Consider the following 53,812-nt stretch of genomic DNA (forward strand, 5'->3'; position numbering starts at 1 on the left):
AGATGTCTACTCTCTACAGCAATGACTACGTTCATTTCCTTCTTCCTGTCCACATTACGTCACCACTTGGAGACTTGGATTATCTCCTAGTAACTGATATCGATAACAGGTTGGCTTTATTCCCGTTTTTGTACTAATGTAAACAAGTTGTTTTAGATCATCGTGTGTTGGATGAGGGCTGTCCAAATACAACAAGGATCCTTAATTCAATGATACTCAGACTGCGATAAAAAGTAATTATTTTTAGAGTTATTGCTTTTATTACTCTAAACCACTCCAGACTTTGAAAGTACCGTACAACAACATTGCAAAGGCATTTATTCATTACTTTTACTTTCTAATAATCTATTAAAGGGGCAAATCCCAAAAACTTTATACACTATTTTTTCTTGGTGAATTCAGATTGTGACCAATTCCCTAAAAATCAAGCTCTTCAAATTTGACATATGTTCCTGGTACTTTGAAATGATAAACAGCTTGGAGGTTAGGAGAGTTCAGTAATTACAAGGGGGAGCTAAGCCAATAGATCCAGACACAGACATATTGATTTACTACAAACACAAACTCCCTGTGGTGGTAATAGTGAAAAACAGCAAATGCCTTTATAAACTATCAATGTGGTGGGATCTTACTACAGAAAAATCCCCTGTCTCCAGTAGGATTCGAAACCAGGACCTCCCGACTACTAATCTTGCGCTCGAACAACTACACCACAGGGGTGCGGTGTTAAAAATGTTTTTCATCGAAATATTTTAACAGGGGAGGGTCGTATTTTAGATAAAGGAAACTGAGGGAATGACACATTTTAGAACAACAGACTAGGGGGAGGGTCACATGTTATGCCACAGACTTGATTCCCTCCTCCCTTGTAATTACTGAAGGCTCCCTTATCTTCTTGTTTTCATGAAAATCGAAAGTCTTTTAGTGTCCTATAGAGTTAACACAGTATCGGTGACCATATTGGATTCCAAAATGGCGATATGACGACTTCGATTTCACAATTTGTACGGTGAAAATATGATTTCTCTCTCGATTTAAACTGAGAATGTGATAGAGTTTTCTTACGCAAAGTACAGCAAATGTTTAATATTTTAATTTCCAAGGCGCAGTCTACGTTTATTCGTATCTGCAAACATTATTCTTTAAACTGACCAAAGTATATTCCATCTCTAGTAGCTACTGGTTGGTGCCTGAACGTGTCATTTTATTTACATAGTATTTCAGACCACTATAATTAAAAAAGAGACACAGTATGTGTAAGTGATTCCAAGAGTGTGATTATTTTACACGACAAATAGATCCTGAATTCAATTAATAAATCCCAACACTGTGACAGGTGGAGGTTCTACACGTAGCTACTAATGAATAGACATACTTCGGAACAACACTATACAAGGCCTTCCGTTTCCGCGGGAAATATAATGCCAGAAACCGTCCTGTTATTAGCAAAACGTCTGCTTGTCATGAATACTTTCAAAATTCAGGTCAGGTGGTAATGACTTGAAAAGTCCTACTTTTTTTTAATTTAGAATTTTGATTGCAACATTTAATAAAAATGCTTCTATTTCTGCATTCTGATTAATAATTATAAATTGAAAATCAAAAATTACAAGCACATGCGCTTAAAATACGTACAATCACTAATGGCTACTGCAGGAAGGATAAAAAGTTTATACGTTTGCGCGGTGGGGGGTAATTTTTGCTGGATATAAAAAGATACATGTGGCATGCTACTTATTAATGAAGCATGTTTACCCATCCCTTGCTATTGACAGAATTCAAATGTATATTTTAAGCTTATTCAGATATAATAAATAAACAATTCAATATACATAATTTTGTTATACGTGTATTACAATGTCTACGAACATTTGTTTAATTTTAACTGTGTTAATGTAACCAGAAGGTCATTCTTAAAGTCATTGAAGGCATACATCTAGCATTGTTAAATCAGATGTTTATGTATCTAAGTATTTTCACCCATGTAAAGAAATTTAAAAAAATAAAAATTTAAAACGCTTGCACGTTGCTAATTCTAATCTTGCACTTGGCCGGTTATTCATTATCGTACCACTACTGTCAATTCTGTTCTCAGTTAGGGGATCATTGGAACATTGACAGAGGAGAGAAAAAACTCTGTACGATTGAACCTCACAGCAACCGAGTTCACACAGTCAACTAATTACATGTTAAAGTGAAGTGGTCTTCAGATGCGCATGTCTGAATGGATTGATTTTGTTTGTTGATAAACACAGTGCGTCACATCACGAATACTTTGTAAACTCGTATCCACCAAAGTTCCAACAATTTTGAAACCATTATGTTTAATTTGGCTTATTTGCATGAAGCCAGTTTTCAGTTCGAGAAAAGGTTATTCCGTGAATCATGTACATTTTTGCTCAGAATATTTTTTTAGTTAACTGCTAGGTGTTCGTAGCGTGGGACCCCATGATGCCGCGAATGTGTGAATCTAACGACTGCTGCGCCTTATTTTAGTTTTTCTCTATAAAATCGCGTTGCTTTTTCACCCAGCGCAGAAAACAATTGGTTTTCTTATCCTATACAAAACAAAGTCAGACACCTAAATGATCACCGTAACTGTAAATTTAAAACGGCAAAAATAGAACTTACAATATTAAACTGAAATGTGTCAACAAAATGCTCGTTATACGTCCACCATGATATGAGAAATGTGTTGTGAAATCAAAAACTAATTTGACTGGAGACCTGCATTATACAGAAGGTGTCAGTCGGAATGACAGGTGAGAATAGCGCCAACAGGAAGTTTTGTAATAATCAAGGGACTGTATGCTTTTCTTGTAAGAGTTGATTTGAAAATGGAAAAAATATACTATTAATCCCCCTACATCATTGCTAAGTCACCACTGGGTACTGGCAGAGTTGCAATTATTTATAATAACTTGAAAGCGTTATATTTATACCTGCAGTAATGAAAAAATAAGTTGTACTCGAATGACATGAATGCATCTTAAACCTTCATGAATATAACAAACCTTGGGGAAACACGGTCGCAGAGGTTGTTCGTCACTGGCCGAGTCAGCGGAACCCATGTCTGTAACAAGTTTTTCTTTTAATTTCGAATGACTGAAAAACGGAGTTCGCAAATTGGATAAAGCTACCCTCGCTCGGTTATTATTTCATAATATCTTTAAGGCATACATTAATGTTTGATTTACTTATATACTAGTACCCAGCAAACCGTGACTTTAACACACAAAAGATGCTCCTTTCTGGAGTGTATATATTATTACGTGAAACAATATATCAACAACCCAAGGCATGCGATTCTGCAATCAATTAAAATATCATTTTACTTCCGGACCAAGCCTCTCACAGTCCATTTAACGTTAGTGTTAACCAACTTTGTTTGATACAACTGCGTAGAAACCAGTAGGAAATTGCATATTCTACACCTTATGATAGCAAGATCCAATTCGTTTATACATGTTTTGAATAAATGTTACAGTGTTGCAACTAGAAACAGACGCGGGCGTCGACGTTCAGATGTCTTTACATGAGTTCATTTCATTTAGACAAAATGTTGCAAGAAACTGTATTAATTTCTCAGATCACTACTTTTAGTGGTCTGAGATTAATTCAATCACAAAATGTAGCTTATTGATTTCAGTATGGTTGTATAAAACAGAACCAGTGAACACTAACATGGAATGGGCTATAAATGCTTAAATACTAGTATTTCTCGAATGACCTCAGCTTTGAAGAATTTGTCTTGATTACTTATACACGAAGTATTATTTGTGCCACAGGGCTTCTTTCTTTAATTCCACGTGGACTAAATCTGATCGATTTGAATTATTAACATGCATATCAGAAGATGGGGACCTTGTATCAAATATGACACAGCAGATGTTTGTGTCACCAACATACGGGTACTACATTTAGCTATAGAAAATCCTACTGTAGAACTGCTCTTTGATGTTTCACGCTTATGAAATCCCTTAAACCCAAGAAAGGCGGCCTAAGTTGTAATCATAGAGTGTAGAAGAAGGGAAAACTCAAGAACTTCATTATTTTGGTTTCGAAATGATGTCGACCATGATATGTCAACAGAAGCTGGTACTCGATAACTTGAACTAATAGGGCTGACATTTACGGTACTAGCTACATGAATTTAACTGTAATTCCTAAATTATCATTGCTTCGTAAATATCATGAGGAGTTCATTATATTTGATAAAAAAAAAGAGAATGTGGAAATATTGAATAAATTCGAAATTAGATCATTTATAAATGCAATTATGTATTTTAGTGACGTAACTAATTATGTATTTAGTGACGTCACTATCATGAAAGATTCGATGTCAGTGAATACAGGGTTAATTTAATATTGAAACGCCATAATTATCAGTAACGTGTCTTGAGACAACTCAATGTAAGTCGGGGGTTCTTCCTCTTTTTTTCAAATCCCTATAAATACGTAGGTAATAGAACAATATTTCCATTTCCAGATTTTGATCATGCATTTTGTAGAGTTATACAATATGCATTGCTTTATAAAAATATAACATACACACGTGTAATACATAATCAAGTTGTCATATTCATCACACGATCCGGATTAATTTACCTAGATTTGTATTCATTACAATGCCCGAAGAGTAAAATGATATCCACCTTCTCTGATGTAATATCGTGTGCATCTCGACGACTAGATAGCTGGCAATACCTGATATATATATATATATATATATATATATATATATATATATATATATATATATATATATATATATATATATATATACATATATATATATATATATATAAATTTATATGTATATATATATATATATATATATATATATATATATATATATATATATATATATATATATATATATATATATATATATATATATATATATATAATCAAAGTAAGTTGGTTGGAACTTGAGGTGCTAAGTTGTAACTCCGAGTTTCACGCTCAATGCGTTCATCAGACAACTGTCAGCTACTCGTTGTGTTACTGTATTTATATGTGTAAGGTGTGAAAGAATTTATTGGCAGTTAATTGTGTATTGTTTCTATGCATACAAGGGGTCCTCAGATTTGTCAGGTGATGTTACTTTTGAAGTTCGCTATGCAGAACTTGTTTTCGTGTCGGCACTTATATATATAGTGCATTGAACTTTACAAAAAACGCCCATGCTTACAGTGTCGTCAACTGCTCAAAACGTTGGGGTAAGCAATCCCTAGGTACAGATATTATATCATATTTTAGGAGACAATAAAAAATCATTGAGTTCAAAACTAAACTTCGATTTTTTCATCGCATAAAATCAATATCTTTCAAAAGTAATCGTTTTTTGTTTACTGTCCTAAGCTTTCCGCCGACAAATGAAAATTGACTGTTAAAGATTTCAGTGTCGGTAGTTAATAGACCAGAAAAAGTGCCGGCAAATAAAATTCAATAATTTCACACTTACAAATTCGTAGCTGCCTTAGTGCTTTGTCGAGAACATTCGATTTCCCGAGAGCATTCACCGGTCGTATTGATTCGAACTCGAGATGAGGATTTTCAACAATTTTCAGTATTGTTCATTTTTCTGAAGAGAACTGTTAGATGTGAATACCATCGTCAAAGTACACTCTAAGCTATATAATTTGAATTATGACAAATCCCCGTTAATGTCTATACATACTTGAACACAAATTTAAAATGGCCGGTCGCGGCCAGTCGCGGGTAGACTATTCGCATGGTTTCCTTGACACCGACGTGGGAGTGCATTTTGTGCATTTGCATTTTGTGTCAAAGATATTCCAAGGCAAATTACACAAACTGGTATAGTCAGACATTTCCCATTCCATGTTTTGCATATCCTGATAATGATATTCGCTTTCTCTGAAATATCGAAAAAAAACAGACAGACAGACAGACAGACAGACAGACAGACAGACAGACAGACAGACAGACAGACAGACAGACAGACAGACAGACAGACAGACAGACAGACAGACAGACAGACACCAAATGTTAGTTTTGAAAATGCGAAAAGAAAATATATTTATTCATTTAGACCAGTTAAAGTAGCTAGTAACTGTATTCGACGTTTCAGTCTGTCATGGAAGACCTTACTCGAGAATGTGTTACGTGCAGCTTTGTTGCCATAGCAGCACAGCACGTGTACGTTAACCCATTTCAATTGGACTTGCGAAACACCACTTTCGCATTATATATAACACTGGCGTCTTTCGTAATAAGATATAACATATTATATACACGTTAACATTCTGTGTATTACAAACATAACTGATTATTGAGTATTAAGATACATAACGTATTGAATACCAATACAGTCACAGCCAACCACATCAATGATGTCTTGATGATCAATTTCAATTGAAAGTCTTTGCGCGAAATATCAAGTATAGGGGAAAATATCAATTTTCTATTCTTTTTTTAAATCATGAAACATAGGGAACATGTGTTGACTAGACTCATTTCCTAGTTTGGCATTGGATGTTCACATTGACAGGAAATGGTCATTTCTTGTCTGGCATCATCGCTATATGTGCGAGTCTTACGTCTTTAGTTGAACAGCTGTTTCTTTTCTGGTAATATAATATAACACGACGTCGTTCTTTTTTTTAAAAAGAAAAAAGACAACAAGTCGTGCCGGGGTTTACCTTTCATTTTGATCCAATAATCGAAATGAGGTGAAAGTACGACTATAGCACTAGATGCCGTCCGAAATACCCGTTCTATTGAACTACGTTTTGAATGATTGCCGACAATGTGCACAGTGGAGAAGGTGGTAAAAAGTTTATTCTTCATCCAGCCGTAAGTGCTGTGCGTGACATTAGAACTGACATTTTATGAATATTAATGAGCACTACCATAAATGGCGAAATCAATGACTTCTATAGGAATAAGACTTGGCAGAGACGTCTTGAATTCCGCCTATGAAGTATATAAGTTTATAATAGGGCAATGTTACTTTAGTTTGAGACTGCGCCCCTGACGACGGTTACCCTTTAAATGGGATCAAACATACTTACACCTTTTCTTTGTGCATTTAATCTATTTCTGTTCATTTTTTAAAAATAAAATGAAACATTAAAGTTATAGAAATTTCGGAAATTGGGCAGTTTACGCCATCATGTTGAACTTTATTATGCGCGGCCATTTTAAGAACTTCTGCTGACAGTTAAATCACCCGCGTAGCGTAGTTTGTTTATGTTTTATTCACTCACACAACGAGTACCCAGGGCCAGTGGGCATGTGGTTCAAATATTTTCATGACTGTGTGCAATTGGATTCTGTCGTAAAATGTAAGGATTGACTTGCCATTCTCATCTCTTTCCCCCACAATTCAATTTTTTCACGGATGTAATTAAAAACAACAAGTCGTTAAGAATGAAATGAAGTTGGGCAGAGCATAATGATCCAACATAAATATGTTTGTAATTGGAGCGGGGGTGGGGGAAGTATCCTCGAAACCGTTTGCGAATCCCAAGGTTCTGTGAATGTCGAACACAAGACATGGTAAGTTGACAAGCCGTGGATTGATTAAGGAGTCTACTGACGATAGCATATATATTGTCTTCGGAGACTACTGATTTATTTCCGAAACACGTCTCCCGTATAAGTGATTCAGAAACAATTCTGTGTAAAGTAGAATTTAAAGGTTGCGGTTATATCTGATGAATCATTCGATAATGGTGATGGTAATGGTGACATGAAACTTTGTACTAATTTCCTCACCAATTAGGGCTCTCATTTAGTATCAGAACATTGTATTTGAACAACTGATCACGAATGCTAAAAACGACAAGGGTTATAACTAGAACAGGTGTAATGCATTGGAATGCAGTCAAGGTAATTTCAACTCAACTCATTGATAAACAAGACCTGGGACTGATGTTTAATCTACATCCTGCTCATGCATGTTATTGTCATGGGGCGGTATGACGTCAGAATCAGCCTTCTGAAAATGCACTGTATCTGTGAAAATATCAACTTGATCGGATGTGACCTTTGATCTAATCAATACTTTTTGAAGTGTTTATTAATCAATGACATATTCAGCCGTTCCAGATTGCCTGATCATGAGGTGATCTCTGTTTACAACCAATCAGATTGCAGCAGACGACAGTTCCTTAATTTGCATAAACTGCATAGCCAAGCAGGCTGATTTATTTTAAGCAATTGATATAGCGAGATGGCACGGTGGTGTTGTTTCATGACTCTTTACAAAACAGCGTGAACACAAAAATTCTTAGAGATTGAAGAATATTTTGAATTGTTGATTCATGTTTCGAAAGTTTGTAAAGCATTATAACGTAACAGCTAATCCCTGTGAGGTACGAGGTGCGAGTTACTCGTGCGTGGAACCCCTTACAATGGCCTTGTCAACTTGTCATAAGAAGCAGACAAATTGTGATACATCACATTCGGGCAATATGGTTCAATGCCAACAAGTGCAGCTTTGCAGTGACGTTAGACTTTGATTGCTCAATTATGTATACATGTAACGATACTGACGCTACCCCACACTGTGACGAACGATGAGAGTATTGTAATCCATCAATCCGTGATCACGTTTATTGTACATGTCCACTACATGTGATCATTTAATGGTTTTTTTTACAGGTGATATACTTTTTTTTTATAGACATGACATGACGTAGTAGGGTTTATTATTATTCTTCACAAAGTTTTCACCGGGTTATTCTCGTAAAAGACGCCTACAAATAAATAAAAACTTTGCACAGCACGAAAATACTTGGCTAAGTTCTAGCTTTCAACCTGAGTCCCAGGTTTTCTTACAAATTGTGTTTATTTTTTCTATTCGCAAGCACAGATGAGTCTTCGGGCCAAATTAAAAAAAGTTTTTTGGTTCCGGTTATCCTACCCCACCTAGTTTTTCACGCCGACCTTAAACCTTTTTTTTTTTTACGTATTTGAGAATTTTTTTTATAAAATCGCAAAAAGTCTCGCAAGAAATAGTGGATGCGGAAACTGACATCAACTTAAAAAGACAATATAAAATAGTTCTACCAAACTGTAATGGCTGTACATCTAGTGAGAAGAAACCAATAACACAGAGACGATATGGAAAACAACGAAAAACATACCTACCTGAACTAGACACTCACATATGAAAACAAATTAAAAATAAAATAAAAAAATCTACCTACCCCACCTATTCTAAAATCGAATGTAATCGGATCTACACAATTTTTTTAGGCTTCATAACAAATTTAAAAAAATGTCTTGTGGATCTTGACGGAAACACATATCAGTGATGAAGCTGAAATACTTGACAGATTATCAAAAAGTGAATCGAAGGAACTATATTTAATATATATATATATATATATATATATATATATATATATATATATATATATATATATATATATATATATATATATATATATATATATATATACCTCTGATGATGTCTGATGATCGCACTATGTGTGAAACTCCGAGTTACAACCAATATATAATTATATATATTCAATTATATATATTCTGTTGCATGTCAGTGTACTGTTCACCGGATCTGGTTTGATACAACTACGCAGAAACCAATACGAAACTGCATACTTTATTTAGATAACAAGATCGCAATCTCTTGCTACATTTAGTCTAATATGAAAGAAACCATCTAAACAGACCCAGACAAATGGGCGCCAATGTTTTGACGTCTGCATTTGATGTCTGCATGTTGTCACGTTACTGTATTTCATTTCATATTGACGAAGGACTTGTACTATACGGAGGATTACCATGTATTTAGTTTTTGAAGCGTCCTTGCCAGCAATGGTAGTGAACTCTGGTTTTTCAAAGCAGCGCCCTCAGTGAACGGATGTACGATAGTTACCGATACACAGTGCCATCCACATTTGTCAAAGGAGCCAGCGAGTGTGTGTATATATATATATATGTAAATTTAAAGAGACAACAAAATCAATCCCTCATAAAAAAGAAACAAACGTCAGATCACAACCCCTCCCCCACCCCATCAACACACAGTACAGACACAGTTTGTTACTATAACTTATAAATGTATACTTAGATTTACGTATCAGTGTAACGTTCACTCAGTAATTTTTACAGGGAGCCCATGACCAGTATTATACAGACAAACAAACAAACAAACAAACAAACAAACAAACAAACAAACAAACAAACAAACAAACAAACAAACAAACAAACAACAGGCGCGAGAAGGTACTACCATAAACACAGTACTTGAATAACTTATATAAATTATAGACATTAATAGATGTATATACGTGCCTGATTGCATGTATACTATACTATATTAGAACTAAACGGAAAAAAATTAAACGAAATTCATCAAATTATATATTTACTGCATGGTATACACTCGTCGCCACGCAAGCGGTAACAAGCGGAACTTATTACAAAACGGGAAAGTAAACAAATGAATTGTATAACAGTTGGCACAGCATGTTGGCAGTATGGAGATGTGTAGCACATTTCATCGTTTGACAAGAAGTTCTATGGCATATTTATTTACGTGTATATGAAATGTCGGGGAAACGTGAAATTCATTTGTGAATGTGAGGAGCTATGTACTATCACTTCAGAGTGACTATACCGTTTCAGCACAATGTTTTCATATGCCATACAGCGTTCTTTTTTACGAATTTAATACACAAACAAAGTTACAGTCATTAATAACGAGCGCGCGCGCACACACACACACACACACACACACACACACACATACACACACGCGAATTAAATGTTACATTTTATCTCACTGTGAACACATAGAAATAAACATTTCTGTGTTTGAATCGTCCTTGTTTTATCCAACAGTGATGATTTGTGTTCACAGTCAGATAACATCTGTCGTTTTATACACTTGCCCGCTATCAGTGTCTGTATTTTGTTTGGTGGAATATTTGTAACAAAATACATTAAGACTGTCTATAAGGCTATAGTCACTCTGATTTTGTAGTAAAAGAGGCCATTATAAAACACTGAGTTCTCATCAAACGATGTAACACACGTCTCTATTCTTGCCAACATACTGTCCCAAGCGTTATCAATCATATGTTTTTCCCCTGTTTGCCAAAACTGTTATGCTATGCTACATAATAGAGACAGAGGCACCCAGAGAAAAAGAGAGGGCCATGAAGGGCCGGAAGATATGTTGTCTAGACTTCAAATTGAGAATCGATCACAGTACAAATTATAATCTGCTGAACAGAGTTGTCTCAACGGTCTCATGATCATTTACTAGTGAGTGATGACTTCCACTCACTTCCGTATTTGTAATTGATAGCGACATTATCGCTGATATAAACGAGTTATGGGGTGGGTACGTTGAACTATAAAAAAACACGAACTGCATTTAAATTTCATTTGTTAGTAATTGCAGAAGTAGTAATTGTCTATAATCTTGCATTACCGTGTTTTCTCAACATGTTCACATATCTTATGAACAATGCTACACGATACACCTGAGAAACATATTCTTGCGTAAAAAAATCTGATGTAACATGGGGACGGCTTAACTTCTTTACTTACTTCTAATTCCTTCGTGTCGTGTCGTTTGTTTTCGGTTTTTGTAACGGAACAAACAAAATATCGACAATTATATATAGGAAGACAGTAGGGGTAAATAGAGAAATCGAGCCGTATTCTTACATCACATATTAATCAGATCGCGATAAGAGGAATGTGTTCTGCCGTTGCCGCAAACAGACTAGGCCATTTTACGACGATGTGGCCCGTGTCGCAATGGGACCTGCCTTGGGATTTGAGTTTACGACAATTGAAGTGAAACTGACATCTAAAAGAGTTCCCCAGTCGATCGTTCCACATGTAAGTTTTAGTACATGTTGTCTGATATATAGGCCAATGGACAACCTTTAGTGTCCATCTGAGTATAATCGATAGCTATGAACTTTCCGTGTTAACTTGATACGCTCTGTATATTTTCAACAACCTCTACACAATAAGACAGACACATTCGTGATTTTCTCATACAAACTTAGTCTACTTCGCAACGGTATCAACAGAGGGCGCACTTCATTGAAAGGTGTATTTCTCCTCCCAACACTAGGGGCGTAATATCGCAGGGTGTATACGCCACCTCCTCACTTGTGGGCGCAATTCATTGAAATGGTGGATTCATTCATGACGGTGCAGTAATAAACATGAGAAAAACTGACTGGATACATGAATAAATGATGTTTTTATTTAACTTGTATCATAATACACTGTACAATTGTTTGCTCTACTGGTGCATGGCGTACATATCCTTGGAATTGGGCCGTGACATATACATGGCATCACTTGGTCCATGAACAAGAACTGCACAAATGTGACTACACCATAGTGTGGGATAGGATGGACGGCGACAGTCAACAACAACTGCTCGTTATATCATTTCATTATACGCGTAAATCTTTCATTTATCACTTTAAAAAAAAATTATAATACAGTGCTCAATATGCAGCATTCAGTACAACAAAACCTTTACACTGAGATACAAAGAAACGGTGGATGGAATGTGTAAAAATATGACAAATCAACATTGAAGATATTTGACAAAAACTACAGTGTTTAGAGAATATATGTACACTCTAGATTGAAGAGAAAAAAATACATGTAAATAAATTGATAACCAATGGTCAAATCTATTAACGGATTAGAATTGATATTCCATGTAAGTAATCATGAAGAAGAAATTGAAAAATGTCTGCAAATATCAAATGTAAAATGATCCTTATATTAACATGAACTTTGGTGAAGAAATGTGATCATGAAGATATACATCAGTAAGCCTTATTACTGTACTGACTAAGGCTTTTCTATCTTCCAATTACTATGAACAAATCAAATCTGACAGAGCCATTTGGAATTCTTACCATCAATCAGTTTTACAGAAACATTATACCCCACAGGCTTAGGAGACATTAACACTGCATAGTTAATATCGTTTTGTGATTTCAAGGTCCTCAATTGATGGAGCAAAACCCCGCAATTGTTTCAAATTAACAATTCCACAGTGATTCTATTTCACTGCCCCGCTTGGATTCTTTGAAATGGAATGTGTTCACCTGTTGAGTTAGTATCTTGACCTGATCACTTCTTTCATTATACCTACCTACACATAAAGCCCCAATAACTGTCATCTTATGTTATTTTGTTGCATATTTTAACCTGTTGATAAGTACACCAAACTGGAAACCATTCAATTATGCTAATTAGCTGAATTATCTGTCTACTAGTCATTGATGGTACTGTGTACACTGACTTGATGTCCATGTGTAAACAGCATGAATCAACTAAATTACCTGTCTACTAGTCACTGATAGCACTGTGTACACTGACTTGATGTACATGTGTATACAATGAATAAATACTCTAAAGTTTGTCAAGGATTTCAAAATTTGTGTGGAATGTTGATAGTATTTGACCACGAGACAATCAATCTCACATGCTTCAGCTAAGTACATATACATATTAAGATAAAACAAAATTAGAGAAATTTGTTTTGCAGTTAACGGCTGCAGGGGATTTCATGACATTTCTTCTTCTGTGTAAAGCAGTGAACTGTATTCTGATTTCTTTTACCTTGCTTATTAAAATATATGCATTGATTCCAAACACCAATTATGTTAAGTACATGTATATGAACAAAATAAAAATATTTTCCGATATTTATGAACATATAGTTTTCTCTATTGCGAATTTTAACATTTCCTTGGTAAATATGTTATGATATAGCTATAAATCATTTGTTATTTACATAAAAATAAAATCATGAAAAAACTTTCATATTTTAACCATAACATTGCCCATATATTAAACGTATTATATTGGCACTTTAGTTTGCAGTTGCCATGGTTGCAATGACTGGAGTAAAGAAATATACACAATTTTTAACATCTTGCAACTCATAGTAGATTTCCAAAAAAAAAACTAATAAAAATGACAATATATTCTATATAAACAACAAAATTTACAAACTCAATAATGTAGAAAAATAACCAACTTTCATATATTGATACACGTCTTATTACTACTAACTCACTACAGGATAGAGATACATTACTTTATAACACCTCCAATATTGCACCACAATATAGAATATATCAACAAACCTTCCAAACAAACAGCGCCATCAAGTGTTGTGGACAGTAATCTCAAAAAAACCCAAAAAACTTTTAATATAAGAAAATCATCAAGGTCCATATAACAGCAGAATATGGCTGTTCTTTGTGTCCATATCTCATAAAATTCATTGCGTTTAGATCAGGCCAAATTTGCTATTGTCACATCGCTGAGGGCGCTGTTTATACCATAACTTGCCACCAAAGAGGGCACTGTTTATACTAGAACTCAGCTACTCTGTCACTGTCTCTGTTTTGGAAAGCTCTTTAGCCATGTTTACATTTTCACCTACATGAATACGTTTGCAGCAAATTGAGATAAATACTTTTCTTGCAAATAATGCATCAATTATTATGTAAATTACTATGTACATTGTACTCTTATTATCGTCTGCCTGTGTCTTAATAATCTACTCTAATTAAGGGAAGAAAATATCATTTTCATACAGAGAAAATTTTGACTAATTTCACCTCCCATATAAAGATGACAGTCTAAGTACAATGAAACATAACTAAGTCATGTTTCCATGCCCTTGCTATTTGTACATGAATATTATTTACATGTTGTAACTGCAATTTCAGATTTGGCAACATCACAAATGCCAATTACTGTCCACAATCACATACAAAATTCATTTAGTTTGAACATGTGATGATGAGTTAAGGTGGCCACAGAGATGTAAGAAGCCATGATAAAATTGTTTTGTAAATTAAAAAAAATCCAAAATAAATACCAAATCCTCCTCATCCATACAGCCACTTTAAAGAATAGAAAGTTAGATTATGTGAATATCTATGAAGTAACACAGTAGTTATAGAATGAAGTACTGTTGTCATATGTTTCGAAGGCATCAGAGATTTTCATCAACACTGTAAAATTCTCAGTGCCTGTAAAATCATTTTACCACACACTAGAGAGTCACAATAGACCATTAAGTTTAACTCAAGCTTATGCATGCCTAGAGTGATGCAAGTGTAGTGCAAGGATCAGAAACCATGGTGTGGACCATAGAAATCAAAATATCACAGTTTGTATGGTGTGTCCTGATGGTAAAATTCTCTATCAGGTAACGAGAATTGTTCATCTACCTATGATGTGGAGCCGTAAGCTCTTTGAAATCTGTTGTTTTGATGAGATATACTTACTTAAAGGTCCATGTCAGATTAGGATTAAAAACAGTTGACTGGTAGAGATGTAGAAAACCTGGGTCATCAACAAAAGAATAATCCTATGTAATCTTATGGCTACACTGATAAAACAGTACAAATGCAAGAACCTGGGATTGAATCATGGGCCTTTAAAGTCACATACAATAATTAAGAGTTTCTGGAGTTGTAAATCATTTCCATTGAGTTTCCAAGTTCAACATTTTGTGGACTGAGTATTTCATAAATTTTATGTTCTACAACTTTCCAGGAGGTAAACTGATTTAAAGGCCAGGGTTTCAATCCCAGGTTCTAACATTAGTGCTATCTTCTCAGTTGAGCCATAAAGCTTACATAAAATCATTCTTTTGTCCGTGAAAAACTTTTTCTATAGCTCTGAAGGAGAATCTTTTTTTTTCACATACAGATTTTAATCCTTATCTGAAGTGGGCATTTAGGAGATTCTGTGACTGGCTTGAACTTGGAAGACTTCAAACAATTTTCTAGGAGGGTATGGCCCCCCTGCCATTGTCTAGTTGACTGTATGGCCTCTGCAACTGTCTACTTGAGTGTGAAATCTTTGATTACGTTGTACACCATGCACCATCTAGTTCCATCTGAAATCCCAGATGTCGTAGGAAACACTGGTCTGTGTGTCTGTTTTGATATCCATATTGGGGTTAATCACTCTCAGATACTGTAAATTACGAATGCCTTTACAACCAAACAGATGTAGACTCCATAGCCTGCAATAAATATCAACAAAAATGAGAATCATCACAAACCTAAGTGGTTCATACTCATTTCTTGAATCCAACACCAATAAAGTGAATGAACACCGTAAACATCAAAGTTGAAATGAATAATTAAATATAAAAAAAATTCTTTTCATTTTTAGTATTTTTTCCAAATATTAAGATTTGCTAAATAATCTTCATGACATTTTTATAATGAGGTGAAACAAATTAATTCAAATTTCTGTTTCAATTGAGTTGCAAAACAAATTTCTTTTCAGTACATAGGATTTCAAATGTAAAGAAAGCTATACACACAGTTAGGAAACATTACACTATATCTGAAAATTTGCCAGAATATGGAGAATATTTTAGAAAATTAGCCAATGAGTTTCTGTGTTTCTTTTTATTGTGCTATTGTTTATCACAACAAATAGTATAGATCTTTGAACTATAGGCTAAAATAACTCTCATAGGTTTCATATATTTTTATTTTTGAGACCATTATTGGATTATTTTGTATTTACTTCATATAAATTGCATGAGTAGGGTGACTGTTTGAAGGTTGAAAGTGAACACAACACCGTACCCGAACTCATCAATTACATCCTGCTGTATGACATATATCAAATAAATTCAAAATACATTGAAAACTGCTAATATGGAGATAAATTAATCATAAAAAAAACAGATGAAATAAAAAATAAATGTATATTTAAGATCTTAAATTTAAATTATCAATTTATTATTATTATTATTATAAAATTAAAGAGATGAAATAAAAACTAAATGCATATTAAGATCTGAAATTTAAAGTATCAATTAATAGTAACTGTATAGTAGTGATATTTGATAGAAACAGAGATGCAATTTCATTACTATCTTTGTGTTTACATAGCAACAAATATGTATGTTTATCATTTCTATGATTGTGGCTGTTTTTCTTTCGGCATACGGAAGAACATGGATACCAGAGAACAGGATGACAAGGCAAGCAAAGCAGCAAAGACAGACTTTGACTACATCACAGAACATTTCTAAAAGATCACAGATGATACACACATTGACAGTGTACAGATCAGAAACTTTACATGCAGTTTGTCTACATATCAGTCACAAGAATTCTAATTATTCAAGTTTTCTTGAGGATTTCCAGTCACATCACTCATAGAATTTAATGAGTGTTTATGAATATATTGAAGGAGAACAACTTTTCATGAACTGGTTTGAACCAGTCTAAACCAGTTCATGCTTTTGGAAAAATCCTGACAGTTAAATGAAACTGGTTTGTACTGGATTGATCTGATTCAATTTGGCACACAGTAGAAACATTGAAATGTGTTTGAACCAATCACAACTGGTATTTTGAACCAGTCTAAACCAGTTCATACTTTTGGAATACTCTGACATATAATTAAACTAGTTTGAACTGGATTGATATAGTTGAAACTCATACATATAAAAAACTGATATAAAAGGGATGCAGAAAATAAATAAAAAAAAAAAAATACATAGTGGAAAGCATTGAAACTTGTTTGAACTAGTCAGAACCAGTTTGAACCAGTAACAACTGGTATTTACAAAAAAAAATAACTGAATCACATCATTAGAAATCTTATGACTGACTGTGATAGATTACTTGTCACCCTTTGCACCACAGCAAACTAAAAAGCAAACACATATAATTGAAAGCACATCTACATAAGTATTGAGAAATTCATTTTCTGAATTTATAACCTTAGTTCTCCATCAGGTGAATCAATCAAATATGAAAAACTTGAACTCAGATCTCATGCTGCTGAGTCGACGCAAACCACGCACACCATACAGGTGAACAACACGTAACCTAGATGTTGTCATGAAATGATTATATGGAAGGGAAAAGGTAAAACAAGTTAGGGGGTTAGACACTCTCTAGGTGGATAGTAATTACAAGGCAGTCACACTCATAGGAAGGCAATGGTAGATTTTAGGTGCAATTTGCAAAATTTTGCATAGACAACAGATCTTTCGTATCAACAGCGCCCCCTAGTGGTGGAACTGGGTAGTGACAAAAAATCTTGTTGGATGTTAATCAGGGCAATTTGTATTCTTTCTTTCATTTTATGACCCAGGAACAAAAATCAGTTATTCTCATCACATCACAAAATGAATGCCATTCAAGTTGTGAAAGAGAAACAATCGTCAGAAAATCATACTACAAAATTATATCACTAGGGGGCGCTGTTGATATGAAAGGTCAAATGTTGTGCTGTCAATAGCATTCATGTCAATGCCAGGCTGCTGGTGGTGAATCATGCTGAGATGTAAGCTGTATGGACAAAAAAAAGATTATCACAACTGACAACTGTTAATATTGACTGTGCATCAATTATATCAAATCTATGATTTATATTTCAATTTGTACTGTGCGACGTCTTCAGGACGTGATTGACTGACATTCATGATGCTAGGTGCTATACATGTATGAGGTGTATGTAAACTTCAATGACTTGTTTTACTGTGCAAAGTGCATTTACAAGACTAACTGTGATCAGCTGATAACTAACGTAACACAAATGTTGCGTAAAAAGTGATCTACCATTGGCAGTAAATATATACAGGTGCTGTGTGCTATATACTATACTGTGTATAAGTAAACGTATCCCTAGCCCCCAGTAGCTATATAATATAACTGCTATTTTTCCAAAAAAATGTGTTCTATTTTTTTTTTAATTCAGTTATTGTACTTGCTGAAGCATCTTTGGTCATTTAGTAATCAAGCCATATCAGAGTCCAACAATTTGTTGACAAACGATCTAATGGTTAGGATATTTATTGATACTGTTTACACATGGATATCAATTCAGTGTACACAGTATTATCAACAAACAGACAAGATGATATTTAACTCATCACATGGATTGAGTCATTTCCAGTGAAGTTTTTGTGTATTTGTCAACATCTAAACATTATAGAAAAGCAGTGAAATGTTACAGCTACTGCACTGGGGGCTTTCAACATGCAATATGACAGAGTATGGCATTATAGATTACAGTAATCGTTATGATTTGCATAGAGAGATTTAGTAGAAATACATCCAACTTTTTAGAACCCCAACTTTGACAGCATGTCAGGACAACACAACAAACAGATATCTGGATTGTAAACATTACATCACATGCATTTGAATAACAAATCACGTTGTAAAAAATCTCTCTCCCACATTGAATAAAAAAAAAAAATGAATAAAAAATACTGACATTCTGACTCATATTGCATATCTTTACATGAATAGTGACTGTGGTGTTTTAATGGTGTAAGTATAAACATAGACATGTCACACATAATAATGTAACACATAAACATTAATGTGCATGTGCTAACATATGATGAATATAAACATGACAATATACACAAGTAACAAGTACCCCAGGACATGGCTGAACAGTATGATTAGTTTCAAAATTGTACAACCAATTCTTTTAATGTATTTTTTATCTGTATTGTATGAATTTGTGGTGTAAAATGGGGGAATTTTCAGTAAAATAAATCAAAATTTTATAACTACAGATTGATGAACTAAGAACAGCAGTTGGTTTGATAAATATTGGTATAACCACAGTAGATTTGTTTGGGCTCACCATAAATTGACTTTTAACTGCAAAATTTATTTTGCTGTTATCTTAACATAGCTTTTTTTGAAATGTCTTTTATATTAATTTGTTCCATGTGAAATACTGCCCTCTATGTATGTTTTGGAAAATGGAAGAGAAGTCACATTCTTTGAAATAGCGCCCTCTAGAAGTGGCCTATGGTTGGGAAAGGGAATGTCACACCATTTGTAGAAGAGAAGTCAATCCTTTCAAATACTGCCCTCTACAGGTGTGGCACACGAATACAACACTGACACACAACACTGAATAAAGACTGTTCAGTGACAGAACATCAAATCACTCAAACAACAAAAATATAAGACACACGAAACTTACTTTCTACAGTTCTTGGCTAACTTGATGACGCTAGCCTCGGTAATGTCTGAACAAAAACTCAGCCTTAATGACTCCAAGTATTTGTTCATGTAGCTAGCAATGGTTGTTACACTGTAACATTATGTTTGTAAGACAATGAAGAAATTTAAAAAAAAATACAATAATATCAATATCAACAGAAGAAAATCATGTAAATTGTAGTTCTGGTGTGTCATATTTGAAAACACATTATGCATATATGTGAAGTATTTGCTGTGTAGGTAAAGTTGCTAGTCATGTCTTTGACTGGACAAAATTATCAAGAATTTAATATACAATTCACATAATATTTATAAGAAAAACAGCAGGATAGTATAAGATTGTGTAAGCTATACATGTAGGTAACACTTGCATAAACCAAGTCTGTCAGTGACGGCTCTCAAAAATTACATATTACATACAATACATGAATGAACTGACACACAAATAATTTAACAGATTTTGAGAATATAGACAAGTATTACAAGATATAAATACACTTACAGAAACAGAGTAAAAAGTGTTGACAGATGGATAGACAGACATGAACAGAATGACAAATGGACACTTGATAGATACAGAGAGACAGATACAAATGTAAATATAAGCATACAGAAACACAGTCAAACCATAGACCCTATTATGGTCAAACACTGTAAAGATGAACAGAGACCGACAGATGGACAGACAGACAGACAGACAGACAGACAGACAGACAGACAGACAGACAGACAGAATAGATGACAGAGACAGTAACATAGACAATAAAACAGACAGAAAGCCAGAATAGATTACAGACAGACAGACAGACAGACAGACAGACAGACAGACAGACAGACAGACAGACAGACAGACAGACAGACAGACAGACAGAAACATGGACAGAAAGCCAGAATAGATGACAAAATAGATAACAGACAGAAACACAGAAAGAAAGCCAGATTACATAAAAAGACAGACAGAACAATTCAGATAAACAGAACAGCTGGACAATGTAGAAGTATAAAAATCTGAGATAGATCTACATAACATTGATATTATACAGTACCTTTTATGGTTGATATTAGTTGAACTAATGTCTAAGTTTGCTAGTTCAGGACAACTCATAGCAATGGATCTAACACCAGTATTACTAATCTTTTTACAGCCACTCACATCCAGGGATCTAGAAGATGGCAAAGACAAGTGAATTATGAGCAATGAACCTGTTTTCAATTCAAAGTCGCATCACGTACCTCCCCATACAATGTCATGTATTTTATACGTGCAAATTAAGGGATGTAAACATGCTATTCAAGGCATGGTTGTGATCTGATTTCCAAACGTTTATTTCAAGTGGGTATATCTCTCCAAAATCATTAAATTATATGCAGCATTGCTTTTAAAAAGTGTGTAGGTTTTATTAGATTTATCTTTATGTGTGACTTGACTTCACGAACCACTGTAAAATGCTTAGTGTCCCTAAGTGATCTCTTACCTTATAGTTGGTAAGTAAGTAGCAATTTCAACCAATGCATTGTCTGTGATTAGAGGGCAGTTAGCTAGAACCAAACTTTGCAGTCTTGGACAGTTCCTCACAATCTTCCGCACACAGTTATCTTTGATCTGAAATACAGAAATAAAGTGATTGTTATTACAAGATTGAGGACAGTCAGTTTTCTGCTACATACTGTGACAAATATCTGTTCAATAACAGTTTTGTAAATTACATTTTGTGTAAGAATTTTGGCACCTTACGGAATATATCCTTGGGCCCCTCAATGAGGCTTAGCAAACCCCTGTAAGATAATGGTCAGGTCTAGCTCACAGCAAAGTTTCAGCCAATATGGTAGTCAGGTTATTAGAAAGACAAAAGAATGTACAGTTTGGCCACTAGGTGTGCTGTTCGGTAGCAGCATTTGCACCAGAAGTGGAGGCCAAGATGTTTGAATTTAGAAAGTCAAACCGGTACATGTATTCTTTCTGAGTAAAAAATTTTGTACACAAATTAGGCAAATGAGACATATGAGTGAGTTACTAAAAATGTTTGTGAATGTCTTACCTGTTTACAGCCACGAAGGTCAAGGTGTTCAATTTGTTTTAAGTGAGTTGATAACTGAGACATGCATTCATCTGTTACCTGTCAAGGAATAAAATAAACAATGTTATCAATTACATGTATATTTGTATGCTGTCAGTGTAGTGTAGTTTAGTGGAATGGAGTGTAGTGTGGTGTGGTGTGGTGTGGTGTGGTGTGGTGTAGAGTGGTGTAGTGTAGTGTGGTGTGGTGTGGTGTGGTGTGGTGTGGTGTGGTGTAGAGTGGTGTAGTGTAGTGTGGTGTGGTGTGGTGTGGTGTGGTGTGGTGTGGTGCAGTGTCTTGTGGTGTGGTGTGGTGTGGGGTGGTGTTGTGTGGAGCGGCGTATCATAGTGTAGTGTAGTGTGGTGTGTAGTGTGGTGTGGTGTGGTGTAGAGTAGTGTAATACAGTAGCATACGTGTAGTGTAGTGTAGTGTAGTGTAGTGTAGTGTAGTGTAGTGTAGTGTAGTATAGGGTAGTGTAGTCGACTGCACTGTACTGCACTACAATATCCAAGTGTACTGTACTGTACTGTACTGTACTGTACTGTACTGTACTGTACTATATTGCAATGTAGAGACTTCCTATAAACTCACCTTGTATAACTGTCCAATATTGAGACTACATAGATTCTTACAATAGCTGCCCATAATCAGTACAGCGTCTGCAGTCAAATTGAAGCAACCAAACATTTCCAGTACTTGTAGACTTGTGAATAGAAGAAAAGAATACATTAATCAAACTGTTCATTTACATGGCATAATATCTTCACTTGATTTGACATTGATAGTGTGCACACAGTGTGTTGTCAGTGACAGTTGTATGTACAATTATACTGTTAGTATTTACTAAAAGCAATGTATAGCCACTTTTCTGGTATACCACAGAAATAAAACACTTGTTCAGTTGTTCTGTATATTTATCAACGTGGAAATGTACACGTGTTAGGGATTCTTAGAAAGGATAATTATATTTATATAAACTCATAGGAGGGCATTTTTCTGTAATGTAATGTACATTAATATGGACTGTCTTACAAAGACAGTTATATGCTGTATATACATCTTCTTTCCAACAGAGTGTGTGCCACAATCAACCACGGTCATTCTAGGAATTGTGGTTTTTGTGTTTCTGTACAGCTGAAATTTGCCCATCGGTAGTACATCTACAGAGCAATTAACTGCTACACTTATTTAGTAGCTGCTGTATAGACACTTATGTATGAAGAACAAAGTATTAATGGTGTACATTCCAAATCTAAGCATTTTTTACCTGTTGGCATGTTTATTCACCATGGCATATAAAGCTTCATCTGTTAATGCTTGGCATCCATTCAGGCAAACAGCCTCCAATCTACAACAAATGAAAATCATGTGTTTATACATTCGTTTCATTTGGATGATTTTCAACAGGCTAGAGTTCTCCTCAACTTTTTTTATTTACATGATATTTAAGATGAAGAACGTGTAATATATGCTAGTGATGTATTCTGCTAGGGCAAAAAAATAAACCGACACAAACTTGAGAGCACATTCATAAAAAGTACTTATCTACATAAATTATGTATATTATACATGCACCCTACTAATCCCCATCCCCAACTCCCAACCCCCATTCATTACCACCACCTCACACACACACACACACACACACACACACACACACACACACACACACACACACACACACACACACACACACACACACACACACACACACACACACACACACACACACACACATACATACATACATACATACACACGTGGCACATGGAACATGGACATTCACTACTGAGGGAAAATTGTCAAAAAACTGTCAACATTAAAACAAATGAGATTTGAAAGTTCTTCCCCTACCTGTTTGAACTGTCTGCTATTGCTACTACAGCATTGTCAGTCACATTGCACCAACTTGCATCAATAACAGCTAACTCAGGACATCTAGTAGCATGGAGTAGTATTGAATCACCAACTAACTCACCCTGACTACAACCGCTGATGTTTAGTTCCTTCAACAAAACATACTCAGTGTTAAGACATACAAAGCCCACTAATTCTATATCATGGTCATATTTTAATTAAAAGAACCTCTTAACAACGCTCAGTAAAAAAAAAAACCAGTGCACCAATAGACAAGCACAAACCCTGGTCTATAATTTCAAACAGAATGTTGAACAGTGAATATAAGGTGCTTTTCTTACCAAAGACATGTGCTTTTTGTAAACCATGCATGATATTTTGGTCAACATCTTGAGTCAGAGATCAGCAGAGCTGTAACTGGCAACTGAACACAGGCATGGTGAAAGGATTTGTGTATGCAAAGTGATCCAAGCCAATGCCTGTAGACAGCCAAGAATTCTACAAAAAACCCAAATTTAAGTGTACTTCCATGTGAATACTTAACTTCAATTATTCTTACCTCTAGACTTGAACTGCAAGCTCTAAATAAACTTCTAAGTCCAGAGCTAGTGATCCGAGCACCTCGACATTGCACTAAGGATAAAGTGGTTGGACATTTCTTTCCAATTTCTTCTAACCACTCATCATGTAATGTTTTCTTTTCAAGACTAATATGTCTCCCTGTTCACATCAAAATAAAAAAATGAAATTTTTTCATTAAATCTGACATACTGTCCTATTAAGGATGAGATGCAGTTCTGTTGGCGTATATTTTCCACTCAATTTTTTCACAGTAAAGACAAGATCAATACACTAAGTGTTACCTGGTGACATTTTGGGGTCATCTCGTCATGTTTTGCCTCCCAGAAATGTTTAAAAAGAACATTTTGCTACCAGTTGTAATTTAACTTTAAACAAACTATCGCAAACATTTTTCAATTTTCTACAGTACTGGAAACTTTGGAATCTCAACTAAAATTTGTGTTCTTCCTTGCTGTTTCTTGTTCTAATAGCATCCTAATACTGTAAAGGATCAAGTAGGGTTGTAATTTAAATGAGTTTAAAGGGGCACATATAGCCGCACAAGCTGAGTTTGTATTTGGTCTTAGTTTTGGCTGCATGTTTAAAAGGTACTCACAGTATTCTACTTACTGAAGTACACTTAGCCACCACTTACTACTGATTGAACTCAAACCTAGTATTCAGTTACAACTCATGAACGATCCGATGATGTAATTTATCATACGTATCAAAAATTATTCAGAAATTCCTACTATGCAATCAGCTTTTCTAACAATGCCAGAAGACAACTGTAATGTCAATAGAATTGAAGGCATTCATGAACATTAACATTATACAGGAATGTGATTTTATGTTTGTATTTCACTTGTGTAAAAAGCTTATAAAGTCAGCTTGTGCCACTTTAAGTACGTTCATGAAACATAATTTAACCAACTTACATAACGAGTCATCTCTAGCTATCCTGTCAAACAGATGACAGACAAGAGCACATCTTGCTAAGTCTCTGTGATTCAGAAATGCAAATATCTTCAAGAGAATCTCATCTGGCAGAAGCTGCCAGATAGACAAACTTCTTCCCTCCCTTGGACTCTGAAAAGATAAAGAATGGAAAAAATTCATATTCTCTTTATCATACATCTTGGAATGGTTGATGCAGTACAGCTGAATACCTCCTTTCTGATGTGCTAGCCTGGTATTACCACTGGGCTGACAAAGGTTACTACCTCTTCCAGTTGTTATTACATGCTGACGAGAGATTTTAATGCCAGCCTGATGTTCAGACTCGAATAGCCTGGTGTTAACATTGGACTGGTGTGGGCATTAACTCTCCAGTAGCTAACACATACTGATGAGGTTTTCATGCCCGCCTCAGAACAGCCTGGTGTTAACATTGGACTGGTGTGGGCATTAAATCTCCAGTAGCTAACACATGCTTGTGAGATGTTAGTGCCACTATTAAAGTAGTACAACACAATGCTAGTCAAGTTAAAAAGTGATACTAGAACTACTGTAATTACCATTTAACTCCAGATCAGACTCTTGTTCCTTAGCATCATTGATAGAGAATACAGGAATATTTCTAAACATCACAACCAATATCATCATGAGTAATAAAATACACTACATCATAGGAGGTACTATTCATTTACATTCACAGGAATTTTTTCCTCATTTTTGTCAATTTTTTCATAAATTCACTAATACATAATTAAAGTTCATGTTTACATTTGTAACATTTAGGTACATTATACAATACACATGTAGTTTTTAATACATAGAATGCATCCAGTGAGGGACACACAGTTTCAATTGAAAAACATCGAGACTATAAACTGAATTGGAAGTCTACCAATCATCCCAGTCATCCTCATCCAACACACTGCCACACATAAATCTCATAACTCCAATCTCAATTAATAGGGCTATACATTTGACCATAAAATAGAATTTCTTACTGTACTCACCTCTAGGAGAAGTTTTAAAGTGAGTGGTGGAACACTGCTTGGGCCATGACTATTCAACGGTCTGGTAGTGCTATCTGTAAGACAAGAAACCAGTTTCAAATTGAAAATAGAAGAAATCTGGAAATCTCCAGGTATCCCAAATTTCTTGCTTTACTTAATCCTGTCTCTACTGGGGGGTGGGGTGGGGTGGGGATGGGGGTGGGACTGGAGTAATTGTTTGGACATAAACAAATTACAAATAGAGAAAAAGAGGATGAACCACAGAAAGGAAAATGTTGTCATTATTAAACATGAATTTTGAAAACCATGTTGTATTATAAATGGGCAAAATCAGTCTTCAGGAAACAATTGTAGGCTGAAAAAATTACAGAATTTTCTCCTAAAGAAAATGTGCAGATTTTCAGTCTTGGCTACGAATGGTAAGGTTAATACTGAAATTCCTAAATAGTTGAAAAATCAACATACCTGACAGCTGTGCGGGATTTACTTGGAAAAATTTATCTTCCTGACTTCTTCCACCTCTCTGACCTGTAGCCGACTTTGATCTTTGAGGGCCATCAGTACCAAAGTCACCTTCATTTTTGTGTCTTGTACTTGCAGACTTTGGTCTCTGTCTCTGTGTATCATTATCATTGTTATTATTATTTGAGGAGGAATAATTAGTGCTCTGTCTGTTGGCAGATTTGGTTTTGGTTTTATTTCTTGCAGTGTTACTACTTGTTGCAGTACCTACTGACTTCTTAGCACTGAGTGGTCTTGGTTGTGGAGACAATTTTCTTGTTGTACATGTATCAACACTTGCCCAGGTACTGAGCTCATTCTTGTTATAAGTATCCCAGGCAGTACTGGACCTTGACCAATGTCTCTGGTATGGTCCCTCTTCAACATATTGCCGAGTTTTGCTTTTACTACCAGAAGATGAAGGTCTAGTTTGAGTTTTCTCACTGACTGATCTCTGAGGACCAGCACTACTTGGTCTTGGCTGGCTTGTTGTAACGGGAGCCAAGAGTACCCCAGGTTTGACTCTGGGATCTTTCAGGAATATTTCAAAGAGAGGATGCGGGGCATCATCTGGAACATCACTAGAATCTTCTACAACACTAACATCATTCTCATGCTCTGGTGGACTCTCGGATTCTACACCAGGAGTGTCTTGACTAGTTCCCTGACTTCCATCAGAAATGTCATCAAATATCTCTCGTCCCTGTTTAGGATTCCCCTTCCCTAGTGAAGGTTTGTCAGGCTGTGTTCCTTCCAACTGTCTCTGCCTCTCAAGGTGAAGTAGGTATTGCTCATATGCGGTCAGTTGTCTTTCTACCACTTGCTTCTCTTCTTGGGTCAAATCATTTTCCTTTACACTCTTTGAACTCTCATCTGGATCTGGTGAACTATTGTCGATAAAAACTTTCTGAACTGTGTGGTCAGGATCTTTTCTATCAACTTCAATAGACATTGCATGCATGTCATTTGCCTTTAATAGTTTTGGATCGCTGCTCTTCATATCCTTTTGAACATTTGGTGGAGACGGTAAACTATCCTGGGGACTTGGCTTGTCTTCTGGGATGTCTTCATTTTTGGGTTTCTCTTTTTCTGTAGCGTAGTTACTGGCGATGGCTCTGACAACATCTGGATGTGGTTCTGATTGTACTCCTATTAGTACACATCCACATTCTAAACACCATGTGATGTGTTCTCGGTTTATTGCATCACACTGTGGACACATTTTAATCATCTGAACTCTACTATCAGCTGCTTTGCTAAACTCTGGACTCTTGCTCTCATCAAGCAAGTGTTCCAGACCTAATTCTGCAAGCTTCTTCTCGACATCAGAGAAACTCTTCTCCAGTACCTTATAAGTCTCAGCATTACGCTTTCTCTTATCCACATCTCTACCTGACTGGAGTCCTTTACTGTTTGCTTTGAGAATGGTCTCACCTCTGTCAAATGGTCTCATCACTTGTGTTTCTCTCATTTCAGGTGTTGCACTTTCCATTTTTCCTTCTGAATGCTGTAGATCAATGCCAGTCAAAAAATCACTAACTGACACCCCAGAACGGCCTGTGGGTTGCCTCTTTGGTTTGTGATCGGACGAATCTTGGAAGAAGTCTGTTCTTGGAGATTCAGAAGTGGGATTAGGCGGCATTTGTTTAAGGAATACATTATGAGTCATTGGATTTGCATGGGTTTGTATCCAATCATCGTACATTTCATTCATCAGATCATGACTGCTTAGCTTCTGTTGTTTAACCCTCTCAGTGGACTTTGAATGACTACCGCCCTCTGTAGGTGACGATCTGTGAGTACTTAAGTCCAAATCCTCCAAAACTGTCTTTGGAGAAAACACAGACTTTGTAACTTTCTTGCTGCTCTGTACATCATAAAAACTTGGATTCCTTGCCTCCTTACTTTGTTTGCCTATTCCATGACCAAACTTGGTTGTTAAATTTGTGCTCTTCTGCAGTGGGAAAATTTCTGATTCAACTAACTCACTCGCACCAGATGCATTACTGTCCATAGATAACCTCAAAGTAAACTCACTCTTCATAACTCTTTCCTTAGGTCTGCTCAACTTGTTCTTTGAATATCCAGGTACCCCAAGAGAATTAGTTTGCCCAACAAGTTGTTTGTGTCCAGACTTTTTAGGTTTTTTCTCTTCTTTGAAGTCTAAAAATTCAATATGATCACTTTCTTCTGAAGAGGAGGAGGGCTCAAGATTCAGATTTGGGACACCTTCAGGTTTCTTTGGAGTTTGCAGTCTTGGTGTTATTCCTATACCATTGTTAAAAACATTCATTTTCTTTCCCTCGCCTTCATCTTTATCAGAAGATTGGTTAGATTTTGGTGTTGGTATATTGGATTTTATCTGTTTCAAGGGTGAAATTGGACGGATGTCTGGACGGTGAGTTTCCAATTCTAAATCGCTCTGACTCTGATCCCCAACGGTTTCTTTATGGAAGTTCCACTCATTCCTAACATGATGTATTCCATGATCTGTTCTGTCTACTGCATCTGAATCAGAACTTGTTTCATTGAAATCCAACCCTAAATTAGTTGGTTTATGATTTCTCTGTGGAATGTCTGGCAGCTGCCTCTCAGTCCCACTTCTTGAAACATCAGTCAAAAAAAAGGTCTCTTGTGCATTAGCTGTGGTATCATAATTTCTGGTAAGAGGTGGATCTCTTTTCATCAATGATGTTTTTAAGTTTGTCATTTCATTGTTCAATCTCTCTTCTTTGCTTTCTCTGAATAAGTCATCATATAAACCAAGGGTTTCCAATTCCTTTGAAGAGACTTTTGGGCTGCCAACTTTCGATTTATTCTCAGCCAACTTATTTTTCTTATCTTTAACAACATTCTTAACAGATGTTTCCCCTGGTCGTTCTCTGAGAGTTCTCTCTTCCCATATATTCTGTTTCTTAGGAATAAAACTATCATCCCGTTTCTTTCCAACCCTTGGTGATACACGATTCCTTTCTCTGGGTGAAACTGACAGCCCTACACTGGAATTCTCAAGATGGTTTAGCTGCCTCTCAAAGTTCATTTCAACTCCTGGCGATGTGGGAAATTTGTTGACAATCTTGTGTTTACCTTCCTCTTTTGGAATATTGGTTTGTTGAAGTCTACCCATCTCTTGAAGATATTTGCGAAGTCCTTCGTCACCCTCTTTTAGAGCTTCCTGTAATCCTTTGAGATCTATAACAGGTTCTACACAATATTCAAATGCAGTGTCCCCTGTGTTCTCATTTGACTTTGTACCTTGGACTGAAAAGTTTGGGGTGCTGAGACTTTCTCTTTGAAGCTGTACCCTTTCACCATACAAATGGGTAACATCACTTACTTGTTCAAAACCATCTCTCTTAACATTATTGCCAATTGTGGCACTTTCTCTGCTAGCATGTGTAGCTCCTGACAAAATCTTTTGTGGAGGATCAACATTTTTGTTGTTAGCTCTTATTAATTCTGCTTGAATGTTCCCATTACCCTGTATAGGTATATCATTTTTAATGTCTCTGCTAGGGACTTCTTTCCTTGGCGTTTTCTTTCTTGGAGTCTTCTTCCCTTGCTGTCTGACTGGTTCAGTCGTTGTAGTAGGTGGACTTTTTTTATCATAATAAGCAAGTCTCTTGGATCTAAGGTCTTTCAGTTGTGTAGTTCTAGGAGTGTCATCAGTAGATAATCCTGAGTCAGGCACAGTGAGAAGTGTGTTATTCCCAGATGAATTGGACTTACTTGATGTGAAAACTCCATTCACTTTTCCATTTTGTTGCACTTTGTTTCTTATACCTATTACATCCACACCAACTTTTGGACCCATTGACTGTTCTATACTAGTATTCACTTGTTTGTAATCATTAGCACTGCCAGCAGAACTATGACTACTTGTCCTCACTCGGCTATTATTCAACACTTCTGTCTTCTCAACTCTATAAGTAGATCCGCCATTAGGGTGCTGACTAGACTTCTGATTACCTTCAAGATGTTCTTGTCTGAGAATGGCACTTCTTGACCTTAGGGTATCAAGGTCAAAGTCAACACTGCCATGGTCTCCATTCTGGCCAGGGTAGGAGCTTAACAGATGACAAAAAGAGAAATAAGTAAAGCTTTTAAAGTAAGTCAAAACAAGTTTAATGACATGACAACAAAATTAAAGCTAAACTTGCAGTTCCTGACTTCTTTTCTATTTTTTTTGCAAAAGTAAAAAACAGTCACTATATACTTTAGATGGGCATGGAAAAAAAAAGTCAACGTGATATTATTTACCTGTCATGTTCTTCCAAATCTTGTAGTAATCTTTCTCTGTCTGCCTTCACACTCTTCCACATAGATGCCCGTAAGTCAGTCATATAGACTGAAGCAAGGTCTCTGGCTTCGCTATCACTGATATCAGACATTGTGGTGGTGGATTTTCAAAATCAACTGTCCAGAAATGTACTGCAAATTATAAATAGCAAAAATTATAGCACAGTAGGTTGCAGATGTATTGAATATGTCTGTGAATGCAAAAGTGACATACATGTACAAAACTTCACATACAATGTATATAATAGTCTGTAAGGTATGCCGTGTCGGGGTGCCCTCACACATCGCCCAACCCTTCCCAGAGAGGTGAGAGGAGGAATGTCCCGACGTATCTTACACTCTAATGTAGATACAGTAGTCATTCAATATTTATTTTAGGGCCTTCATAGTATATGCCCAGCAGTAATCAACTGAACTGAAATATTTTGAGCAATGTTCACTTGAGTGTTTACTGGATAAGGACCAATATCCTATAATTTCAGCAAAACAATAGAGATTGATTAAAATAACAAAATAGCCTATTAATATGCAAATTGGCCAATGTACTATGAGAAAATCTTGGGTAGATCACTGCTTTTGTCTCGACCAGGTTTATTATAACTCTTTTCAAAAACTACAACTGGTCTGGATATAGAATATCGTTGATTTTATTGTGAAAACTGCAGTCAGTCCAACTGCAAAGATGAGCTAATTTGAAGACATTAAACTTGACAGTATGTAAAATTGGGGTTTGTTAAGTCAACATGTCCTTTGGGCTATGTTAAAGTTTATTTCACAAGGATATTTAGGGTAAAAAGGTTCACATTGAGTTCTAAATGCAAGTAGCAGTGGTTTCACTACACTTATGATATTACAAGATTATATTAAGATTACAAGTAGTAATATGTAACATTGTAAGTCCACAGTGACCCATAGATTGACAGTACTGATCACTTTTTTGCAGGTAAATTCTATATACTAGGTGACTTACATATGGACTTTGTTTAAAACATATACCGGTATATGTATACATGATTCACTGTATTGTAGGAACTTAAATCATAAATTGTGTTGTCATGCCAAACAATCAATAGCTTGTCAATAATTTTTCTGATCTTTGCACTGGTGTTGTTTTTTGGTAAAATGCAGTCACTAATGGCAAGGTATCAGTTACACACACACACACACACACACACACACACACACACACACACACACACACACACAGTGACACACACATCTACATGATGTGCATCATGTAGAAATATTAGGTGTAAAAAAAATTGTGTGGTTCCCATTACATTCAATTTCAAAATAGGTGGGGTAGGTATATTTTTTATTTTATTCTAATTTATTTTTCTTCATGTGTGAGTGTCTAGTTGAGGTTTTCCATTGTTTTCCAAATGGTCTCTGTGTTGTTTATTTCTTTCTATCAGATATATAGCCATTACAGATAGGAAGAATAGTTTTATATTGTCTTTTTAAGTTGACGTCAGTTTCCGTGCCAACCATCTCTAGCGAGACTTCACGATTTTCGCGATTTAATTATCATTTTTCTCGAATATGTAAAAAAAAAGTTTAGGGTCGGCGTGAAAAACTGGGGGGGGGGGGGGTGTCGGGAAACCGGAACCAAACAACTCTTTTTATTTGGCCTTAGATTATTTAAAAAATATAACAAGCTAGAAACCAATTATCTAAATGGAAAACAATTATATTCGCCATGGTTGCATAATTGCAATTAAAGTGATGAGATATCTAGGCACTTCATGTATTGAATTGAATTGCATGCAAACATTCTATGGCATTTGGGCCATTCAAATGAAAATTAAAAACATCTGTTGAATCAGTTGATTGATTTGTTTTGACAAGCACTAGGCAACTTCGTATCAGTTAATAGACGCATAAAAGATCGGCAAGGTCGTGGCGGTGTGAAAAATTACAAAGGCAATGCATTCATGTTTTACTCTCTACAACTGTCATTTAACAATGTGTGAAATGGTGAATACTCTTTTTTAAATTAAAGTTACCACTCTTTACTGATCTGACACACGTACATTTCCAATAATAATATTGCCCGTCACGTTCAAAATACTGTGTCCATGTTCATCATTGTTATGTACGGTTTCATGGACGTCATGCCACAACTACTTACCTAGCTATTCGCAATGAGGCTCCTGTAAAGAAATTTTGTAAATGCGGCCGACATTATTCGAGAAAAACTCGTCCTGGCGCCAAAAATGAAGCCGTTCAATTTTGCACCTCAGGTATCCAGTCGGCCATATTTGTTTGGGGTTGTCTAGGCTCGAACAAAAGAATTATATTTGTCGTTAAATTTACAGGATATTATATTAAGAAAAGAATTTATTGTCAAAAGTGATCTTTTCATACAATATCTTATTGATGTGTGTCTACAAATGAAGTATAATATTATATTTTTGTTCCCATTATGAAAAGCAGTTATTTTCATATAAAACTGTCTTTGTAAAAGGATTATCTACTTCCGGTGGCCGCCATTGATTGACCAAGAAAGCGTGGACAGAACGTTTTGTTTTGAATCAAACGTAGGAAATTGAGGTATCTGTTTTGTTCCATTTCTTTATATATTTATACAAGTAGATTTTCATATATCAAAATGACCAGTTTCATGGGCTCAGTGATATTTTTTGTGCATCATCGTCATGTCAGCAGAATTTGATCATGGACTCGAGGGCAAATTTTAGCAGCAGAGCACTGCTGCCAGTGCCACAAATGCCAATGGGATACGATAAGAGCATTGCCGGTAGATAGTGGACGAATCGCTGCTGTAAATCGGACATGTTTCTTTGTTGTCAACGTTAGAGAGCCTTAATGTAAGGCTTGCCCACTAAGTTGTGAAACGTCGTGCACGTTCTTTGCGTTCCACCCGGCAGGTCCTGTACTGAGTCTGTCCAATTCCATGGTCTGTCTTCATCATATGTAGGCCGCTGTGTGCAGGATTTCACATGATGTTATGTACATTTTGTATGTTGTGAGACATGTTACATTTATGTCCATTTAGCAAAAGACTACTCATGGAGGTATATTGGTTCTCTATGGACTACTTGTGTTTCTTTGATCGTAGCCAAATTAATATCCATGTTTATAAAAAAAAATGTTGAATATGTTGCTGGCTGTTTGATTTTTTAAAGTTTTTTCTTAAACTTGTCTTTTTCCCCCACAGATTTAAATCCATATAAAATTCTAGACCACAGAAGGAAACCAACATGGATTTCCAGCACAGAGCTGGTGGTAAGACAGGTAGTGGTGGTGTCGCCTCAGCGTCAGAATCCAACAGAGATAGAAGAGAAAGACTTCGACAGCTCGCATTGGAAACTATAGACTTAGCAAAGGTAAGCCAAAAATAACAAGATTTGCAAAGTTCCGTTTCAAACAACTTTTAATTTTTGATTTTGATATTTGTCAACAGGAAAATTGTGATTCCTTCATAATGCATTTACCCCTCTCTAGGCATTCCTGTAGTACCATGCAAGATTACTAATACTTTCTGTTACAATTCTTCAGTGTAAATACCAACATGTACTGGTTTGCTTGGTACAATTAAATGTGATTTTATTGAATTCTAAGAGTAAGTTAAAAAAAGTTGTGCATTCACAACTTCACAGACTTTTAATATAGTGCTCAATATTTTTGTGGTATAGAATCAATTTATAATGTTTGGAGAGTTAGCACCTTTTCAACAACAACCAACAGTTCACAATATTTTATCCATGACTATGACAGAACCCTATGACACACAAGTGCAAGTGTGGTACACTCGAGGTATTTGCACAAGTGCTTACAGTGTTCTCTGCAGCCATACTTCAATCATGGAGACTCACTAATACATCCATGCTTCAATGCACACAGTAAGTGAAAGTGCACTAGAAAACACTGCAAGCATGGAGTGCAAATACCCTTGAGTACCCACACTGGCACTCATGGTGTTCTGTTATCATTACACATTAGGTTTATCCAAAACAACAGACTCTGTAAAATCATATGTGTAATCACTCTCTTTTGGGTTCAAGCAACTATCCTGTCCTCATTTGCATGTCATTTGCATACAAGTATGCAATAATGTGCAAATACCAATAGTATATATGCATCGGTGCAAGTAATCACAGGTACATGATTATATAATACATGTCAAAAAAAACTAATAATATCATAACAGACTTTAATCAGATTGAGTGTCAATATGTGTGAAATCCCTAATTTGAATTATTTTATCTTTACCTTTTGACAGGATCCCTATTTTATGAAAAATCATTTAGGTTCATATGAATGTAAACTATGTCTGACGTTACACAACAATGAAGGTAGTTATCTAGCTCACACACAAGGCAAGAAACATCAGTCAAATCTGTAAGTATACTATATCACAGTGCTACATATACCAATGTTACTACCAAATGTGGAACTGTACCCCATTTCTTGATACCAGACACAGTCTCAGCACATCTATTGATAATCACAACGTGTCTGATACTATAAAAGAGGGCATAGTTACACAGTTTGTAACAAACAAAATACTGCAGGCCACATGACAAATTTAACATATGAATATTGGTGGAGGGTCTATGGGTCTACTGCATTTGTAAATCCAAATCTCACATTCTGTAACAAAATAACTTTGTCATCAATAATCTTATTTCCAGAGAGTGAAACAGTGTTTTCATAAACTTTTGGGTCTGGATAGTCATTTCATGCACTCCTAAGTGCTTATTACCTTCTGATAAATAGTCATGAATATTCATTGTTCAACTAATATGGATGTGTGTGTCTGTTAAGTCCCATGTGGCAACACAGGGCCACTATGAGAACAATGAAGGTGAAAAATAGTTTAAATTTGGCGTTTCTTGTATTCAAATGAAATTTATGTGATGTGATATCATGAGTCAACTAGAACGCAGAGTTTAGGAAATTACGTCTATTTCTTGGAGTGGTGTTCCCTGTAACTAACTACCCATCACTGTTGTTAGATTTGTATACCATTATTAAACAACTGAACATCATCTTTCTACATTTACAGTGGGAGGAGGGCAGCAAAGGAGGCCAAGGAGTCACCAGCACAACCAGCACCAGAGAAAGCTAGAGTAGAAATCAAGAAATTTGTAAAAATAGGAAGGCCTGGCTACAAAGGTAACACATTTTAGCAGTAGAGTTATAGAATGTATGGTTTGCATGTTTGAAATGTAAATCTATGTTTGATAGTACGTATACCACCAGAGAGTGTTCATAAAGTGCAGGTGAGGTGGTTATTTGCTTACATCTGTTTAAAGCTACACTAGCTGTAACTGGGCATTTTTTTTTTAAATCAGACAACCAACGATACATTCACTGAAAGCTGTTAAAATGCCAATAATTAGGCACTATACATATCAATTAGAGGTCTATTTTATCTATAAACTCTGCAATCATAGATTGAAATTGTGACTGTGTTGGGGCGTTGATTTTTGGTGCATACCCTAAAATCGATTTGATTGTATATATTGTACCATACTACGTGTACTGCTACACAAATGTGTTTACTCACAGGTCATTTAATACTATTCAAGGTGTACAATTTTATGATTACATCATTATATGTAATAAAACAGTTTCAAAAAATGTCCCGGTTTTAGCTTTTGTCAGCTTTAAAGTAAACTAAAAAATTTAACAGTAACTATGCTTTTCAATTAACTGAGTGTACACAGAGTAGAATATACAGTTTGCCCACTAAGAGTAACCAAAGTCTATTTAGTACGTTTGTTAAAAATTAGCATATTATATCATCAATTCATTTACCACAACCCACGACATGTATTTCTTGTGAAACTTAGATTAAAACTTCTCAATTTGCACATTAGTTATTTACTTTGTGTAAAGCCAAAAACAGCTTTAAATACAATACTTGTCTCTATTTTTTATGTTAAAATTATGAAAAATACATGGATGTTTTTTTTTACTTGAGGATAATCATTTGTGATCATACATTTTTGTCAATTTCAGTAACCAAGCAGAGAGATCCAGAGAATGGGCAACAGAGTTTACTATTTCAGGTAAAGACTTGGAGAAAAGAAATCTGTGATCTTTTATTTATGCCATCTGATAAAGTCTTTGTACAATGTGAGCTTGTTTCAAATGTGTGTGTATTGTTATATGTGTGTGTGGTATGTGTTAATATATTTGTCTTATGTTGTAGATATGTACCTTCTTGTTGAGCTGTTGCGAATGTTTGTTTGTTTGTTTGTTTGTTTGTTTGACTTTATTTAAACTCGCTAAATTGTTGAGCCCCAAAGGCTCTTCTAACAGTGTTGAGTATTGAACACAATGTTAAGTAAAACTGTATGTAGATACAAAGTATGACCTAAAAACTTGTAGCAACATGTCACCAAGGCCTGAGATTCAAACTTCTTTGCATAGTTTTATTAGAACAATTTAACTAAGGTTCTGTTTATGTCATAGATATGCTTGAATGTATGTATGTATGTATGTCTATGTATGTCTGTGTGGGTGTGGGTGCGTATGTGTATGTATGTGTGTGTTCTTAGGTCATAAACCACTGAGTCAATTCTTTTTCTTGAAATGTGTTTGTTATGTCATTATATATATTCAGTACATTATGATATTATCTGAAGTTTATACATAAAACTCTTATATTTCCCCATTACCAGGTTGATTATCCAGAAATTGTAGAAGGACTTCTGCCACGACATCGATTTATGTCAGCATATGAACAGAAAGTGGAACCACCAGATAGAAAATGGCAATATTTATTATTTGCTGCTGAACCATATGAAACTATTTCCTTCAAGGTAAACGCTATAATTCAATATTCCCCCAATATTTGTCTTTAAAATATGTGTGACCTAAGGGGGCTTTGTCACTACTTGTCTAGTGACCTGTAGGGATAAAACCCTTAGGTGACGGGTCACAAGTATTTTCTGGCTGAATGAAGAAAAATATTGGAGAAGAACATAATACCAGCACCAGTAATATCAAAGAAAAATCAGGGAAAATAATGGATGTTTTGACTCATATTTTGAACACAGCAGAACCAGTGATGTAGACATGCATTGTCATGGCATAGACAACGACCTAATAAACTGGCTGGGATTGCAACAGATTACTTCAGTTATTCACTGTAGAGATTTCATGTAAATGTTGTTGTATAATTTATCAGGTTCCTAGCCGAGAGGTCGATAAAGCAGATGGTAAATTCTGGGCACAGTGGAATAGAGAAACTAAGCAGGTGAGTGAGGTTTTTACATACATGTATTTTTTTTTTCATTTTTTTCGTGGAGTGGGGAGTCAAGCCCAGAGACTTGTCGATAGTGTTACTGTATCAAGAAGCTCTCTACACAAGCCAATGCTTTCTCCTTAAACTTTAAAGCACAGAAATCTGTTCTAAATTTAAAATTACCAGCCATAGCTGTGTTGAATTTAAGTCAGTTTTCAGGCATTTGTAATTGACTGCCCTCCCAATTTAAATCACACGATAATGCAATTACATCGTGGGATTACATATAAGATCCACTTAGATTTAGCAGAGCTGTTATTGTAAGTTCAAATTCAGAACTAATTTCTGTACCTCTAAGGCTATGCCTGTAGGCTGTGGGTGGTCTTGATAGCAAAGATTTGTAGCATACATGGTTCATCTTGTAAGGGGTCTATTAAGTTGTATTGAGAATTATTGATATTACATTATAAATTTCTAAAAGTGACGTTCTTTTCTTTGTATTTTCCAGTTCTTTTTACAGTTTGCTTTCAAGATGGACAATAGAAACTTTCCTCCACATCAAGGGCATCCATCAGGACATGGTGGTCCACCTGGACATAGTGGTCCACCTGGGCATGGTGGACCACCAGGACATGGTGGTCCTCAGGGGCCTGGAGGCCCTCCAGGCCATCATGGTCCACCAGGGCCTGGAGGCCCTCCGGGCCACCATGGTGGTCCACCAGGACATGGTCCTCCAGGACAAAGTGGACCACCAGGACATGGTGGTCCCCCAGGACATGGTGGCCCACCAGGACATGGTGGTCCGTTGGGTCCTGGTGGCCCTCCAGGACATGGTCCACCTGGCCATAGCGGTCCACCAGGACACAGCGGCCCACCACCAAGAGGACCTCCACCACCAGCACCACCTCCTCCCCCTTCAGGAGTTCCACCACCTGGTTTGCCTCCTCCAAGACACAACCTTATGCCACCAGGCAGTGCCCCTCCTCCACCTCCACCTCCATTTCCTCAACGATAAAAAAAATAACAATCTGCAGTACATTCCATGGTTACATGGAACAAGATCTTGTTTAGAGTTTGTAACATGCACGTCCTGAAGAAACATCGGTTACATACAGAGTTGCTGTCAGCCTTTTGGATCAGTTCCCTAGTTTGGTGGAATTATAATTTGTACTAATGTATGTGCCACTGAAGTCATATCATTGAAAATTCCCCATAAAAAATATGACGACAACCTTCTTTAACATTGAAATAGCTCATATAGCTAAAAGTCCAAGTTTGTCTTGTTGCAAAGGGGAATTATTCTTGCATGTACTAGTATAGTGACTGTTAAGCAGACACACTGAACATCCTTTAAAAAAAAAAAAAAACCTATCAACAATTTTAATGAAACTCGCTGAGATTGGTGTCTGAACATATTAATGTCCTAAATGTCTAGTTACTTTTCAGCAAAAGTTTTTAAAAATTGTGTAACAGATATTAAATAAGTGCACAATTTGATTCAAAAAGTCAACTTTATTTGTCTGCATATATATTCCTTCCTTTGAATTCTGTATAAACCTGTTGGAAGACACTTGACCTGTTAGAAGCACTAGAATTATCTTTAGAAGACATTATATGATACTTTTATTAACTGAGACTTTTGAGTCCACAGTTGATAGAGACTTATTTTGTATGAAACTGTGGAATGTATGTTTAATTTCAACTGCCAAGACATTGTGTTTTTACAGTCATTAAAGATACTTTCTAGAAAGATATTAGTGTATGCTGCCTTGGTATTTCACCCCCCCCCCCCCCTACTAGTGTATGCTGTATTGATATTTCAACCCCCTCCACTACAGTGTATGCTGCCTTGGTATTTCAACTACCTCCACTCGTCTATGCTGCCTTTATATTTCAACCCCCTCCACTACAGTGTATGATGCCTAGATATATCACCCCCCCCCTCCCATTACAATGTATGATGCCTTGATATTTCAACCCCCTCCACTACAGTGTATGCTGCCTTGATATTTCAACCCCCCACTACAGTGTATGCTGCCTTGATATTTCAACCCCCTCCCCTACAGTGTATGCTGCCTTGATATTTCAACCCCCTCCCCTACAGTGTATGCTGCCTTGATATTTCAACCCCCTCCACTACAGTGTATGCTGCCTTGATATTTCAACCCCCTCCACTACAGTGTGTGCTGCCTTGATATTTCAACCCCCTCCACTACAGTGTGTGCTGCCTTGATATTTCAACCCCCTCCACTACAGTGTGTGCTGCCTTGATATTTCAACCCCCTCCACTACAGTGTGTGCTGCCTTGATATTTCAACCCCCTCCACTACAGTGTGTGCTGCCTTGATATTTCAACCCCCTCCACTACAGTGTGTGCTGCCTTGGTATTTCAACCCCCTCCACTAGTGTGTGCTGCCTTGGTATTTCAACCCCCTCCACTACAGTGTGTGCTGCCTTTATATTTCAACCCCCTCCTTTACAGTGTATGCTGTATTGATATTTCAACCCCCTCCACTACAGTGTGTGCTGCCTTTATATTTCAACCCCCTCCACTACAGTGTATGTTGCATTGATATTTCAACCCCCTCCACTACAGTGTGTGCTGCCTTTATTTTTCAACCCCCTCCACTACAGTGTATGTTGCATTGATATTTCAACCCCCTCCACTACAGTGTGTGCTGCCTTTATATTTCAACCCCCTCCACTACAGTGTATGTTGCATTGATATTTCAACCCCCTCCTTTACAGTGTGTGCTGCCTTGATATTTCACCTTCCCACCTACAGTGTAATGCCTTGATATTTCAACCCCCTCCCCTACATTTTATGCTACCTTGATATTTCACCCTCTACCTTTAACTATGTATGTTGCCTTGATATCTCATGCACCCCATGAAATGTTCTTGTGCAAGTGAATCAATGACATCGATGTGATTGTCTCATGGGAGTCAACAGGTATACATCCAGTCCAAAACATTTCAAAAGTGCCTAAATCCACGACATGGTAACACAAAAATATGAGTATGTATTTCAAAAAGAGGTCCTCCCTGAAAACATTTTTATACAACTGACAAACATTTGCAGCTACATGATAGTGAGGCAGACTGGAAAGTGATTCAAACACAGCAGCTACTGTGATCTTGATGGGTCTGTCCTAATATGATCCACGATTTGGTACATCCTTTTACATGTGATATGTAAATTAGCTGATTAGTTATGCACATCATATTGCATAATCTTGATGAATTTTTCTTACTCTGATCCACGATTTGATCCTTCCTTGTACATGTAATATGCAAATTAGCTAATTGATTATGCAAATAATGGTGTTTAGCCATGATGATAATGATGATTATAAATCTATCGTAGAATAATCAAGGCTTTTATTTTTAATCACTATACATGTGATATTCAAATGAGCTGATAAATAATAATGTTGTATTTATACATAATTCATCTTCAATTCACCTTGCCTCTTTGGCTTGGTTGCAAAATTGCAAATTATTGCCAATTCACCATTTGTTGTGATGAAAGGAAGACTTCACCATTATCTGGTTGGCTTTAAGGTCGTGGTGTTTTTGTCTAGATCCCATACTGTGCAACTGAAATATTTTGAATTAATTACAACCAATACTGGTACACTCTGATAGTTTAATTTCCTGTTCTGGAGTTGATCCAAATCTCGGCAGTGATCACAACTTTTAATTTCAGTTTCAAACGACTACAATATAAATAATTTATTGTATTTTCATTATGTTCGCATGTATTTCAACAATCTGATGTAGGAATACGGCTTGATTTCTTCATTTCCTTCGTATATTGTGTGTTTTTATTTTATTTTTGTCGTTCTTCGAGCAATCACTCCCAGAACGACGAAAAACACAACAGTATACCAAGGAACTAAATGTAAATTAAGGGATCGATCTGTATTCCTACATCAAATTTTAATCAGATTTGCATTTCGATCACGTGATGCATCCAGATAGGACTATCTGATACCGCATTCAAAGTTCGTTGTGCTGACAATCCTTCGATCGCACGGGGAGGAAAGTAAACTGCATAAAAGTCATGTGTGGGGAACTTTTTTAAAAACTCGTAATTTCCAAATTATGTGATTGGCATCACATTCGAGGGTCTGGCGTTGTTTTGCCACTCTTTCTGAGTGTAGGTTGTTGTCGAATCTGACTTGATCCAGAAGTGTATGATGATGCGTTGTCGAGGGAGAAATACCACAAGGGCAAGGCTACATCGTAGGTTGTAAAGGTCTTTATTCAGTTTTATGTACATTCCTGTAAATGACATATTTGTATGTGTGTTGTAGCAGAAGATTTAATTATGCTATGGACAACGAAGACACAATGTGCCATCTATCCCCACGTGATGACACAAAGCAACACCTACTCACTTTTACACGCACTAAAATGTTTCCTGGTTTTTACCCATGACACAGATAGATCACGGGATGACAACGATGCCCGTGTCATGTTCTGAGAAGTACTATACGTCCACAAACTATAAGGATAGACTCAGAGGTCACAGACCTTACCTGAAATCTTCATCCTGAGTTTTCTCATGTGTAAACACAGACTGGTAAGATATTTATTATGAGATTGGACGGTAAGAATAGTGTATAGATTTTATAACAAAATTTATATCATATCACATCACTGTTTCTAAAAATAATAGATTATCTTCAAAATTAATGTCAATACAGTTTGGCTAAAAGCACCACAAAGCAAAACATCAATATAAACACATAGTGTGGGATTTACAGTTAAAACTGTCAAACATCTGCTCAGTTACAAATTATGGTAATAGGGGTAGAAATATTCAGAAGTCAACATAGAACTTGAATCATTGTGCTTTGCTGATGATGATAGCATTAGTCGATGATAACAATGTCGATGATGATGTTGAGGGGATGGAGGGAGAGGGGGGGTGGGGAAGAGGACAGTGATGAGGACAACGACGACAATGGTGGCGGTGGTAGGGATGATGATGATGATGATGATGGTGGTGGTGGTGGTGATGATCATGATCATGATCATGATCATGTGGTGGTGGTGGTGGTGGTGGTACTGATGGTGATAATGATGGTGATGTTGTGCATGTGGTGGTGTGGGAATGTGGTAGGGCATGTGATGTTGGTATGGGGATAGTTTTTGTTAACATTTATGTGTCTATTTGAACAGAAAATCTTATTCAAATTAACTGTGTTCACATCAAGAATCCAACGAAAGTATTATAAGTTTCTTTGTTTAGCAAACTTCAAGGATCAAGTTCTCTAGATATCATTTTCACACTGTTCTAACCACCGCTCTATCATTTCTTTCCTTGAAATGTTATCACCTTGATCGGGTTTAGATCCTTCTCTTTGTTTCAAATGTATCTCGCTAGGATGAACAGATGGACTAACTTCACGTGAACTCTCACCTTCTACCTCTTTCAAAGGTTGTCTAAGCGTTAACCTATTTCCGTTCAAACGATCCGATTCTGTATTCTCCGACTTCTCTGGCTTTTCTTTCAACTGCGGGGGTATTTTGATGATGGGTGAACTCTTCATTCGCATGAGCAGTTTTTGTCTTCTTTTCTGAAGTAACTCATTTCTTGCCGTCGTTCTAGACTCTTTAGCTAAAACTGTCCTTGATTCCCGTGCCATGTCCTTTCGTAATCTGTTGTTTGCTTTCACCAGAACAGATTCAACCCGTGCGGCGGAACCACTAGCACTCGATTGACTGCTGTCAACACTCGCACTCCTCTCTTGAGCAGCCGCCCCTTCACTGATCGATGTAATATCGGGATCACTTCGGTATCTATTTCTTCTACTGATAGCAACCGTCTGTTTCCGTTCATCCTCCTTGTCCAACGACTTCTGCATATCGCTTCTGATTGGTGTCTCTGGTGGCGTGATTCGCCTATTTCGCCCGAGGAGAAGGGAGAAATCCATACTTTTCTGTTTCTGGAGTCGCGGCTTCTGCCGTCCAAATCTCCGAGCAACAATTGCTCCAGACGTTCTGGGATTGCTACCAGATGAACTTGGACTTGGTATGTGTGGCAAAACTATCCCATTATCATCTGAAGACATCGATGTTGATATTAATGGACCACCTTGTCTCGGGGAGGAGCTGCCGCTGCCGTACTGGAATATACAACTCTCGACTGGAGGAAGGGAGCTAAGAGATTCAGAACTATATCGGGTCGTCATTTCTGATTTTAACTGTACTCCATCGTAAAATGAAGTATTTGACAATGTGATTACATCAAGACTCCGTTGTCTTTGTAACGGTCGTCCCATGCGATTCAACACATGTGCTTGTGATATTGGTGGAATAGCAACGGAATCCAAGTCCTTAGTGTTGGTGGACTCAGAACTGTTGGACGGTGACTGCGACGATGGCAAGCTGCTTGTTCTAGCTGCATCTGATTTACTTTTATTGATCGGAGGGAAAGACTGCGATACATTCGCACGAATGAGCACACTCATCAACGGGGAGTTTATATTTTCGCCAATGGCAACAATTTCTTCTGTACTCCGACTGAGACGGTTTTGCCGACCCTCTGTTTTTCTGTTCACGGGTTTCTCGTCCGTGGTCGGGATAGTTTCCGCACGTCGGTCATCCTCCTTCCGAACTGTCCTTGCCTTTTCTGCAGTTTGTAAAGTCTCAGTGAATGCCGAGTAATCTAAACTTCGTTGTTTCCGCAGTCTTTTTGATAATTTTATATCTTTGTGATTTCTTGCCATAGAGGTAGTACTCTTACCAGGGGTATCTTCGACGTTTACATTATGAATGAATTGACTGGCTGACGTGTTAGGTCGAGTTTCGGCAACAGTGATGTCCATACTACTACTTCGTGATTGGACATCCATGTGGTTAATGACAGGTTGCTGCACTTGTTCATTTACATCAAATACATTATCATGACCTACGATAAATGACTGCTGGGGTGAAAGTATCGGAGAGTTCGATGGAACTGTAGGTATATCCGCACCGGATTCTTCACCATATTTTGCTCGTTTACCGTTCAGACTTTTGCGTGCCTTTTCATGAAATATAGGTAAGAGTGAAAGCTGTATTTCAATATTATCGGAATCCTTTGCATGTGTATTGTCGGGATTCATGTGATAATATCCCATCCTGGTCATTACTCTTTCTTGTTCAAGGTCGTGTGGGTCTTTCACCCAGGCAACTGTTCGATGACTGATGTTTGCCGACCTTGGCAACGGACCAGCCGTGGCCTTTTTGTCGTCGTCCTCCTCTTCATCAGCATACCGTAGTTTCTCAATATCACTTATATTAACCACTCTCTCTGCAAGCTTCTTCCACGTTGGTGGGTCATTTGGTCTGTGATTTAAAGTCATTCGACTTATGTGTATTAGTTCTTTCTCGTATGTTCCAACCGGTTGAATATATCTTATCCATTGATCACCCTCATATTCAACATACTCTCTTGACCCCACCCTGCTAACGGTGTCACTGGCACCCACTGTTTCCTTCTCGGTCGGTAAGTTTGCCTGAGCCACGAAATCGATAAAGGAGTCATTCTCTGATTCTCCATCTTTCTTTGTCGCGTTAACGTTGTTTTGTCTCGGACTCCTTGTCTGCTCGTCTCGGCGGCCCTGGTTCGGCACGTCAATCTTCTGCACGCGTAGACTTAGTCCTCCCAGGTCGGTGTCTGAACCGCCTCCATTGATGGCATTATTGGCAGGCACACCGCTACTCTCCATAGTGAAGACATTAGTAGGTATAACAACAGCACTTCTGAAAGCCTAGACGGATATTACTCGAAATTAAAGTGTACTTATCAGAGTCCGGAAGACTCTGTTGCTACCGGTCCATTTCCATCATGTCACCGGGAAAATTTTCCTAATTGCCTAGTCACAAGAACGATGTCACCACACACTGTAGACTCGTTAAAGTCTGACTTTCCACCGTTCACATCTTAACATGTATGGCATTTCTTGAGATCACACTCGTTCGTAGTCCTTACAGCGAATCTGTCGAAATTAAGAATAGACGATATTTTATACATAACTCAGTAAAGACAACACCTCCATCGCTTCACTGAGTTCAGTGATACTAGTATATATATTAAGGATTTAAATTACAGTGGAGTAAAATATCGACAACCCTGTAACTCATATGTTGCACATAGATTACATATTTCTGAGTTAGAAACTCATAATCTCTTTAACCCTTGCCCAGACAATACTTAGACTATTGTTTAAAGGGATTTTGGAGGTCCTGACTGTGTTTTGGTTCACGGAATGCATCAGTCCAGTTCTTCAAAGGTCTCTTCTAAACCAGATATGCCAACCAGTGTAATTCTATTCTAGAGAGGTCGCATGATGCAGGACTAGTGAAAATGACTTTTCTGGGCCCCCAAAGCATAAAGCAATGTATCTAAGATAAAATGAACACTGCATTTGTTTTCCTTTAACCTGGTACGTATAGAGACTGGGCACCAGTACTCAACATTATAGAATCATAGACTCGTAGAAATAATTGTATGCAGGAATTCATGTCAGTAACTGGAATTTATTTGAATATGACGTGGATCACTGAAATAGAAACAGACAGAGAGACAGACAGACAGACAGACAGACAGACAGACAGACAGACATATCACATATATACATTATATATAAAGGGGTTTGTGCTATAAGGGTCATATATATGTTATTTTGAGATAAAAGTCAAAAAACGTATTTTCTATAGGTCGTTATGACCCCATGTCTAATTTAAATCACAGTGGGTTTTTTTCAGTATAATCTGTCTTCACGTAGACTATTTTTGGTGAGATAAGAGACAACACAATTCAGTATGTGAAAATATCATCAGGACATTTGAGAAACGTGTCAAATTTAGAAATTGACAAAACAAACATTTTTCATTAATTCAGGACGTTTTTGTACTCTACTTCAATTCACCTTTTTACCTAGTGTAGTTATCTGTCAGAATAAATAGTGGCTTTTTCTGAGATCAGAATCTCACCTGAACAAAATTAGAATAAATTGTGAAAAGTAAAAAAAAAAAACATCACAAAATGGAGTTTGGAGTACTCAGAGTCTTGTTACAAATATTTTCATTTTATTGTAAACTATGTTAATTTGTTGATATTTAAGATACAATGATATAATTCAACTCTGTCAATAAACAATTATCTTTAAAGTGATAGTACCTCTTTGTGTATTAGCTATAGCCATTTCCACCCTAGGTGGTTTTGCTTTATGATAATACGATATACTTCCATATTTTTGCAAAATTTAATATTACCATAATTCTCTCCTCAAATGCAAGCCGTAACGTATAGAGAAATCGAAGGTCGGAAGGTGAAAATTTGGATTGTGACTTGTATTGAAATCACACAGATTCCTCTTTTGGCATGATTTGACACATACAGGAGAAGTGAAGTTGCCTTGACGTTTCACTCATGGGGAAAAGGCGTTTTTAACATAGACATAGACACATTTCAGCTCTAGTCTGACAATAACCCCCCCCCCCACACACACACACACACAGCTGGATCCTTTACCCAATCACATCGAATCGAAACTTTGAAATGATAAAGCATTGCTATTATTTTACAGTGCAATAGAAATAGTCTTCTGCTGGAAACATTACGCAAGGAATTGTTGATTTTGATGACTTCAATTGTTTACTTTCAAACTGATAATCAACATGTTAACTTGTCTATTTCTACATCCCCACTCTTTGCAGCATCTCTATAGTTGCTTCTATAATTTTGAAGTTGTCTGTGTCTGTCTGTGTCTGTGTCTGTGTCTGTGTCTGTGTCTGTGTCTGTGTCTGTGTCTGTGTCTGTGTATGTGTATGTGTCTGTGTATGTGTATGTGTCTAAGTCTGTGTATGTGTATGTATATGTGTATGTGTCTGTGTCTGTGTCTGTGTATGTGTATGTGTAAGTGTCTAAGTCTGTGTATGTGTATGTGTATGTATACAAAATATCATTATTGATCATGTGTGAAACGCCAAGGCATCTTCATTTCTCCTGTAAGCATATCCACTGTGTCTGACTCACTCAACACTGTTAACGTATAAAATCAACTTATAGGTGAAAGTACATAGACAGTACGTTATTTAAATTCAACCCCTCTGCCATCAACGACATACCGCCTGGGGATATATCAATTATTTCGCCATTAAAAAGAAGTATCGTTAGATTCTTTATCTAATTATACTCCAAAACCCGGCGGAAAACTTGTCACGGCGATGTTATTCTATTGCAATACACCAGACTGAAGCCCTGGTAAATTTTCAACCGGTAATTCGCAAATTTAAAGATTTGGAAGGTCTGTATGAATTATTAAATACTTTTGTATGTTCAGGAAGTCTGTGGACTTTACACTACTCTTTGAATGCCGCGTTCTTTTAAGGCAACTTCCGTTGATTTGCACGCTTTTCGGATTGTATCGCTTTAAAGGCATACACGTTATTTGTTGTGAAACATTAATGTGAGACCTGGCTGTCCGACGACAAAAGCTGGGGCACAGCATAGGTAACAACGAATTGTTATTAGCCGTATATATGTTGAAAGTTATGTCTGTCCTCCGGAGATTTGATATATCCGTAGAGTGAGTCCTAGTTGGCCCGGATTAAATATGATGTCGAAGTCAAATGAGTGGGCGACGCTGCGCTTTGGGTTATAGTGCTAAAATTGTATATTTTATCAACTGTTTCAATATTAATGGAAATAGCTGATATTATTAAGATAAAATACGCCAACACGTTTCACCCTGCTTTGATTCGACGTTTTAGGATTCCGATGGCAGATAACCATGGACCAAAATATCACATTCCCTACCAGAATATGTCACTTACCCTGTACTGCCATGATTTTGCTGTGATGTATGGATTTACATGTAATAACTGTCAATGGAGGAAAACGTGTTTTCAATATCACGGCGAGTGGGTTAAGCCAAGCGAAGCATGCATGTGTCACTGTTGTAACATAATTCATACACTTAGCCTTCTGTAAGAAGTAGCCTCGCCTCGAGGTCTTGTGTTTGAGTAAAGACGTTCCATTCGGTAGTACGAATTTTGAAACTAAACTTATTTGACCCACTAGAAGTTTAGATTTCAGACTAATTTGAAGTTGACCAAATTCACTGACATCGATAACGCGTCCAATTGTTTATTAACGAGTTTGAAAACCATAATTTCAACCTTGGTTTCGTTATGACAATTTTACATCGATTTTGATCCGGGCGTCTGGGCTACCGCTGAACAAATAAAACTACACTAATACCATCATTGAAATTAACATATTTCAATTCATTTCATCCGAAACAGACAAGACAACGTATAAGTTCTAGTGACTTACCTTACCATTGATGTATATCCGAGTCCATAGACATGTGCGACGATATGTTTTCGTGTTGTCCAGTAAACAATCATATATACAAAATACATAACCTCTGTATCGACGCTCACCTTATATATTCATATTTGATATGCATGACGTAGTCATCTGCAGCTGCTCCTTTGGGCAGCCATCACGTGACCTATTAACTATTCATGAAAGTTTCGCCGATACTTTAAATAATCTTCATTATTTATTGCGTGAATCCAATATTTCTTTATTTCTTAAGTTCTTACCATGTCGTGTAACAGCAGTGAAATAACATCCGTTTTAGTTTACGTCATAAAAATAGCACGTTAAATTTGTTTGGGAATTAGCAGGATTACAAACAGTCATTTTTCAGCCCCAAAAATGATTTTTTTTTTTTTAAATTTCCATTTAAAAAAAATGTTATTCTATTTTTTTTTTTTACAAACCGAGCTGTGTCGGGCCCGGACAATGTTACTTTGTTAGCACATCTTAACTGTATTTGGCCAATGTTAACACCGTGAAATAATCCTATAAATTCTATTGATAACAACTGTTTTAAATAAACCAGTAAAACTGCATTGTTCATAATGTGTATATGTACATACAATAATGTGTTCAATTTATAGTTCATATTGAGCTTTATCTCGAATCTACTGATGCAGTACAGGCATGCAGTACAGGTGTTTGTTCACGGTTTTACGACGATGCCGCAAAGAGGTATTTAGTTTTACGACGATGTCGCAAAGAGGTTTGTAGTTTTATGACAATGAGTTTCTCCTTCTCATCCAGTCCAGTGGATCCTCATTGAGTACGTGTTCTCCCGCAAAGCCTTCAAATGCAGATGAAAGTCTTAGCAGCGGTATCATTTCTCTATTTTTCTTGTAGTTTTGCCAGTTGAAGAAACATCTTTACATGAAAGAGAATCATTTTGATTAGCTGAATTACCTCATTACTAATCATTGATGATACTGTATACACTTGTACACTTGCTTGGTGACGGTATGTAAACAAGAAAAGGGTGACACCGACCTCATTTGTAATGAAGCTGTAAAAAAATAATACAGCACCAATTATAAAAAAAGTCAACTTAAAACACAATAAGAACGAAATCTCTCTGCTACTGCCGGGGGAGGGGAAGCGGAGAACGAGTATATCGTTAGAGGGCGCATTTACACACAGAAGGTTTCATCGTCCGATTTCCTAGGAACTTCAGACGTAATAATAAATGAATGTTGAGTTCTTATATAGCGCTTTCCCACTCCGTGCTCAAAGCGTTTTGCAATTATTACCCCTGGCTCGGATCAGAATGGCCTTTAGTCTTCCTCAACTCCCCGGGGAGCATACAATGCATTGTAGCCATTTAAGCGCATAGGATTAAAGCCTTCACATTGCAACCTACATCCTACCAGGTCCCCAGTTATACAGCTGGGTTGACTGAGGCACAGTCGTGGTTCAAATCTTGCCCAAGGACTTTAGCCACTCAGAAACAAACAGCAGGCAGCGACGGGGCTCGAACGTGCAACCTGTAGATTCCAAGTCGGTCACGCTAACCGTCATCATTCACCCATCATGACGTGAATGTATCCAACACGGTAGAGATCTGTAGCGGACGAATGAAAACTGCAATACTATATTATTAGAATTTTGAAGGGGGGGGGGTCACAGTTCTCTGTACACCAAGTTAATCTTTTCTTCATTTGGCAAATATTTTTTTATTTTCAAATGGCGCACTATCTTTATACTTAATCTCTCTCTCTCTCTCTCTCTCTCTCTCTCTCTCTCTCTCTCTCTCTCTCTCTCTCTCTCTCTCTCTCTCTCTCTCTCTCTCTCTCTCTCTCTCTCTCTCTCTCTCTCTCTCTCTCTCTCTCTCTCTCTCTCTCTCTGATTATTATACATAAAGACAAGCTTTGATATTGTAAAGACTATAAACACCAATGGCTTATTAATACAGTTAACGTTACTGTTTGAAAGCGAAACCAAAGTTAACCGTAGATAAGAGTAATATATAATTTTATGAGGTGTATGATTTTCTTTGTGTTGGACGTTTATAATGTATCTGTGACTGTATAACAAGGGATGTGTTGCTATAATCTATATCTTTAGTTTTAAATCATTTTATTGTATACGTTATTTCACACATAAATTATCATGTAGTTGTAAATACTTTAAATTTTTCTGTTGCGCATTTAATCAGTCGTCGACACGCGTGCTTTTGCCAGCGACAAACTTCCCCAAGTTCAAGCCGCGAAGGGCACAAAAACCGGTAACCAAACACCGTACGTAATGTCAAGTGTTTTCATAACTAAATTTTTGCGTAGCACAGATTTTGTGTGTCTTTATTTTATACCATAACAGCATGATGCATATATAACGATAATGACCATACTGCACATGTACACATTCAACTAGAATAAGTGAATCATTAAACAGCATTTTTTGAACTCATAGGAGAGGTCGATACTGGGACGTACTTTGATCTCTCAAATCTACACTATAGTACACCGTCACACGCCGCCATCTTGATCCAAGTCCGATGTGAAGAAATCATTCCGTTCATTTCTATTTCTCTCCTGCGTACGATCGTCAAGGGGGTAAGTGTGGTGTAAATACAAGCAATTATGATATCCGTTAACTAGATTTTAAAGACCTAGTCATTATGATCATAGTCTGTAAATTTAAGCAATCAATCACTTCACGGGGGATTCATGTACATACACATTATATTTATGCTGACGTGTGTTGTATAATTTCATCTCAAGTCGTGATCATTTCGACAGTGCATGTAGACGACATATTGTTTTCCCAATATCCCATCCCATTTCTGGAGGTCCCTACCCTTCAAATCTGCCATTATAGTTCACACCCAAACTGGGTATGTCGTCCGCTAGATTATAATACCAAACTTATCGGTCCAAGCTGAACAGACATGCATACATTGGCACAACTGTCTGTCCAGCCGGCCTGTGGGTGTGTGTACGACAACAATAGCGTGCAAATAATTAATTTTTGAACAAAAATGTCGTCCAGATAAAAGTGTGAATGAAAATAGTCATGGATTTTTAAATAGTTTTGTTGTGTTATATATTAAACAGTTGATATTTTTAGCATCGATAAACTATAGGCGTTGGAAGTCTATGGATGAACTTAAGACCATGACATGTTTTTTTTTGTACTAATCAGAAACCCACACATACTTGTCATCTTAACTGTATCGCTGCTAATATTGATAGATTGTATTTGTTTAACATATCGACGCTCGTGTTTTGTCATGCGCTGTTCAATTAACATACAGGATATTATTCTTGCATCTGTACCAACTATATAGTTTACTAGTTCAACTGTCTTTAATTTAATAACTCTAGATCTAAGGGTGAAATAAACAAAAACAGTATCAATAAATGAACTGGTGTGATTGAATGAAACCAGGGCATACTTTGCATAGACGTGTGACCAATCACGATTGACTTCATATTTAACTGCTAAAAGGTATATATGTGTGTGTGGGAGGGTCCCCGACTATTGGCGCTCCCATTTGTCGCGGTTCAAGTCATTCCCGCTGTTTGCAACGGTGTCAATATTAATGAGAATCAATCTATGTAATCAATCGATCAAATCAATCGTAATTGTGATCAACTTATTAGTCATTAAATCGTCAAGTAGTTTTGTCGATATCAGAGTTTAAGGAGGGAACGGGAATAGGTGAAGACGACTTCGTTGCCTGGTAACCAATACACGTTACCTATAGATATTATCGCTTACCAGGTTGAACCTTGACTAGTACCGGGTTTAGTATGGGTCGTGTAGTATTGACAGTTCGCTATCGAGTTTTATCGTGCTTTCTGTAGTTCCGCTTACTGACTGGTATGTTGTGAAATCTATTAATATGTCGACATGCTAGCATACTGTCATATTTCATGTTGTAATCGCGAAAGCCAGATTGGAGATCTCAATGATTTATTATAGTATTTATCTTAGTACCCGTTTTA

The 53,812-nt window shown here is 36.6% G+C and overlaps 3 protein-coding genes across 4 annotated transcripts; 1 reads left to right on the forward strand and 2 right to left on the reverse strand.

Annotated features, from left to right (window-relative positions):
- Positions 1-12,689: 12,689 nt before the first annotated feature.
- LOC144433960 (uncharacterized) lies at positions 12,690-22,764 on the reverse strand. 2 transcript variants are annotated; one of them, XM_078122378.1, is made up of 7 exons: positions 22,670-22,764; positions 22,061-22,138; positions 21,497-21,624; positions 21,068-21,184; positions 20,002-20,112; positions 17,768-17,876; positions 15,971-16,042 (listed from the first exon to the last, which is right to left on the reverse strand). In XM_078122378.1, exons 1-6 carry the CDS (start codon positions 22,721-22,723, stop codon positions 17,789-17,791), a joined length of 576 nt encoding a protein of 191 aa, XP_077978504.1. In that variant the 5' UTR covers positions 22,724-22,764; the 3' UTR covers positions 15,971-16,042; positions 17,768-17,788. The 2 variants fall into 2 exon arrangements, with proteins under 2 accessions (XP_077978503.1, XP_077978504.1); XM_078122377.1 differs by lacking the exon at positions 17,768-17,876 and having other exon boundaries at positions 12,690-16,042.
- Positions 22,765-23,341: 577 nt separating this feature from the next.
- Positions 23,342-33,518, reverse strand: LOC144434136 (uncharacterized). The gene is made up of 8 exons (XM_078122591.1): positions 33,392-33,518; positions 31,222-31,392; positions 26,926-31,028; positions 26,461-26,534; positions 25,435-25,585; positions 24,495-24,655; positions 23,933-24,084; positions 23,342-23,426 (listed from the first exon to the last, which is right to left on the reverse strand). Exons 2-8 carry the CDS (start codon positions 31,350-31,352, stop codon positions 23,342-23,344), a joined length of 4,857 nt encoding a protein of 1,618 aa, XP_077978717.1. The 5' UTR covers positions 31,353-31,392; positions 33,392-33,518.
- Positions 33,519-33,743: 225 nt separating this feature from the next.
- Positions 33,744-40,198, forward strand: LOC144434059 (splicing factor 3A subunit 2-like). Its single transcript, XM_078122512.1, has 8 exons — positions 33,744-33,813; positions 34,439-34,607; positions 35,504-35,622; positions 36,290-36,399; positions 37,249-37,298; positions 37,914-38,054; positions 38,423-38,491; positions 38,988-40,198. Exons 2-8 carry the CDS (start codon positions 34,482-34,484, stop codon positions 39,492-39,494), a joined length of 1,122 nt encoding a protein of 373 aa, XP_077978638.1. The 5' UTR covers positions 33,744-33,813; positions 34,439-34,481; the 3' UTR covers positions 39,495-40,198.
- Positions 40,199-53,812: the final 13,614 nt, after the last annotated feature.

This window comes from Glandiceps talaboti, chromosome 4 (genome assembly GCF_964340395.1).
Source record: "Glandiceps talaboti chromosome 4, keGlaTala1.1, whole genome shotgun sequence".
In the NCBI taxonomy this organism is placed as follows: Eukaryota; Metazoa; Hemichordata; class Enteropneusta; family Spengelidae; genus Glandiceps; species Glandiceps talaboti.

Coding starts and splice junctions, on each gene's coding strand:
- LOC144433960 (XM_078122377.1), bottom strand. CDS start 22,723: ATGGGCAGCTATTGTAAGAATCTATGTAGTCTCAATATTGGACAGTTA. Junction 21,625..22,060: donor ACCTTCGTGGCTGTAAACAG/GTAAGACATTCA, acceptor TCTGTATTTCAG/ATCAAAGATAACTGTGTGCG. Junction 21,185..21,496: donor ACTTACTTACCAACTATAAG/GTAAGAGATCAC, acceptor GCCATCTTCTAG/ATCCCTGGATGTGAGTGGCT.
- LOC144434136 (XM_078122591.1), bottom strand. CDS start 31,352: ATGTCTGATATCAGTGATAGCGAAGCCAGAGACCTTGCTTCAGTCTAT. Junction 31,029..31,221: donor GATTTGGAAGAACATGACAG/GTAAATAATATC, acceptor TCATCTGTTAAG/CTCCTACCCTGGCCAGAATG. Junction 25,586..26,460: donor CTTTAAAACTTCTCCTAGAG/GTGAGTACAGTA, acceptor TTATCTTTTCAG/AGTCCAAGGGAGGGAAGAAG.
- LOC144434059 (XM_078122512.1), top strand. CDS start 34,482: ATGGATTTCCAGCACAGAGCTGGTGGTAAGACAGGTAGTGGTGGTGTC. Junction 34,608..35,503: donor AAACTATAGACTTAGCAAAG/GTAAGCCAAAAA, acceptor ACCTTTTGACAG/GATCCCTATTTTATGAAAAA. Junction 37,299..37,913: donor AACAGAGTTTACTATTTCAG/GTAAAGACTTGG, acceptor CCCCATTACCAG/GTTGATTATCCAGAAATTGT.